A 72,089-nucleotide genomic window follows, 5' to 3' on the forward strand; every position below is an offset into this window, starting at 1 on the left:
GTGTAATAGATACAGAAAAATAATACAATTATGGATAGGATATATGACAAAATAATTATTAGATAGTAATATAAACGTAACGGATGCACCAGAATATATAGAAAGAACACTAATAGGAACAATGAAATTATGGTTTTCAAATCTAACTGAAAATAGTAAAAGGGTATTAAGAACTGACAAACCTGCAAAAGAAATATCATCAACAACTACAACTAAATTAACACCTATAGAATTATTAAAAGAATATGAAATAGCTATAAAAGACGAATTTAGCAGCATGACAATAACAGAAGAAGAACAAAATGAAGAGAAAGATACAAATAGGAATTTAATGTTAAAATTAGCAATATGTAATATGTGTTACATAGATGAATATACTTGCGCATTTAAAGAATATTATTATAAAGGAACATATAATACAGAAGAAAATAAAGAAATAATAAAATTATATTTTAATAAATTACCTGAACCATTTAGTTCAAAAATAATAAAAAGTTTGGATGAAGCAAAACTAGTAGATACTTTAGGAGCAAGAATAAAATTTATACAACAATGGTATAGAAACTCATGTGAAAAATATAGAAAAGAAATAAAAATGGAAAAAACATTAATAAGAAACTTAGTATGTTGCAAAGATAAAATATCGCCTCAATTTGGATGCGAAGAAAGATAATATAAGAAAAGAAAAAGACATAAGAAATATAAGAAATACAAAAAATCAAAATATAAATATAAGAAACCAAGAAAAAGATATTCTGTAAAAAATTATAAACATAAAAGACCATATAGGAAAAAGGAATCTATAAAAGAATGTACTTGTTATAATTGCGTAAAATTAGGACATGTAGCTAGAGATTGTAAATTACCTAAAAATCCAAAAAATAATCAAATATCATAAATAAAAATAGAAAATACAGAATATATGCAGATAGATTATATAGATTACGAATTAGAAAGTGAGGATAGTATATATGAAATTTCAGAGAATGAAACAGTATATATGAAATTTCAGAGAATGAAACAGATAATGAAATAGATAGTGAATTAGATGAATTAAATGACTGAAGAAGATATGAAAATAATAACAAATGAAGAATATTTAAGTGAATAAGGAACAGATCAAAAAATAATATTTGATAGTCACATATTTGATGAAATAAAAGGAAAAAAAATCGATTTAAGTGTAGAAAAAATATTTAAAATACCAACAATAAAAAATATATTTAGCAAAAGAAAAGAAGAATACTACGTAGTAAGCCAAAAAGAACATGTAATAGACTGTAGATATGCAAAAGGTAAATCTAGTATACCACTAGTAACAAAAAGGATAATTAATAAAGAAATAAACGATATAAAAATTAGAAACCCAATAAAATACGTACACCTATGAGGTACAAAGATATTAATAAAAACATGTTTCAAAGAAGGAATAGATACACCAATAGAATTATACCTAGCAGATGATAGAATTATAAAACCTATAGAAAAAAGTATAATAATTGCCATAAAAGGAAATTTAATATACCAAAAGTTTAAATTTATAATAAGTGCGAATTATTCAGTAGCAATAACAGATAAAAATATAGATAAATCATTAGTATTCTATTGGAAAATATCAGGAATAGAACTAACCCCCAAGAGTAAAATATTTACAGTAAGATGTAAAAATCTATATGTATTAACAACAAAACATAAAATAACGAGAAAAAATAAAATTAACAAAATACAAATAAAAAGTCCTTTCGAACAATTTATAAAAACAATTGATAATAATGATTATAGCTATAGCGACATAGATATAGAAGAAAATTTAGAAATAATAAATGATAGAATAAGCACAACAAAAAGAATAGCTTACAAAAAATCTGAATCATCAAGTTCATCAAAAAAAACAAGTTCAACAACTAATTTAAACCAATATTACATAACAGGAACAATAAATGAAAAAGAATATTTAATACTCTTAAATACAGGACAAGAAGAAAATTATATATCAAGATGTCTAATAAAAAATGAGGAAATAAAATCTGACAATAATATATGCCCAGATCTACCAAGAAGCTTAATAAATACTAACAATGTAGCAGAAAAAAAAATAACAATAGAGTTAGAAAATAAAAATAGAATTTGAAATAAAGGAAGAAATGCAAAAAGCAGACATAATATTAGGAATAAAATGGCTAGAACAAGTAAAACCATATAATATAGAGCATATACAATTATCTATAACATATAACAGAGAGAAATTATTCTTAAGAAGAGCTTTAACGTGTTATAAAAATATATGTATTAATGAAGATAGTAGTAGAAGGGTATTTCAGTAGATATTATACGTCTATGGTAGATACAGGAGAAAAAGCTAATTTATATAGATATAATTGTTTACCAAAAAGTAAATGGGATAAATTAAAGATACCAATAATAGTTAAAGGATTTAATAACGAAGGAAGTTTAATTACTTATAAAGTTAAGAATGTAAAAATAGAAGTATGGGATAAAATATTAACAGTAGAAAAAATCTATAATTATGAGCTAATATCAAAAGATATACTTATATGAATGTCGTGTTTAGATAAATTATACCCACATATAATAACTAGAACAGATTGGTGGTTTACAACACCATGTAAATAGAAAGTAAGAGCAAAAAGAGTTATTAATAAAATAAGAAAGAAAACTGATTGGATAGAAGGAAGTGAAAAAATTACACAAAAATTATAAAATATAAAAAAAACTGAAGATACAATAGAATTGGTTATATTTCCAATAAATAAAATGGAAATGACTATATCTTCAATAAGTAAGATAGAAATAATTAAGAAAAAATTAGAACAATTATATAGTGAAGATCCATTAAGAGGATGGGAAAAACATAAAACCACTATAAAAATTGAATTAATAAATAAAAATAGCATAATAACTCAAAAACCATTAACATATAATTTTGATTATTTAAAAGAATTTAAAATGCACATAGAAAATTATTGGAAAAACAATATATACAAAAAAGTAATAGTAAACATAATAGCCCAGCATTCATAATAAATAAACATAGTGAACAAAAAAGAGAAAAAAGTAGAATGGTTATTGATTATAGAATTTAAATGCAAAAACTATGACATATAATTACCCAATACCAAATAAGATATTAAAAATAAGACAAATACAAGGATATAATTACTTTAGTAAATTTGATTGTAAATCAGGATTTTACCATTTAAAGTTAGAAGAAGAATCTAAGGAATTAACCGCATTTACGGTACCACAAGGATTTTATGAATGGAATGTACTACCACTTGGATATAAAAATGCAACAGGTAGATATCAACATTTTATGGATAGTTATTTTAAACAATTGCCTAATTGTATAGTATATATAGATGATATACTATTATATACAAAAATCAAAGAAGAACATTTAAAATTATTAAAATAATTTACGGATATAATAGAAAAATCGGGAATAAGTTTAAGTGAAAAGAAAATTAAAATTATGAAAAATAAAATAGAATTTTTACAAATACAAATAGATAAAAGTGAAGTAAAAATGCAACAACATATAGTACGAAAAATAATAAATTCAAAAGAAGGATTAGATACAAAAAAGAAATTACAATCATTTTTAGGATTAGTAAACCAAGTAAGAGAATATATACCAAAATTAGTAGAAAACCTAAAGCCTTTCAAAAAAAAATTAAAAAAAGATGTAGAATATAATTACAATGAAGAAGATAAAAAACAAGTTCAAAAAATAAAAATACTTTGTAAAGAATTACCAAAATTACAATTTTCAGATGAAAATAGAAAATTTATATATATAGTAGAAGCAGATGCTAGTGAATGTAGTTATGGAGGAGTACTTAAATATAGATATGAAGAAGAAAAACTAGAACACCATTGTAGATACTACTCAGGTACGTTTAATGAAACAAAAATAAAATGAAAAATAAATAGAAAAGAATTATGTTCATTATATAAATGTTTATTAGCATTTGAGCCATATATTGTATATAACAAGTTTATTGTACGAACAGACAATACACATGTACGTTGGTGGCTAATAAAGAAAATACAAAATTCAGTTACAACAAAAGAGATTCGAAGACTAGTCTTGAATGTATTAAATTTCACATTTACAATTGAAGTAATTAGTACTAACAAAAATGTTATTGCATATTACATATCAAGACAAAGCTACACAGACTGATATAATAGAAGAGGATATTCTAGAAAATATATTCAACACCCTAACTACGCTTTCAATAAAAGTGGACAGTATGGGTAATGAAATAGAAAAGCTAAAGACGAATGAAGTAAAACTGAAGTCTGAAGCTACAAATCAGCTAACTCAGCAGTGTGCAGAGCTATGTCGATCGGAAGACATTAAAATTCCAAAGCTAGAAGGAGACGTTGGGATACTCCATAAAGCCCATAATGTTTATCAATCTACTTCTACAGGTACAAGGAAAGGAGTTAGGAAAAACACAAATATGAACCTAAATAGACTATTTGATAAACCATTTATTCCAAATACACCAAAAGATCCTATGTTCATACCCCCACAAATTATCACATACCGAGATAGTTTAAACCAAGACAAAAAGACCTACAACTGTACAGCCCGAACATACATAGAAAATATTATAAAATACAAACCTTCTTAAATACCAACCCGAGAGATATAAACATCCAAGAACCACATACGAATTACATAACCCAGAAGCTAACCGGATACAATAAGCTAATTGCTTTACCCAAAACCAAACTAAGTCTAGTTAAAACCTGTTACGACTATGGACTACTTAGTACCATATATACCCAAGACGGAAATGAAATATCCACTATACCAGAAATATATGAGTCATTTAATATTTTTAAAAGGATGACCAAAGGTAACCTATTTTTTATAAAATTTTACGCAGCACTAGTAGAGATATTGTATGATGAAGTTAAATCACCTATACAAGTTGTAAAAATAGGAATGACCCGAGATATGATTATACCAGAAGATATTACTCAACAACCAAAAATACCTAGAATTGAGATACCAAATTTTTATGCAAATAAGAGAATTATTGGACTATTTACGATTCTTCAAAAGTTAGCAAACACTTATCACAACAGAAATTCTATATGGAGTTATTATTCAAGAGGTAATGTAATAGTATACTCAAATTCAAAGGAACTACGTGAAGCAGATATGGAAGACGTTAGGCAATGGATCTTAACGTTACTCAATCCAGAGAAAAAACCTATCGCCAGAGCCATTAGAGAAAAATTTATTTCGAAAGAATTATTAACCATATATTGCAAGTTAATTGGACATAAATATCCAGACCATCAATGTACAAAATGTAATGGAGAAGATAATATTGTTCCAGAAGTTCAACTCGAATAGAAGAAGATAAAAGCCACAGCTGGAAGATACAAGATATGAAGCAATAATGGAGATACAGAGTAATAAAAAGAAGATAGATACAACAACAAAGGAAAATCAACCACGGATAAAGAAAAGAAGACAAAGTTATCAAAAAGTCATTAAAGATATGAAAAGGACATATGACTTATAGTTTTCAACATGTGAATTATTATAGCTTTTGATTTCTTTTACGTAAAAGACATTGTATAGTTAGTCTTTACTAGGTTAGGTACCATTATTAGCCTACTATAGACTTTTTGACCTTTTTTTTTTTTAAGTTTTTAAGACTTTAGCTAAAAGATTAGGAATAGTATGTAGATACGTGTAAAGTTAGAACAGTGTAAAATATTCGATTTCAATATTATAAATGGAAGAGCATTCGCTCAGATAAAGGCAAGCCTTCATGCATTGAAGCAAAAAATCTCTCTTGTCCACAACAAATATTTTGCTTATTTATTAAAAAACAGGTATATTTTAATAGAAAAATCTATGGAGGAACAAAGCTTAGAATTACCAAACCTACCAAAACAGGTATATTCATTTACTATTATGAATAGCTAAATTCATAAATTCCTAACAATCATGATATGATAAAATAAGTTCATGTTAGTTGTTTTATAGTAGAATTATTCGAAAAACAGTATGTTAAGAAGTTTATTAGCAAAGTGGAAAAGGAGAAAAATCCCTAATAACTATGTCATCCTAAAGGTGAAACCGGTGAGGCAAGAAAGACGTGATAGGAGAGTAACCAGAGTAGAGGCGCTGTTTAAGGGAGAAGTATTCAGATTACCATGCTAATAGTGACTGAAAAATATGTTATTTAAGAATAATCTAGTATCTAACAATCTAAAGTGATCATATTTTGTTATGTGCATGATTGAAGGGAATATTTTGAAAATAGCAATTTTATGAAAAATGGATAATTATTTATCTGACGAAATGGTAGATAAATTTAAAATACTCGTTTTAAATGTACTTAAAGATATAGAAATAATAGATATAAGAAAAATCATATTGGAAAAAATATGTGATAGATATTTTACGACTAGAATTAATTATATACCACACCTACCGAATTACTCTTATAAATATTTACATACCAAACCCCCATACTAACTATGATAAATTATGTATATTTAGAATTTTGGAAAATAGATATAAAATATATACAATTTCTTAGTGAAAAATATAGAAGAATTAATGAGATTAAAACAAACAACTAAAAAATATTATAATAAAGTATTTAACCAATTGTAAATGATAGATAATCTTAAAATCTTAATCTTATATATACTTAGAGATATAGAAATTATAGATATTAAGAGAATAATATTAGAAAAAGCATTAGACTATGAAACTGAAACTATAAATTGGATAGAACAGTTATACCTAATAATTACCCAGATGGATATTTTTCAGATTAAGAAATGTTAGAATATATTACAAAAACTAGAGAAAATCAAGATAATATAAATGAAGAAATTAATTATAGAAACCGAATTAGAAAAATAATGGAGAATCTAAAGGAAAAATTAATATGGATAGAACCCTAGAAAATTTAGAAAAAAGTACATGTGATAGTACATATAATTTTAAAAACTCGCTACGAGAAGAACAACATAAGATAATAAATAGCATTGAAAATCTGAATTAGATATACATTACAGTACAATTAGGATAAATTATTATATAAAAATTTGTAACTCTGCAATTACTACAGGATAAAATGATAGACTATGAATATTTAAAATATTGGAAACAAAATATGGAAGAAATAATATTATTAGAAAAACTTATGAAAGATAATCTAATTGGATATTTTGAAACAAAAGATATAGAATATTTAGAATACCTTCAAAATAATATAGAAGAATTACAAAGACTAAGGAAAAAATATAAAGAATACTATGGTAAAGTATTTAACCAATTACCATATAATCACCCCCCAAAATATGAATATCAATAAAACTAACATAAATAAACTCAAAACAAAAATATTTAGAGAAGTTAAGAAATATCCACGCACAAATAAAAATAGATCCATTCTACTTGTAATAGACCTATTTTACCACATAAGTTATCTGCACCCCCCTTAAAATTGGTATCAGAGTCTATGCTGTCTAAAGCTACGGAAGTTTTTTATGGTTAAGAACCTAATAATCCCCAGTGAAGTCGTCAAACTGTTATACCCCATTTTAACACGAGGTCAAATAATGTACAACATATTAGAAAACTTCTAATTAAAAAAAAAAAAGTCGTCACCTAATTAGTTCTACGGTGAAGTAGAACACCTATTATAAACTAAGTGATTAAAAGAAAATAAATACTTCATTTTAGATCTACGCAACTTAAAATTTTAAGTAAGGGTTCTAATTATCCTAAAGGAAAAGGATTAGACATCCTTTAGGATCCGCTAACTACAGTTAATCGGGAAAGCTTAGATTAATTAGCAGAATAAGAAAATAGCACTTTGTAAGTTTTTGTAAAATAATAATTTCTTAAGACAACATTTGAGAGTTTTAAAACAAGAAGTTCGTTTGTCAAATTAGTTTTGCCTAAAGCGATAGTTTAAATTAAAAAAACAACAAACACTACTTTAAGAATCCAAAATAGTTGCTTTAATTTTTAGAAAAAATGCCAAAGATAGTTTCAAAGATTTTAACATCATTTTTTAGATTCGGATGTTTTGCCACATTAAACCAAATCCTTCTAAATTTCAATATTTAAAAAAAAATGATTTTGTTTTGCAAATAATATATTAGCAACCTTATAAAGAAAATATTCAGTTATTTATTTTTTTTTAAAAAAATAAAAATAAAAATACACATCTGAATTTTGGACATTTTTGGAGTTATAAAAAGAATAAAAAATAAAAATAAAATTCTAAATTGGACAACGCCTAAAATAAACTAAACAAAAAATTATGAGGAAAAGATTTTTTTCCTTTAATAATAGTTCGAGTGATAAAAGGAAACAATTTCCTCCCCTCTACGTATTTCAGAATTCTAATGTTAGTTAAACAAATCAAACAAATAGTCACATATAAGGACATAAAAAATGAATATTTGAGCAATAAGATCAGAGAAAAAATTGTAGTAGCATCTCTTCTCTTCTCCCCCTTACTTTTGCTTCGTTCAAACATTTTAGGGAGGGGGGATAAGAACGAAGTTAATGGAAACTCCAGAATTTCTCTTTGCTTTCTGTATCAAGTAAGAGAGAAGATGCATGTTCCGATTAATTTATGTTTGAATTTAGATTGGATTGAATTAGTTATGAGAAGTCCATTTAAAAATAGAGAAGCTTTTAGAAAAATTAAAGAATCCTTAATTAGTAATTATTTAGAATATATAAGTCTAAATAAAACAAAAGAAAACCCACAAAGATTAGCCTACCTAATTACCTTAATATTATTGAAGCAAAATTAATAATCCATTTAAAATCTAGAAGAATGAGACACATACCACCTAATTATGATAAAATTAGATTTAGATATCCACCAAGATATTATAAATATGGTTTAAATGAAAAAAGTACAAAAATACAAAGAATTAAAACAAATTATTTCTGAAAAACGTAAAGAATTAAATAAGAATAGAAAGACTACATTATAGGGGGGTGCGGATCTATGCGGATAACTAACTTATGAAATAGATCTATTATAATTTGTCATTTGTAGGGGGTGCGGATCTATGCGGATAACTAACTTATGAAATAGATCTATTATATGTATAATAAATCTATTTTTCTTTGTGCGTGGATATTTCTTAAATTTTGTTTCAATATCTTTTAATGATTTATTCTTTTCGTAAGATATATTCATTAATTTGTGTAGTTTATTATCATATCCTGTAGTAATTGCAGAGTTACAGATTTTTTTATAATAATTTGTCCTAATTGTACTGTAATGTATATCTAATTCTAGATTTTCAATGTATATCTAATTCTAGATTTTCAATGTTATTTATTATCTTGTGTTGTTCTTCTCGTAGCGAGTTTTTTAAATTATATAAACTATCACATGTACTTTTTTCTAAATTTTCTAAGGTTTCTTCTATTCATATTAATTTTTCTTTTAGATTCTCCATTATTTTTCTAATTTGGTTTCTATAATTAATTTCTTTATTTAGATTATCTTGATTTTCTCTAGTTTTTCTAATATATTCTAACATCTCTTAATCTGAATAATATCCTTCCGGATAATTATCCAGATATAACTGTGCTATCCAATTTATAGTTTCAATTTCATAGTCTAATACTTTTTCTAATATTATTTTCTTAATATCTATAATTTCTATATCTCTAAGTATATATAAGATTAAGACTTTAAGATTATCTATCATTTAAAATTGACTAAATATTTTATTATAATATTTTGTAGTTGTTTGTTTTAGTCTTAGTAGTTCTTGTATATTTTCATTAAGAAATTCTATATATTTTATATCTTTAGTTTCCATGTATTTGTCTATATTTACTTTCATCTGTTTTTTTATTAATTGTATGTTTCTTATATCTTTTTCCAAAATTTCTAGATATATGTAATTTATCATGATAAGCATTTGTAAGAGTAGTTAGGTAGGTATGGTATGTAATTTATTCTAGTCATATAATATTTACCAAATGTTTTTTCTAATATGATTTTTCTTATATCTACTACTTTTATATCCTTAAGTGCATACAAAATAAGTATTTTAAATTTATCTACCATCACATCAGATAAATAATTATTCATTTTCATAAAATTGCTATTTTCAAAATATTCCCTCCAATCATATACATAACAAAATATGGTCATCTTAGATTACTATATACTAGATTATTCTTAAATAACATGTTCTTCGGTCACTATTAGCATGGTAATTTGGATACTTTTCCCTTAAACAGCACCTCTACTCTGGTTACTCCCTACCACAGCTTCTTGCCTCATTGGTTTTACCTTTAGGATGACATAGTTCTTAGGGATTTTTCTCCGTTTCCATTTTGCTAATAAACTTCTTAACATATTATTATTCGAATAATTCTACTATAAAGTAACTAATATGAATTTATTTTATCATACCATGATTGTTGGGAATTATGAATTTAGCTATTTATAATCATAAATAAATATACCTGTTCTGGTCGGTTTGATATTTCTGAGGTTTGTTCCTCTATAGCTTTTTCCATTGAAATATATCTATTTTTTAATTAACTAAACAAAATATTTATTACGGACAGGAGAGAGTATTTGTGCTTCAACACATGAAGGCTTGCTTTGCAATGCCTTCGGTTCCTCTTATTTATAGAATGAATCTTTACAAAAGTATTCACATTTCTTGCACGTTTTCTAAAATTAGTCTAAAAAAGTCTCCTAATGGGACAAGAATTATTAATGCTATATCCTAAAAAGTCTAAAAGGCTAAAAAAGGCTAAAAAGGCTAAAAGTTTAAAAATCTAGCCTATACAACAACTTTACGTAAAATGAATTTAATAGCTTGTCTTCTATTATTACTCCGTTGATATCTTCTCGTTGTCGTATCTGCTGCTTTTCCATACCTCCATTATTGCTTCTTATCTTGTATCTTCCAGCTGGTATGCTTATCTTCTTGATTCTTTTATTCTAGGTGGACTTCTGGAATAATATTATCTTCTCCATTACATCTCAAACATTGATGGTCTGGATATTTGTGTCCAATTATCTTGCAATATCTTATCAATAATCCGTCTGAAATAAATCCTCTCTTAATTGCTCTTGCAGTAGATTGTTTTTCTGGGTTAAGTAATGTCATTATCCCTTGCCTAACATCTTCCATATCTGCTTGTCGTAGTTCTTTTGAATTTGAATAAATCATCTGATGGTCTCTTGAATAATAGCTCCATATTGGATTTCCATTGGTATAATTATTGTAGATAGTCCAATGAGTCGTTTATTTGCGTAGAAATCAGGTATCTCAATTCTGGGTATCTCTGGCTGTTGCATAATATCTTTCGGTATAATCATATCTCTGGTTAATCCTATTTTTACAACTTGTATAACTGGTTTTATTTCGTCGTATAATATCTCTGCTGGTGCAGTATAACACTTTATATAAAATAGATTTCCTTTGATTATTCTTTTATAGGTGGTGAATATTTTATGTAATTCTTCCATAACTGTTAGTTCTTCTCCGTCTTGGGTGTATATGGTATTTAATAATCCATAGTCAAAACAAGTTTTTATTAAGTTTGGGTTGGTTTTGGGTAGTGCAATTAGCTTGTTGTAATTTTGTAATTTTTGGGTTATATAATTTGTGTTTAGTTCTTTGATATTTGTAGCTCTGGGGTTAAGGTTTAGGAAAGTTTGTACTCTGTAGATATTTTCTATGTATTTTTGGTCTGTATAGTTGTAAACTTTTTTATCTTGGTTCAGACTATCTCGGTATGTGGTGATTTGTGGGGGTATGAACAAGGGGTCTTTTTGTGTTTTTGGTATAAATGGTTTCTCAAATATCTTATTCATATTCATGTTCTGATATCTTTGTCTACTAACTCCTCTGCTTGTACCTGCAGAAGTAGATTGATAAGCGTTATGGGTTTTATGGAGTGTCCCATCGTCTCCTTCTAGCTCTGGAACTTTAATGTCTTCCAATCGACATAGCTCTGCACACTGCTGAGTTAGCTGATTTGTAGCTATAGACTTCAGTTTATCTTCATTAGTCTTTAGCTTTTCTATCTCATTACCCATATTGTCCACTTTCATTGAAAGAGTAGTTAGGGTGTTGAGTATTTTTTTCTAGAGTATCTTCTTTTATTATATCAGTCTGTGTAGCTTTGTCTTGATATGTAATCTGCAATAACATTTTTGTTAGTACTAATTACTTCAATTATAAATGTGAAATTTAATATATTCAAGACTAGTCTCCGAATCTCTTTTGTTGTAACTGAATTTTGTATTTTCTTTGTTAACCACCAACGTACCTGTGTATTATCTGTTCGTACAATAAATTTGTTATATACAATATATGGCTCAAATGCTAACAAACATTTATATAATCAACATAATTCTTTCCTATTTATTTTCCATTTTATTTCTGTTTCATTGAACTTACCTGAGTAGTATCTACAATGGTGTTCTAATTTTTTTGCTTCATATCGGTATTTAAGTACTCCTCCATAACTACATTCACTAGCATTTGCTTCTACTATATATATAAATTTTCTATTTTCATCTGGAAATTGTAGTTTTGGTAATTCTTTACAAAGTATTTTTATTTTCTGAACTTGTTTTTTATCTTCTTCATTATAGTTATATTCTACATCCTTTTTTATTTTTTTTCTGTAGTGGTTTTAAAGTTTCTGCTAATTTTGGAATGTATTCTCTTACTTGGTTTACTAATCCTAAAAATGATTGTAATTTTTTTTTTGTATCTAATTCTTCTTTCGAATTTATTATTTTTTGTACTATATGTTGTTGCATTTTTACTCCACTCTTATCTATTTGTATTCCTAAAAATTCTATATGATTTTTCATAATTTCAGTTTTCTTTTCGCTTAGACTTATTCCCGATTTTTCTATTATATCTGTAAATTGTCCTAATAATTTTAAATGTTCTTCTTCAGTTTTTGTATATAATAATATATCATCTATGTATACTATACAATTAGATAATTGTTTAAAATAACTATCCATCAAATGTTGATATCTACCTGGTGTATTTTTATATCCAAATGGTAATACGTTCCATTCATAAAATCCTTGTGGTACCGTAAATGTTGTTAATTCTTTAGATTCTTCTTCTAACTTTAAATGGTAAAATCCTAATTTACAATCGAATTTACTAAAATAATTATATCTCTGTATTTGTCTTATTTTTAATATCTTATTTGGTATTGGATAATTATATGTCATAGTTTTTTTCATTTAAATTTTTATAGTCAATAACCATTCTACTTTTTCCTCTTTTTTGTTCACTATGTTTATTTACTATAAATGCTGGACTATTATGTTTACTATTACTTTTTTGTATATATTGTTTTTCTAATAATTCATCTATATGCATTTTAAATTCTTTTAAATAGTCAAAATTATATGTTAATGGTTTCTGGGTTATTATGCTATTTTTATCTATTAATTCAATTTTTATAGTAGTTTTATGTTTTTCCCATCCTTTTAATGGATCTTCACTATATAATTGTTCTAATTTTTTCTTAATTATTTCTATCTTATTTATTACAAATATAGTTATTTCTGTTTTATTTATCGAAAATACAACTAGTTCTATTGTATCTTCAGTATTTTTTAAATTTTCTAAATTTTGTGTAATTTTTCACTTCCTTTTATCCAATCAGTTTTCTTTCTTATTTTATTATTAACTCTTTTTGCTCTAACTTTCTGTTTACATGGTGTTGTAAACCACCAGTCTGTTCTAGTTATTATATGTGGATATAATTTATCTAAAAACGACATTCCTAAAAGTATATCTTTTGATGTTAGTTCATAATTATAAATTTCTTCTATTGTTAATAACTTATCTCATACTTTTATTTTTACATTCCTAGCTTTATAAGTAATTAAGCTTCCTTCATTATTAAATCCTTTAACTATTATTGGTGTTTTTAATTTATCCCATTTACTTTCTAGTAAGCAATTATATCTACATAAATTAGCTTCTGCTCCTGTATCTATCATAGGAGTATAATATCTACTGTAATATCCTTCTACTACTATCTTCATTAATACATATATTTTCATTTTATGTTAAGGCTCTTCTTAAGAATAATTTCTCTCTGTTATATGTTAAGGTTAATTGTGTATATTCTATATTATATGGTTTTACTTGTTCTAGCCATTTTATTCCTAATATTATATCTGCTTTTTGCATTTCTTCCTTTACTTCAAATTCTATTTTTATTTTTCTAATTCCTATTATTATTTCTTTTTCTGCCATATTTTTACTATTTATTAAACTTCTTGGTAGATCCGGGCACATATCATTATCGGTTCTTATTTCTTCATTTTTTACTAGATATTTTGCTAAATAATTTTCTTCTTGTCCTGTATTTAAAAGTATTAAATATTTTTTTTCATTTATTTTTCCTGTTATGTAATATTGGTTTAAATTACTTGTTGAATTTATTTCATAACTTGTTCTTTTTGATGAGCTTGATGATTCTGATTTTTCATCAGCTATTCTTTTCGTTGTACTTATTCTATCATTTACTATTTCTAAATTTTTTTCTATATCTATGTCTCTATAGCTATAATCATTATAATCTATTGTTTTTACAATTTGTTCGAATGGACTTTCTATTCGTATTTTGTTAATCTTATTTTTTCCTGTTATTTTATGTTTTGTTGTTAATACATATAAATTTTTGCATCTTGCTGTAAATATTTTACTTCCTGGGGTTAATTCTATTCCTGATATTTTTCAATATAATACTAATGATTTATCTATATTTTTATCTGTTACCGCTACTGAATAATTTTCACTTATTATAAATTAAAATTTTTGGTATATTAGATTTCCTTTTATGGCAGTTATTATGCTTTTTTCTATAGGTTTTATAATTCTATCATCTGCTAAATATAATTCTATTGGTGTATCTATTCCTTCTCTAAAACATGCTTTTATTAATATCTCCGTACCTCCAAGGTGTACATATTTTATTGGGTCTCCTCTACTCTTTATATCGTTTATCTCTTTATTAATTATTCTTTTTGTTACTAGTGGTATACTAGCTTTACCTTTTGCATATCTACAGTCTATTACATGTTCCTTTTGGCATACTACATAATATTCGTCTTTTTTCCTAGTAAAAATATTTTTTATTGTTGGTATTTTAAATATTTTTTCTACACTTAAGTCTAATTCTTTTCCTTTTATTTCATCAAATATGTTACTGTCAAATATTATTTTTTGTTCTGTTCCTTCATCATTTAAATATTCTTCCTTTGTTATTATTTTTATATCTTCTTTAGTCATTTGATTCATCTATTTCACTATCTATTTCATTATTTGTTTCATTTTCTGAAATTTCATATATACTATCCTCACTTTCTAATTCATAATCTATATAATCTATCTACATATATTTTGTATTATCTATTTTTATTTCTGATATTTGTTTATTTTTTGGATTTTTAGGTAATTTACAATCTTTAGCTAAATGTCCTAATTTTCCACAATTATAAGAAGTACATTCTTTCATAGATTTCTTTTTTCTATATGGTCTTTTGTATTTATAATTTTTTACATAATATCTTTTTCTTGGTTTCTTGTATTTATATTTTGATTTTTTATATTTCTTATAGTTCGTATGTCTTTTTCTTTTCTTATAATATCGTTCTTCACATCCAAATTGGGGTGCTATTTTATCTTTGCAACATGCTAAATTTCTTATCAATGTTTTTTCCATTTTTAATCCTTCTCTATATTTTTCACATAAGTTTCTATACCATTGTTGTAAAAATTTTATTCTTGCTCCTAGAGTATCTACTATTTTTGTTTCTTCCCAACTCTTTATTATCTTTGAACTAAATGGTTCGGGTAATTTGTTAAAATATAATTTTCTTATTTCTTTACTTTCTTCTATATTATATGCTCCTTTATAATAATATTCTTTAAATGCGCAAGTATATTCATCTATATAACACATATTACATATTGCTAATTTTAACATTTAATTCCTATTTGTATCTTTTTCTTCATCTTGTTCTTCTTCTATTGTTGTCATACTACCAAATTCATCTTTTATAGTTGTTTCATATTTATTTTAATAATTATATAGGTGTTAGTTTAGTTGTTGTTGATGATGTTAGTTTAGTTGTTGTTGATGATGTTCCTTCTGTAGGTTTATTAGTTCTTAATACCTTCTTGCTATTTTCAGTTAAATTTGAAAACCATAATTTCACTGTTCCTATTAGTGTTCTTTCTATATATTCTGGTGCATCTGTTATGTTTATATTATTATCTAATAATTGTTTTGTCATATATCCTATCCATAATTGTATTGTTTTTTTTGTATCTATTACACAGTCTAAGTCTAAAAGTTATAATTTTTATTAACTATTTGTTTTGGTGTCCATTTGTCATATTCATTCTTTAGATTATATCTTTTAAACTTATTATTATAATATGTAGGTTTTCTTATTTCTGATATTCTAGGTATTATATTTTCATCTTCTTTTTTATCAAGAGTATTTATTTCTGTGTTGATATTTTCTATGTTTTCTTCATTAATTACTTCTTGTTTTTCGTTGATTTCTAAAGTTTTTGTATTTGTTAATATTTCTGTGTATGTTTCACTATCTTCTGAATCATAATTATCTGTCTCTTCAACATCTATATTGTTTATTTCTAATTTTTCTTTAAATTGATTTATCTCGTTTAGTAATTTTTGTTCTTTATCTTTTTCTTCCTTTTCTTTTTGTCTTTGTTCATACAAATCTTTTAACATTTGTAGTTCTTTTTCTAATTCAGCAATCCTACTATTTTTAGTTTCTTCTATTTTTCGTATTTCTTCTGTAGTTTGTTGTTTTATTTTTTCTATTTTCTTTTTCCTATCTATTTCTTCATTTTCTCTTTCTATTCTTACCATAGCTGTCAATTTATCTTCTAATTTTAATTCTTCTTTTTCTAACATTAGATATAAATGTTCACCTATTTTCTTATATCTTCTTCCTAGATTAGAAAATACTATTTTTATTTTTAATCCTTCGTGATTTTTATATATTTTTTCATCTACTATAAATTCTTTTTTTGTTCATTTTATTGTGAATAGTTCATGTTGATATATATATATATATATTCTAAACTATCTATTTGTGATTCTAATTTTGATATTTCATCTTTTTGTGTATTTATTGAGTTTTCACTAACTCCGGCAAATATATTATAATGTAGTCTTTCTATTCTTATTTTTAATTCTTTACGTTTTTCAGAAATAATATTTTTTAATTCTTTGTATTTTTGTTCTTTATTCATTTAAACCACATTTATAATATCTTGGTGGATATCTAAATCTAATTTTATCATAGTTAGGTGGTATGTGTCTCATTCTTCTAGATTTTAAATGGATTATTAATTTTGCTTCAATACTAGATATTAAGGTAATTAGGTAGGCTAATCTTTGTGGGTTTTCTTTTGTTTTATTTAGACTTATATATTCTGAATAATTACTAATTAAGGATTCTCTAATTTTTCTAAAAGCTTCTCTGCTTTTAAATGGTCTTCTCATAACTAATTCAATCCAATCTAAATTCAAACATAAATTCAAACATATATTCAAACATATATTCAAACATATATACTACTGGTGTATTTTTTAAATAACTGTGCTCTGATACCATTTGTCATATTCATGGTAGTATATATGTTTGAAGATATGTCATATATTCTTGAGGTGCAAACCTTTCTCTTTGTAATCATCTAGAGTTAGCTGATTTTCAAGCTAGAGTTAGCTTGATGTGTCCAGTTAGAGTTAGCTGGAGTGAGTGAAGTACAGTTGTACTGTTTCCTTGTAATAGAGTTATTATTACGAGAGTAAGGATTAGGAGTTTAATCCTGAAATCTGGAGTTTGTAATCAAGAAGTTGCTTGGATATAGTAGATCTTAGAAATCCTGGAGGTAGGTCATGATTTTTCTCCCTTGCGCAAGGAGTTTCTATGTAAAAATCCTTGTGTCTGCTATTTACTTGATTCTTGCACTTCATAGCTTATATCTCTCCTAGTTCTTGTTGTGTAAGTTCATATGGGAATAGTTTCTAGAGGTGAGGCGCAACCCACTACAACTCTTCACAAATTATATTCTAAAATTCTTATTCTTATCCGACGTATCAAACAACTTCATATGACCATTTGACAAGGTGTTAATTCAGTGGACATAATTAAAGTAGTCCATCTGTCCTGCACTATGTGGAACATTCATTCTATACGAGTCAACTATGTATTATTAAAGTTGATTTATGACTTTGCCATTTTTCTTTTTCATAATCTTTTTGAGTAGGAAAAATAATTTTATCCCTCAACTTTGTTTCAATCATGAGAGGGAGTTTAGATTTATCGAAACCCTAAATAAAATACTGACCAACAATTGGATTGTGGTGGGGTAAATATGATGCCTTCATCCTTAAATGTAGATATAAGGTTTTAATAATGAAAATGGAAGACAAAAACATACATATAAGGTTTTATTGAAAGAGAACGAATTTGAATTAGTCGATCCTGAAAGCAAGTGAAAATTAAAAGAAAAGGAAACAAGGAGGTACAATTGAGTCAATTTAACAATTAAAAAGGCGAACCAAATGAATCAGTCCACCTTAGTGAGATCATTTTATCACCTCCACAATTTTATTATATTAGTGTGCAAATGACTAGTGTTGAAGATCCTATTTAGCATTTTACTTCAACTTCTCTCTGAATTCCATCTTTTACTATTTCACACGCCTTAATCTTGGCTTGTTTTGCTGAAGTTTAAAGGTATGGTTATATATTTCTCGATCTCTCTTATTTGAAAATCAATTCTTACACCAAATATTATTTAATTTTAAATTTCAATCATAAGGCTTTAAATAGATGCATAAACAAAGTAGTACAATCAAATCTCTTTATAACCGTGTTGTTTTTCGGAATGATTTTGGCTTGCTACGATGAAATTGTGCTACAGAGAACATATAATATAGTATATGTCTGGCTATATCTTAAGTTTCATGCGTTCTTTTTTTTTCTACTTCTCTTCTGATAAAGATTTATGTACTTTTTATACATGATCAGATCTTGACAACTTGAAAGGAAAAACAAGTTTGGTTGACTAGTGTAAACAAACTACATACATGGAAAGAGGAGAAGAAAACAACTCATTGGTATTGTCATAAAACATTTATTTATATTTATTTTCCATTTGACATGACTAATTTAGTGCTATAAGTATGTTCTTTTCATTAAGGAGCTTAATCCAATTAAACACGTTAACTATCTTGAATAACAAAAAAAGTTTCATGTAGTTTTATATAAGAAAAATGATTTTTTTTCATGAGGTACAGTTGTTTTAAGGGAAAGGATTCAGATTGGGTAACATGTCTTTTTATGTTTGGGTGTGATGTGCTAATTAGTGCTTATAATGCGTCTTTTTATGTTGGGGTGTGATGTGCTAAATAGTGCTTATAACAATTTGGCATTGGGACCTAACTCAACCCCAAAATAGTGCTCAAGGGGTTAAGTTGGTTTAAGGGCAGACACTGCAATCAGGGTGGGACTCCAATCCACTCTAACAGTATTGAAGTCAAGTGAAATGTCCGGTATTTATTCATTTTTCTAAGGATTTTGTATTAAAGCAGATGTTTTTGGTAGGATTTGCCCTAAATTTCCTACTTCATCTAATTTTCTGTCATAATTAGAATTACTTTTCTTAATGGAAAAATGTTTCCTTGTTGGAAAAGATCTCTTTTTCCTATTAGGTTTCTTATTTCTTAGAGGAAGGGTTTTGTACCTCTATAAAAAAAAGATCTCTCCTCTCAAGCAATAACACCATATCATCAATGTAGTCCTTTAAGAATTTTGTTTTGGGGAGATTTTATTTATCATTAGTTTTTATGCTTTTCGATTTAGATTTTATATGTACGCCAATTTACCAAATCATAAATAATATTATACTTTTTATTTTAGTTTTGTGTTATCTAAACTATCGCCGTTGTGTTTGTAAACTATAAGATTCCACATGATGCGCTACCAATTTTGAACCCAACAGTTTTCCACATCGGTCTAATTGAGAGTTCTTTTGAGGCATTGTATGTCCTTCTTGAGGCTTCTCAATTTTTGAACAAAAAACAAAATCTGTGCTTCCATTGATTACATGCTTCAACCACCTTTCTTTTCATTAGTAGCATACCTTAGACATCCAAAAACTCTCATGTGATTTAGTTTAGGACAGAACAAACTAAAAAAGATTGTTAGAATTTGTGACCCGAATTTTGTTGATTCGACCCTGAAAAGTCCGCAGTGCGACCCATGTTTGTGATTTTTTGTGGGGTCTATGGTGTTAGCATAGGGATCGGGTTGATAGGCTCAATCCCAGAGCCCACCACTGATCCCGTTGGGGGTGCGATCGGGCCGATAGGCCCGGTCCCCAAGCCTACCATTGATCCCATTAGGGATGGACCTGTATGTTTTCGGGCCTAGGATTTATTTGTACGCATGTATTATATAAGTGTGATTAGTGGCTCATATTTTAAACATTTTAAATACGTCATTAAGACTTCCGTCTCCTTATTGTACTCCTCTCTATTATAGTAAATTTCTCCGCCTCTGACCATAGTTTTTCCCATCAAGAGTTTCCACGTAAATCTATGTATCTTCTTCTTATTTTCTTTTTCTTTGTGGTATTGCTTATTCTGTCCGATCATAACAAACTAGTATCAGAGAATTGTTTTCTCGGGGATGGCAACCATGGAGTATGATATTCCGTTATTGGATCGCAATACCAAATTTTTGTTATAGCAGGTCAAGATGCGGGCTCTGCTCGCGCAGATGGATTTGGACGATGATTTATTAGGGTTTTATAAAGTTCCCTCATCATGGACATAGGTGTATAAATAGCATAAGGATCGAAAGGCTCTATCTTAAATTCACCTCCATTTATCCAATCAGATTCTACAAGATGTTTTGAAAGAGATTACTTTCGTTGTGTTGTGGTTGAAACTGGAATCGTTATGTATGACAAACAGAATAACTTGTATGTTGCATCTTTAACAACGACTTTATTCCCGTCGCATGTCTGAGGGTGCGTCTTTGAAGTATCACCTAACTTTATTTAACAAAATCATCTCTGATTTAGAGGTTATATAGGTTAAGTACGATGAGGAAAATCAATGGTTGATTTTTCTGTGTTCGCTGCCTACATCATATTCGACCTTTAGGGATACGATTTTATACAGTCATGATACTAGATAAAGTCTATGATGCATTGTTCTCTAAGGAGAAGATGAAGCATCTTGTGAATGGGTTGGTGAATCAAGGAGATGGTCTAATTATTCGAGGAAGGACTCATGAGAGGAACTTTGGAGGTGATGATAGAAATAGGTCAAAATCTAGAAACAGAAACAAATTATGTAATTACTTCAAGAAGAAGTGACATATCAAATCTGAGTGTTATAAGTTAAAATAAAAGGGAAACTAAGAACCAGAAAGAAAACAACTAGAGAAGTCCGGTGAAGCCAGTTTTGTTTAAGATGATGGTAGTGATGGAGAACTCTTGGTAGTTTCTGATGGTAACTCCCAACGTAGTGAGGATTGGATTCTTGATTCCGCTTGCACGTTTTATATGTATCGCAATTGAGTTGGTTTACAACATATGATACAGTCTCTAAAGGTGCTGTGCTAATGGAAAATAACATACCCTATAAAATAGTTGGTATTGGAACAATTAGGATCAAGATGTTTGATAGGGTTATGAGGACACTTGGTGATGTGCGGTATGTACTAGACCTGAAGAGAAATCTTATTTTCTTGAGTACCTTTGATTCAAATGGATATAAGTACACTGGTAAAGGTGGAGTCTTGAAGGTTAGTAAAGGTGCTCTTGCTGTGATGTAGGGACAGAGAAAGACAACTAAATTGTACTTATTACAAGGATCTACGATTACAGGTGACACAATTGTTCCTACTTCCCCTCTATCAGATAGTGATGTTGCTAAACTTTGGCATATGCGTTAGGGACATATGAGTGAAAATGGGATGCCTGAACTAAGTAGGAGAGGACTTCTTGATGAGTTCTGTGAGCACGGTATTTTTGGGAATAAGAAGAAAGTCAGATTCACTAAATGCATCCACTCAACTAAAGGCGCACTTGATTACATTCATTCTGATCTCTGGGGTCCATCTAGAGTATCTTCTAGAGGAGGCTCTAATTACATGTTAGCTATTATTGATGACTATTCCAGAAAAGTTTAGGTGTTCTTCCTGAAGTAAAAGAATGATGTGTTGCCTACTTTCAAGCAGTGGAAGACTATGATTGAAAAGTAAACAAGAAAGTAGGTAAAGGCCTTCAGAAAGATAATGGTTTAGAGTTCTTTTCTAATGAATTTAATAGTCTATGCAAGTCAGAAGGAATTGTGAGGCACTTAACAGTTCGTCATACTCCGCAGCAAAATGGTGTGGTCGAATGAATGAATAATACTATAATGGAGAGGTGCGTTGTATGCTCTCTAATGCTGGTTTACACAAGTCTTTTGGCTGAAGCTGCTTCAACAACTTGTCTTCTTCTTAACCGCTCTCCTTCAGTCGCGATTGATAAAAAGACTCCACAAGAGGTATCGTCCGGTACTCCTTGTAGTTACTCTAATTTGAAGATATTTAGATGTCCTGCTTATGCCCATGTTGATAATGGTAAGTTGGAACCTAGATCTGTCAAGTACTTATTTATGGGTTATAAGTCTGTTGTTAAAGGATATAAGCTTTGGAGTCCAGAAAATAGAAAAGTTATAATTAGCAGGGATATTATGTTCGATGAAACTGTCATGGTTCGTGCTTCTTCCTATAAAGAATCTAGTTCTTTACCCTCAAATAAGCCTAGTGACATGAATCAACAAAAGTCAAGCACCCGTGTTGAATTGCAGATCGGAGCAGAGTCCACACTAATGCCTACTTATCGATCTAGCCCAAAAATGTAGAGTGATACTATTTCTTCTTCACTACAAGTGGTTCCACAATATTCTATTACTAAAAACAGGCCTAGGAGAGATATTATACCTCCTTAGAAATATGGTAAAGCTAAATTGGTTGCTTACGCATTGAATGTAGAAGAAGAATTGATTTCGGTGAAGAACCTTTTTCTTACTCAGATGTAGTTAGTTGTGATGATTCTAGCAAATGGATGATTATAGTGAATTGGGTCAAGATAGGCTAAACAATGGGTTGTAGCTCAACCTGCCCAGCTTGAGTCAACTTTTCTTACTTCTTTTTGAACATATCAATAGTCTTGTGACTTTACTATATTAATAGATATCACTCGACGACCATATATAAATCTTGATCCCTTTCATGCTTTCTGACGAAAAAAACAAAGATGTGTTGTGTTGGCTGGATATTCAAAAGAGTTGACATTTTGTGCACCAATAGCGTAAAAAGTTCAAAAATAGTCTAGTTTTATTGAGACTAAAATGTTATATTCCATTTCAGATGTTATGTATGTGAGGCAAAAGGAACAAGAGGTTCATCCTAAAACAATAGTTTAACAACAACATACCATTGATATTTCGCAAGTGGGATCTGGGATTGATAAATGAAAGAAAGAGTTTATAAGCCTTAGCACTATTAGACTACATTCATGTATAGTAGATTGTTCAACACCTGCGGCATAAAATCATTTGAACCTATTGGTTCTAGTATCATAGGCGACCAAATAGCTGCCCCGACCTTACCCATACCTCATGGTGGTGGAGAGGTGGTTTTTGAAATACCACTGTCTCAAGTAACAGATATTAACAAATATACAGAAGAAAGAAAGACAAAACAAATACTAGAGGAAACATTATAAATCGTTCAGGAAATTAAAACTATAACAACAGCAAAATAAAGTGATAACCAAAGCACGATAAAGTGAAAACCAAAGCACAAAAAAAAATCCATCGATGATCAAAATTCCAATTCGATCATGGATCAATTACTATTTAAAAATAAACATCTGCTAAATAGAAAATCATATGGGATAAACAGTGCTTAATCACAAGGGAAATGAACTGAAACAACTTGAAGAAGGCATAAATGAGTGAGGATAGAACCACCATTTTGAATCCTCAATAGGTAGATGTGCTGGATAAGAGTAAATCATCCACCAACCTTCATATGAGGTCACTGCAAACAAGATTATACATGTTGAAGTAATTCTCAAAAGATTATATGGAAAAGGAACTTAATATAGGAAAGAATTACAAGAACATATCAAGTATAATCCTACAAATGGGTTTTGAAGAGGGTGGCGTATATGCAGCCTTACCCCTACTTTGTGAAGGTAGGGAGACTGTTTTCGATATCCTTTCAGCTTAAGTAACGCATATACAAAATAAGTATGGAAAGGAAATACAGTAGTAAAGATGTCATGCTAAAATAAGGGAGAAGGGAATAGTAGAAACAAACAGATAATGCAGTAATCGAATCAAAGGATACAACATGTAATAATAAAATTGAAGAACAAGATAGTAAGGGAGAAGTTAATGTAGCATACTAACAGTGATTTGCTTGGAGATAAGGACTTGAGATGACTCCATTTTGCCGCAGATTAAACTCCTTTGTAGTAGAGTACCTCAAACTTGTCTTCTCCCATAGTTTCTTTAATATATTCCTTAATCTTGAGGCCAACTCTTCAAGTTGAGGGCTACCCAACACTGAGATAAACTTTAATGAAGCGATATATCCAAAACTATCTGTCATCTCTATAAGCTCAGTTTAATATACTAATTTTAAAACCTAGAGCATGGGAAATGATTCATGTGCAAAACCTGCCATTCAGAAAAAACACACCATACAATTTTAGAAATTTTTGAGATTCTGGAAGGTGAGTTTTTCCATGTTCCATTCTTTCCCTCCCCGGATGATAGTGTATTCTAGACATAGTTTTTGAAGGTTGGGTAGTCTTGCCATTCTTGAGAGTGAATCGGATGTTAAAGTGAGCCCTTTCAACTCCATTTTCATTAAGCTCAAAGGGAAACCATGTGTATATTCACTTAATGAATCCCAAGAAACATGTAGACAAAGTTCTTTGAGTTCATTAAGGACATCCAATCTTGGAAAAAAAATTTCTCTGCTGAACAATTCGATAGTTGTTTGATCCTGAATTTAAGGATTTGAAGATTAGAAACCTGTGAAAAATATACTCTGTGTCTTTTAAACTACGAAGGTGGAGATGATATAATATTTCTAAATTCTCTAGCTTTGAGTCCTTATCTAACACCGTTGGTTTGTTAATGTATGTATTAAAAAGAGAGTAACAGTTCGTGCACACATCTTGTAGCTTAGAAAGACTCCAAATAATAGGTGACAGTACCATGCATGATCCCTCCAGGCTATCCACCACGAGAGTTTCTAGATTGCAGAGGTTTGAAAATGATGGAGGAAGAGCTTTTTGCCTCTGTCAGAATATTTAAGCACATCAAATGAACAAGCATGCCTATTTCATTCAGTAAAGAATCTGGCAAAGTTATATCCGGCAGCTCCAAGATTTTAAGAAGCCTTAAGTATCTTAGGTGACACTTGTAGGAAAGATAAAGTCCATCATGATCATCCATGTATACCGTCAAAGAAGGGAGGCGTTAGACATAAGATTTTTCTTTTTCGCATTGAGTAAGAAAAAGTTTGCATCCGCATAAGGGAAATGTTGATCATAATGAACAGTCATTCCACGTGGCATCAGATCTGAAGAAGAAGATGACAGAGCAATTGGACTTATCAAGTCAAACAGCTTCTCCTTTCTAGCTTTCTCAAACAAAAATCATGCACAAAATCATAAATTTGGCAACGTGGGTATGCACCTCTCTTATTGGAAACTACTACCAAACTACTACTAATTAACTCATCCACATAAACCTTCAACTCAGGCTGTTCCATCAGACCTTTGGCACTCTACAAATATTCCAAATCAGATATTGCAATGTATTCGTCCTTTGGATAGCTTGCAAGCTAAATCAGGCCCGACTTTAGGTGATCTGATAAATGGTCATTACTTAATTGTATAATCTTAATCACCTCCTCTTCATCCATAAAAATAAAGGAACTCATATTATTGAGAACTTCAAGCTGCAAAGCCTCTTTCTTTTCCATTTTTGAAATGACTCCACTGACCAGATCAAGAACCAAAGGAAGCCCATCACAGTTTACGGCTATTTTTCTCCAACATATTTTAATTTATCAGTGCAACATTCTTCTTTGAATACCCTTTTTTGTAATAACTCCCAATTTTCTTTTAGTCTTAGCAATCGAAGATTAAGGATCACTTTCTTTTTTCGACTTGGTAAAATAAATCTGCTTCCTTTATGAAGTTTAGATGGAAAAGTCCTTGTTAGCTCATCCCATGTTGCAGTATCCCACAAGTCATCCAATACAATCAGATACCTCTTTCCAAATAGCTGTTTTCGTAGATTATTAGCAATGTTGTCATCTATGCCATCCTCGCTGAATATTTCTTTTGAACCAATAACTTGATTAAAAATTTTCTGTAACAACTTTTTCTCATTATGTTCCTGGTCAACTGTGCACCAAGCACGAACACCGAAATGACCAATCCCTGGCATACCAACTATGGAATTGATACCTACCTCAGCTGGTGAGCTTCTTAACTATCCACTCTTTCTCCTTCTCAAAACCTATAATTATTTACCAGATTTTGATGGCTTGTTTTCAACTGGTTTGTTAGGAGAGTTTTCAAAAATGATACTCGTGTTCTTTGAGATCTTTTGTTGTACCTCTTTTTTGATAAGCTTGATCTTTTCTATGGTATCAGGAAGTAGGAAGATTAGATGCAAGAGACCGTTATCTCTGATAATAACAGAGTTTAATGGCATGTTCTGCCGCATATGCCATATCTGGAATACGAGCCCAGAGATCACTATTAAATTCTTGCTCAACTTTCCCGAAGAATGATCGCACGAGCTCTATGCCCACCCGATTTCTTCTTTTATCAGAGCAACTGCAGAAGCATTGGAATTGAGAAATTCCTTTAAGTTTCTGAGTAGAAATGTCATGAAGAGTGGTCCATCACTCGTGGGGAGGCACAGTTGTGATGAGTCTACAAGAGCTTTGAAGAAAACATTCTTGAGATCTTCCTTCAGGAGTTCAATATTTTCCAGCAAATATGGACTTGCACCACTTATTTTCTTCATATTCTCTTCATCTAGTATATGAACGAATACCTCCTTGGTAAGTGCTTCAACATGTGCCATGATAACAAATAATTTGTCATGACGAATAACGTCCTTGGGCACCTTAAAAAGAATAATCAATAGGTACACTATCATGACATGAATGTTGCACTCCTTAAGTTCTAGAGCAATAGCATTAACCATATGTTGTTGTAGATGAATCAGAGATTCTCCAAGAATGTCTGGAGAGGCTTCTAAGAGCTGCTTAATGAAGCGTCCCTTTCATGCCCCGGGCGGAGGCCCTCGACATGACATGCACCTGATACTATTGCTAGCACAAGCGAACGTTCTATCATATGAGAATACAACCAACGTGAAAGAATATAACTGAAACAATATGAGATTGAAATAAGATTTCTTAAAGGATAAATATTTTCATCAAGGTATATTAACACCACTTAATATTAAACAATACTAATAGTCATGATAAAGACCAGAAATTACATAGTAGGAAAAAGGTTCACCAATGGCAGAAGATAGAGATCCTAATGAGGCGCCTAACTGTGGATTTGAGAGCCAGAACCTACATAATGAAATAATGTAGCGCCAAAGACGGTCAATACATGGAATGTATTGATATGCAAACCCATTTGAGGAGGGTAGTACATCAAGAGATTATAGATGGCAATAAAATTCGAATGTAAGTGAAGGCAACTGGAAATGAACAAGAATATAAACCAAACTATAATTGACCACATAAGGTAGACTTAATTTCTTTGATTATTTGTGGGAGAAAGTAGTGAACCGTCGTAAACCACCATGTGAGCTCCTGAAATCTGATCTCGACCCGAACAGCTAAGAACATCCTATACCTTGCCGGGCATAGGACATGACATGACATAGTTTGCAAGCAAGTATCCATGGTTAGCTACTTTTCGGGACACATGAAAAAAAAGATTCATCTTACTTGTAGAATACACAACTAAAAAAAACTATTTTTGCGACCACGAAAAAGCGACCACAACCTGTGGTCGCTTTTTTAATTAATTTTTTTAAAAAATAAAAATATAAAAACGACCACATGAGGTTGCTTTTATATGTTAAAAATTCCCAAATAATAATTTCAAAAAAAACTATATTAATTATTATATTTTTTGAAAACTAAAAGCGACCATAAGTGGTCCTTTTTAGATTTAAATTTATTTTTAAAAAAATTATTTTCAAAAATTGGTCACTTTTAGTTAAAAAAATTAAAATATTATACGAGTGGTCATTTTTTGATTAAAATATAAAATAAAAATTGTACAAAAAAATGACCACAAGTGATCGATTATGAACTTTTTCTAAAAAACAAAATATTTTGTAAAAGCGACTACTTGTGGTCACTTTTATTTAAGATAATAAATTAAAAATATTTTTAAAAAATGCGACCACTTGTGGTCGCTTTTGGATTTTAAAAAAATTAAAATAAAATTATTTAAGAAAACCGACCACTTGTGGTCGCTTTTATTTAAAAGGTCGATTTTATTTAAAAATTAAACTAAAAGAAAATTTTAACAAAAATTATTTAAGAAACCGACCACTTGTGGTCGCCTTATGATTAAAAAATTAAAAAAATTAAGACCACTTGTGGTCGCTTTTCTTTAAAAATTAAACTAAAATATTAATATAAAAGCGACCACAAGTGGTCACTTTTCTAATAAAAAAATAGAAAAAGGAAAATATTTTAAAAAAGAGACCACTTGTGGTCGCTTTTTATTAAATTATAATAAAATCAGTTAAACTTTAATTTTGTAAAATAATTATACTAATAAATACATTAAATAAAATAAATAAATTACGTTAAACATAATCTATATCTTATACTTATGTTTCAATATATAAAATAAATATATTTTTCATTGCATATGCGTTAAATTACGTTAAACATAATCTTTGTATAATGAATATGTCTGTATCATACAATAGAAGTAATAAGATCATGTTATTGGAGTTATAATAATGTGACGTACATATATAACCGATAATTTATGAAAATATAATGAATGTGTTGTATTATGAGTTAATATTCTTGTGGATATTATGTATATAGTACGTATTCAAGAGTTTATATATATATGTGTGTGTGTGTGTATGTTTGTGTGTGTAAATAATGCAGTGATCGATGAATGATGTAGTAAAAAACTAGCAAAATCAATCTAAACATATTGAATACCTTGATTTGAAATGATCGAAGTAATAATATACTATACTCTGAAGTTATATTAATGTAAGCTAATCAAATTAATCGACAACTTCATCAAAGTATGTATATGAAATTATAGTTGTCAAAATGGAATGGCCCAATCCAACCTAGCCCAAGCCTCACGGGCCAAAGAATTTGATGGGCTAGGATGGGCTGGCCCTTCACTTTAAAAGGCCTTAAAATATATGGCCCAACCTAGCCCTAATAGAGTCGCGGGTTGGGGTGGGCTAAACCTTTATTTTTATTGATTTTTTGTTAGATTTTTTTTCCCATTTGAATTAATAGATATGGCAATTCATTCGCACTTCTAACATATTATAATATAGAGTACATAATTCTAAGATGATTTATAATATTTCAACACCAATACATTGTAAAACATATTTGAATTCATTTATTACATTATCTTAATAAACATCAACATTCATCTAAATTCATATGTAAATTTAATAAGTTGAACAATATCAAAAAGTTATATATCAAAAATTAATAATATTTAAAATTCACTTAGAAATATTATCGCTTTGAATTTGGGTAATGTTATGCAATTGATTTCAAGTAGCTGCAACATGTGTTTGAACATTTCATGACGGATGAAATTTTTATATTTATGATTAGAAATTTTAATATTTGTCATTTAATACTAAATGAGTAAAATATTGTGTAAGATACTAGGTAAAATTTATTGAGTAATCACTATTTTTATTTTTAATTCTTTTTACTTATAGTTTTCTTTAATTTTAAGTTTAAATTGAATAACAATAACAAATGAAAAATCAATACTTGATGATTAAGGTTTAACTCATAATAAGTTAAATATTATGTAGGATATTAAACTTGTTCAATAACTACTATTCTTAATTATTACTTTTTCTTTTACAATATTCATAAATTTTTAATTTAAATTAAATAGTATTTTGATCCACGAGTTGGCCCAGCCTCACCTCAGTCAAGCCTCAAAGGCTAGTGGGCTAACTTGGGCTGGGCTTATAAGCCCCAATTTTAAATTAGCTCAAAAATCACAACCCAACCCAACCCTTATAGCAGACTGGGTTGGGTTGGCCTCAATGGTCAAGCCCATTTTGATGACTCTATCTGAAATACATCGCATTATATTATGGAATAATATACTGGTATATGTTTGTGATGTATATAATACGTATTTAGAACCTGATAGTCGATAGTTTGTATTTGTGTGTGCATGTATAGGTATGTGTATGTGTGTATATATATATATATATATATATATCTATATATTATGTAGTGAAGGTATAATAACATAAGATAAACTAACCGACAATTCATCAGATTATATGTAAAATACGTTGTATTATTATTGGGTAATAAAATCGTGTATGTGATGTATATAGTACGTATTTAGAAGCTGATAGCCAATCGAATATACGTATATATACGTATATCTCATATAGTGATGTATGTAGTAATCAAAAGCTAGATAGCTGAATCTATATATCAAAATATATTGAATAATATGTTGATATCATACTATTGAGAAAACATACTACTTGTGTCAATGTAGACAAGGGTATATTGTTGAAGTTGTAACAACATAAGCTAATTAATCGATAATTTATCTAACTAACACGTTATATTACGAGGTATATAATTTATTAAAATTTAAATTATTTTGACATTCTTATAAATATTATATAATTTATTGAAATTTTAATTTTTTTAATAAAAGCTGAGCACAAGTGATCGTTTTCCAATAGTAACTTCTTTAAAAAATAAATCGACCACTTGCAATTACTTTTATCAATAATTTTGTAATACTCGATAATTAACCCGACCCAACCCATCAAAATAACTCCTTTTCAATTGTAATCACCCTAACATCACCGCACAATCAAAATACCCACATCACACATCTAAGCAGCGACGACCCAACCCTCACAGACCCGACATTTCTCTGGCGATGACCACATCTGAGCGGCGACAACAGCAGCTCTTAGGCGACTGCAGCAGTTAACAACAAAAGAAACCTAGTCCCTTTCCCATTTCTTTGAAGAAAAAAATATTATACATCTAGCTCTTTGTTCTCTACTCAAAAACAACCTTAAAGATCTCTACAGTAGTGGCCGCACCTTGTTTTTTTTTCACTTACAGGTTCTCTCTTCCACTCCCCTACCTACTCACCCCCACGCCCCACTACAATAACTATCCCCCTATTAGCTCTAACTCCAAATTCTTGAATTAACAACTTAGTAAGAAAAAGATTGTAAAGTTGATGCCTTTATTGTTGTTTCTCGTATCGATTTTTGGCTAATTGCGTGTTTGAGCTAAAATTTAGTCTTGGTCATGATTGGTTAATTTGTTCTTGCATTTTGCGTATATGGTTGTGTATTTGAATATTGGTATTTTTTGACAAAAAAAAAATTGGGATTGGACTAAGAATGACCACATCTCAGTTGCGATGACAGTCAAATTCATGACTGCTTCAATTGTTTGTTTTGAAACATATTCCAATTACTTTAAAATTTTATAACAGAATTTTCAATCAGTCACTTTATCGACATATAATTATTCTATTGTCTGAAAATAGATATTTGTACATATAAAATAATTTTTCCCCATAAATATATGTTTTGAGTTAGTTAAATATGGTCACTTGAGAAGTGAATTAGTGACTCAAAATGTTTAAGTGTAGTTACTTGAAAGGTGAACTTGTGTTTTGATTTTATTTAAATGTGGTCACTTGATAAGTGAATTAGTGACCTGAAAATGTTTAAGTGTAGTTAATTGAAAGGTGAACTTGTGTTTTGAATTTTAGTTAAGTGTGGTCACTTTATAAGTAAATTAGTAACTTGAAAATATTTAAGTGTAGGTACTTGGAAGGTGAACTTGTGTTTTTAATTTAGTAAAGTGTGGTCACTTAGATAAGTGAATTAGTGACTTAAAAATGTTTAAGTGTAGGTACTTGAAATGTGAACTGGTGTTTTGAGTTTAGTTAAGTGTGGTCACTTGAGAAGATAATTAGTCACTCAAAGTTGTTTAAGTGTAGTTACTTGAAAGGTGAACTTGTATTTTGATTTTAGTTAAGTGTGGTCACTTGATATGTTAATTAGTGACTTGAAAATGTTTAAGTGTAGTTACTTGAAGGGTGAACTTGTATTTTGAATTTTAGTTAAGCGTGGTCACTTGGTAAGTGAATTAGTGAATTAAAAATGTTTTAAATATAGCTACTTGAAAGGTGACCTTGTGTTTTGAAATTAGCAAAGTGTGGTCACTTGATAAGAGAATTAGTGACTTGAAAATATTTAAGTGTAGTTACTTGAAAGGTGAACTTGTGTTTTGAGCTTTAGTTAAGTGTGGTCACTTGATAAGTGAATTATTGACTTTAAAATATTTAAATATAGGTAGTCGAAAGGTGAACTTGTATTTTGAATTTAGTAAAGTGTGGTCACTTGATATGTGAATTAGTTACTTGAAAATGTTTAAATGTAGGTACTTGAAATCTGAACTTGTGTTTTGAGTTTAGTTAAGTGTGGTCACTTGAAAAGTGTATAAGTGAATCAAAAATGTTGAAGCGTAGTTACTTGAAATGTGAACTTGTGTTTTGATTTTAGTTAAGTGTGGTCACTTGATAAGTGAATTAGTGACATGGAAATGTTTTAAGTGTAGGTACTTGAAAGGTGAACTTGTATTATGAATTTAGTAAAGTGTGGTCACTTGAGAAGTGAATTAGTGGCTTGAAAATGTTGAAGTGTAGGTACTTGAAATGTGAACTTGTGTTTTGAATTTACTAAAGTGTGATCACTTGATAAGTGAATTAGTGACTTGAAAATGTTTAAGTGTAGGTACATGAAAGGTGAACTTGTGTTTTGAATTTTAGTTAAGTGTGGTCACTTGATAAGTGAATTAGTGACTTGAAAATGTTTAAGTGTAGCTACTTGAAAGGTAAATTTGCGTTTTGAGTTTAGTTAAGTTTGGTCATTTGAGAAGTGAATTAGTTATTCGAAAATGTTTAAGTGTAGGTACTTGAAAGGTGAACTTGTATTTTGAATTTTAGTTAAGTTTGGTCACATGATAAGTGAATTAGTGACTTGAAAATGTTTAAGTGTAGGTACTTAAAAGGTGAACTTGTGTTTTTAATTTTAGTTAAGTGTGGACACTTGATAAGTGAATTAGTGACTTGAAAATATTTAAGTGTAGGTACTTGAAAGGTGAACTTGTGGTTTGAATTTAGTAAAGTGTGGTCACTTCAAAAGTGGATTAGTGACTTGAAAATGTTTTAAGTGTAGGAACTTGAAATATTAACTTGTGTTTTGAATTTAGTTAAGTGTGATCACTTGAGAAGAGAATTAGTGACTCGAAAATATTTAAGTGTAGTTACTTGAAACGTGAACTTGTGTTTTGATTTTTAGTTAAGTGTGGTCACTTCACAAGTGAATTAGTGACTGAAAAATGTTTAAGTGTAGTTACTTGAAATGTGAACTTGTATTTTGAATTTACTAAAGTTTGGTCACTTAATAAGTGAATTAGTTACTTGAAAATGTTTTAAGTGTAGACACTTTAAAAGTGAACTAGTGTTTTGAAATTTAGTTAAGTTTGGTCACTTGAGAAGTTAATTAGTCACTTGAAAATGTTTAAGTGTAGGTACTTGAAAGGTGAAGTTGTGTTTTGACTTTAGTAAAGTGTGGTCACTTGAGAAGTGAATTCGTGACTTGAAAATGTTTTAGTATATGTACTTAAAATGTGAACTTGTGCTTTGAGTTTAGTCAAGTGTGGTCATTTGAGAAGTGCATTAGTGACTCAAAAATATTTAAGTGTAGCTACTTGAAAGGTGAACTTGTGATTTGATTTTAGTTAACTATGGTCAATTGATAAGTGAATTAGTAACTTCAAAATATGTAAGTATAGGTACTTGAAATGTTAACTTATATTTTGAATTTTCTAAAGTGTGGTCACTTGAGAAGTGAATTTGTTATTTGAAAATGTTGAAGTGTACTTACTTGAAATGTGAATTTGTGTTTTGATTTTAGTTAAGTATGGTTACTTGATAAGTGAATTAGTGACTTGAAAATTTTTTTAGGTACTTGAATTGTGAACTTGTGTTTTGAATTTACTAAAGTGTGGTCACTTGATAAGTGAATTAGTTACTTGAAAATTTTTGAGCTTCGTTAATTGAAAGGTGAACTTGTGTTTTGAATTTACTAAAGTGTGGTCACTTGAGGGGCTCTCCTTCCTCATGTCAACTACTTATGTCATTTTTAGCTTCTTCTCCTGGTTTATACCTTTGTAAATATGATTTAAAAGATAGAAAAAGCGTTTTGTTTCTTTGTTTAGCTATTCTTATTGCGGTTGTGACTTTTGATTTCGTGTGTGTATTATTTTGTTGGTTTGTTTTAGTAGAGTTGTAATTCTATTAGTGATCAGATGTTGTAACGCCCCGAATCTGATACCTGGAATGCTACACAGTGCTGATGACCCTAAAGGACCATAAGCTAACCCATAACTGATATCTGTACCTATATACTGTATAATATATTGTATAATGCAGAAACATGAACTGAAAGGCCATAAGGTTCAAAACTGTAACATAGGATCTAATAAATCATAACATATGAATGGGGGTATGAAATACCCAAAACAACTGAAATAACTAACTGAACATGATAGTCTGGAAAGCCTCTAACTGACTAAACGGTCTGAATAAGGAGTTGATGGGACATGTCCCCAACTAACTCCAACTAATAAATAAATTAATGAGATAATAAAGTAATGATCATGCCCTCGAAATATGGGGACTCACTTTTAGCTCTAACTGCTAAGACTGGAATCTATTGATGCTCTGGAGCTCGTGTCTTTGAACCTATGGTATAAGACACCATAGCGCAAATGCGTCAGACTTTGAATGTACTGGTATGCATGTGAGGTAGGCGGAATGCATGGGGTTTATATACATGAACAATATTGGCTAACTGACTAATATAAACATGAGAATACATGCCTGCATGCATAGTAACTATATCTGAAATTGTGATAACATGAGGTTACTGATAACTAACATGACTAATGATTAAGTTCTGATAACTGATAGCATAAGTAACTATATCTGACAGTCCTGAATCTGGTGGAACTAGCTGAGTTCCATACTGTATCTGAGTTGACTGTATTTGACAGTCCTGAATTTTGTAGAACTATCTGAGTTCTCATACTAAGACTGATTGACTGTATCTAACAGTCCAGATTCTGTAATGTGAAACTGTGGAAAATAGTCATCTAACCAACATGCCTCAAATGATGTATTATAGCTGAATTGGGGTCCAATCTATGCCCTAATTGGAAGGGTGTCAATATCGCGCCACTGGTAAGGACAACATGTGAGTGACCCTCGAATAACAGGTTACTCTAATAACAACGGTGAAAACCCTCAACTAGCAGTTTAAGCTACCTCATCTATCCTCAACTAGAAGGTATTATGTCTCAACCTACGCTGGCTACGTAGTTCTGGAATGCAAGGATTGCTTCTAAGAATTACACCCTCTACTGGCAGGTGAGTTCCCATCCTTGTGTTCACTCGGTGCTAATTTCTACTCCCATCTGAATAGACACTGAACATGATTAACTGATCTAAACATGGACTGAGTTTACTGAATTCCATTAACTGATGGAATACTACTGATATCTGACAATTGACTGAGTTTGTGAGATTACTGAGGTTACTAAATTACTGAGCTTTCCTGAGTCATATGACTGACTAAGTTCTATGGATAATGGCTTAACTGAGGATATCATGAAAACATGACACTGGCTCAAGGCATATAGCTAAATTGTCGGGTACAAGTACCCCCAGGACTCGATGGAAAGAAACTGACAAAACATGACTTTCTTGAATACATGACCAATATCGCAATCCATAATTCATTTATTGAGGAAATTCATCAAACATGTGATATGCATAAGCTTGTACATAAATGGGGATTTCATAAGATCATACTAGTTGGGCATTTTTTCCCTTCACATAGGCATTTAATCAAACACATGGAAGGCATAGTATATGTAGACAACATTATATAACAAATAGACATCATGATTTAACTATAATTTCATCATCCAAGGGTTTAATCATAGGTCCACATGAATCTACCTTTATACTAATCAATTCCATATGAAATTTATCACCCAATATGGATTAGAATTCAATTAGTCATTATCAACATGAACCAAAGCAACCTAACATCAAATTCATAAAGAAATCCACACAATTGAACTTTGAAAAGAGATTCTTGGGCTTCATGGATGAAAGGAGTCCATGAATGAACACTATGCATACCTAGGTTGAGTTTCTTGAAGTTCTTGAACTTGAAGAATTTGAATCTCTTAGTTCTTAAAAAAGATTTGGGTTTTGTTATTGAGGATTAATCTTAGAGAGAAAAACTTAATTTTGTTGTTGTAGATGGATAATGAATTTCTGAGCTTTGATCGGATATAACTAGGTATATAAATGGGTGGTAAAATACCAAAAAGCCCCTTTAGAAATGGTTTTAAAATAACTGAACAGAACATGCGATGGTGGGTGCGACGGTCTGTCCTGGGTCAATGGTTTGCCTGACTGACCGTTGCACTGGGACCAAAATTGGAACTTACTGCCTTGGTGCGAAGGTGGGGTACGATGCTCCATCGCTGGGTCGACGGTCCGTTGGTCCTGACCGTCGCTTCTAGGTAGAATAGGGCCTCACTGTTTCCCTTGCAACAGCCTAAGCGACGGTCCATCTCTAGTCTGACGGTCCATCAGTCTGGGCCGTTGATTCAGGGAAGAAGGTAGTAACACTGTCTCACTGTAACGGTCGTGGACGAAGGTCCATCGCTAGTCCGACGGTCCGTCAGCCTCACCGTCGCACCTAGGTGGTTTTACTACCTTCTGTATTTCGGCCTTAACTTTCTCTTTTGATGTCGGATTTTAATAAAATTGGTATCAATGGAAAGCTTATTTAATTTCCAACATGATAAAAAGTGAAAATATTAAAAATACCATGTGTAAAAAAGTGGATTCATCTTTCAAAGAAAGCTTCTTTCTTGGGATAATTTAAAGCTAGGAAAAAATACGGGGTATTACAGATGTGTTGTGTAATGTGATAAGATTGATGATGTATCATTTGTGTCTTTCTTCATCTCTATATTTCGTTTTCCTCTTTCTCTTTATTTTATTACAACAAAATATGACCAAATAGTCATGCAGAATTAATCAGAGGCAAGAACTGTTTCACTAACTGACCAAGCACTGTGATAGTGTTAGCTTTGTTGCTACTTAATGTCACTCCTCCTAGTCTTGGTATTAAAACTATTGGTAGAGTGATGATAGTGTTGACTCTGAGAAACCAGGTATGCTCATTCAGGTGTATGAAGGAGAGAGGGCTATGACAAAAGAAAACCACCTTCTTGGGAAATTTGAGTTTAAGGGTATTCCACCAGAACCAAGAGGAGTGCCTCAGATCAATGCATGTTCTCACATTAATGCTAACGGTATCCTCAACGTGTGGTGCAGGTGGTGATGTGCCTATGGGAGGAAATACTGATACTGGAGCTGGTTATGACAAAGAAGGATCTGCAGATAGTGATCTAGGGACTAAGATAGAGGAAGTAGATTAAAGATGACAATTTGACTCTTCTAGACATTTTTGTTTGAATGATCTACTTAATACAGTAAATATGGATTATAATTGTTGATGTTCCTAGTATTAGTATGACATAACTATGTAGACCTCTACCAATGTTTAAGTGTGGTTTTAGTGTTTCGTATGTTTTGTAGTTTATTTTTGGAACGTTGATAAATTGTGTTAATAATTTGATTACTAATGTTTGTATTTTTATGATGGTTGATTACATATTAAATTCTGATTGGTGGACTATATTGTATAGCAAGTTTGATGGCTTTGATGGAATGTAGCATATATATATGCTGTATTTTTTTACAAAATTACTAGAAAAAGCGACCATTTTCTAGAAAATTTCTTAAGAAAGCAATCACATGTGGTCACTTTTCTGCAAAAAAATTTCTACAAAGCGACCATATGTGGTCGTTTTTCTATAATTAATTAATTATTTTTTACAAATGATTTTATTAAAAAAATTATTAATTAAAATAAAATAAATCACATGTGGTCTCTTTTTATATAAAATTAATAAATTAAACATATAAAAAAAGCAACCACTTGTTGTTGCTTTTCTTTAAAAAATTTACTTTGTTAAATTTATAATAGCGACCACTGGTGGTCGCTTTTTTGAATTAAAGAAATTGGTAATTTTATTTTTGAAAAGTAATATTGAATTATAAATATTTTATTATTTTAAAAAAGTGACCACATGAAGTCGCTTTTAAAATTGCTATCACTGTTTTTGAGACCACGCCTTGTGGTCGCTTTTGTGGTCGCAAAAACAGAAATTTGTGGCCGCTTTTCCTATTTTTTCTAGTAGTGATAATCTCTATCCTATGTCGGACAACATAGTTTTGGACATATATCTTTTAAACCTATGCCTTCACGGCCAGCTAACTAACTCCCTCAATCTCATAATGTTATCTTATATATATTACGTTCAAAGTGTTAGCCATATTAGGCTCATGCTCATAGTTTAGCCTTTTTAGGCTCATGTACATAATTTATCCTTTTTGGGCTCATGCTCATAATTTGACCTCTCTAGGCTTATGCTCATATTTTTAGACTTTTGTAGGATCATGTTGGACTTGTAGACACTGTGGGTTCATACATAATGGTTTATTATGCCAACAAGAAAGAGGTTGCATATTAGGATGTCATACTAAGTTAGTAGACTAGGAGCATATACTGTGAATGTCTTTATTAGCTTTTAAATGACTGTATTAGATGCGTGACTGAAATATAAATTAATACAGCATTCTTCAGTGAGCTAATTGAGCCTATGCATTCGATTAAAGGTTCTAAAAGTAATTAATTCTTCTTTTACGAAGTTGGAGCATCAGGGACATATATGTATCAAGAGGTTCACTCACTTCAACAATAGGGAATTATGCTTCTGTTTAAATAGGTATCCTTGAAGCTTTATGTTAGCAAGACAACTAAAAATTGACATCCTTTGGTTACAAGAAAAATCTAGAGAGAGTCATTAGAAAGACTACAAAACAAGCAACCCACCAACAACCAAGTTCCCAAGTTAAACGAAGTTTCATTAGAGCCAAATCCAAATCATAAATCAATAACCACAGGGTTCATGGATTCCAATAGTTTCATGATATATCCAGGATTCACAAGTCTCGTGATAATTCATAGGATGTAATGAGTTTTGCGAAAGTTGAAGAGTAGTCATGATCGAGAGTGATTTCTCATACTTTTTAGAAAACTTATGTAAAGAACTAATTTAATTGACAATGATTAAATTTTTTTCCCTCAGATTTCCTCAAAAACTTATTTAAATCATGTTAAGAGTAATTTGAATTGAGAGTAATAACAAACTTGCAGAATAAATGAAGGGACAGTTCAACATACCTCTAACATTGAAAAACTTGAGATCGAAAGAGGAGATATGAACTTGTTTTGTTGAACCAATTCCCTTCACATTGTTGTAGCAGTGTTTTAGAAGAGGCAAAAGGATATTCAGTGATGGAATATTGAGTAAAACTTATGGAGAATGAGACATGTGAAATTCATGGAGAAGGAGATGTGTAAAGCTGATGGGATGTGTGAAACTGATGGAGCAGAGGGGTTTTTGACGTGTTAAACTGATGCAAAAAGAATTAAAATATGAAACTGATGAAGGAAAAGATTTTAAACTATGATATATGATAAAAAAATGTATGAAACTAATAGGAAAAGGGAAAATTTTATCGTTTGGGGCTAAGATAAAAAAGAAAGGACAAAACTGCCCTTGAAGTGGCTTTCGGGACATTAGCTCGCTGCTTGCTGCCCTTTTTCCTTCCCTTGCACTGCTGCGATGATGCAGTAGTAAAATCTTCATCTCCCGGCTACTATTTAAACCCCAGTACATCCCAAAACATATTCGAATCATCCGAAGTGTATTTTCAAGTAAATTTGAAGCACAACAAGCTTAATTATGCCGCCATAACACCTCCACTTACAACTATGCCATAAACATAAAATGCGAGGTGCAAAAGTCCTACTTTTGTTGAATTTTAAGCTTTCAAATTTGTACAACATATGTGCATAATCTCCAGTTCAACAGGAATAACTGCCACAAGCAGATTAGCTAGCTTGGAATTATCTCAAGAGACATCTGATTCATCAAGTTGATAATCCAAAAGAGTAAAACTAAAGTTTACTACTTTATAAGCCATAAGTTGAAGATGAGGTATGACATATTCAATTGTCTCATACTTAATGCAATCATTTACTTTCAACTCATGAAAATCTCTTAAATTACGAAATACATTCTGAAGAAGTTCATCTATAGTCATTGAAGGGATAATCAAATCAGAGCAACACTTTGGTAGATATTGGAGATACATAAGGATGGCATCAAAAAGTTCAACCAAATGATTCTCGGTCATGATCACACTTGATTCATCATAGCTATGTGAGCTAGTATTACTTTTGATATTTTCTACGAGGTGAGGAACACCACAATATAATATTTTCTTGGAGGTGAGGTACGTCATATCTTCTCCTTTCTGATGAAAAAGAGATTGGACCAGATCATGAATCTCGTTTCATATGCAATACATGAAATCAACATTACAACCTTTTGAAAAGAAATAATAAAAATGACAAAATGAGAATACAAATGTCAGCTCCAACCCCAGCTCTTCAATTTGATCCATGTCAAGAGCAATTTGAAAACTTCCATTGTTTAACCTCTCTATGAAATCTAGAAGATTGGCAATGTCCTTGAGAAGTTCAACAGATGACAGCTGCCGGAAGACCAAAGGTTGTTTAGAATTTTCAATGCTCATATGTACCAACAATAACAATATATCTAGTACAATCCTAATAGTGGTGTGTGGGAGGTAGAAAGGCTTTTTCTGAAAGTCTCTTGGCTCAAATAACGCAATGCCACACATCTACCATGATAAATTTTACTCTAAATTACAACAGGCAGCTAACACAAGTGTAATCTCCAGCATAGATAAGCTAAATGTTTTACAGATTAAACCATAAAGCAAGTATGCCAATAAAGAATTACTACTGATTTGTCCATCTGTTAGGATATACTAGTAACCATGTAGTATGTGTTATAGTAATATATTTTCATCCCACATAAAGATAATTTATTATATTAATAAAAGTTTTATTTGTATAGATCATTGTATTAACATGTGTGTCCTTAACTTATATAGTAGACAATTCTGTGTTGGGAGTATTTTAACTCATGCACAGAAGATTAAAATTATTGGTTCTTATAAGTTATAAATTAATGTTCACAATCAAAGATGAGTTAGGACAAACATCTTGATGATTGTAGCACAAGATGAAATATAATTTGATTTTAATCATGGGAGTGGTAATATTCCAACTTTTTGTGCTAATACATTTTGTATGTATTGAAAGAAAAGTATGGGCTGTTACATCTGGTTTCCGTTTCTTCTTCCGTTAGTCTTTCTGGGAGGTATGTTCTGTGAACGGAAGAAAGATTAGATTAGATATAGATTTTAACTTAAGCTCATTCTCATTCGCATGATATGAAACCGGAAGAAGGGAAACTTTTCTTAAAACATTTTGTAGCCTCTTGTCCATAAGTGTGGCGTGCTTCACACACATGCACAAGAATCTACTCTACGTATGACTGGTACCTGCTATGAGCACTGAGTATAACTAATATCAAAAGATCATATATGGAATTTAACTAAAAAAATGCCATAAGGTTTTAAAACATAACTCTGATAATGTTTGTAAAACAATACTGATAAAACGATTGAAAACTGACTAACTATCTGTACTAGTTTGAAAAGCCTCTGCTGACTAACTGTGGAGCTGATGGGAAAAACCCCCAACTAACTCCGACTAAATAGAAAATACCTAATAGATAAGGTAAACTAAGATAAATAAACTATGCCCTCGAAGTATGAGAACTCACCACTGCTACTGTTGCTGATACCCTGGATAGTCTAAATATGATCGAGAATCGAGGGTCTAAACGTATGATTTTAAACATCATAGCGCAAGAAAAAAGTATGCGATTAGTACTTTGAATGTACTGGTATGCAGGATGAGGTAAGGCTGAGATGCATGAGTTCATATTCATGAATAATAGATGACTGAATGAATAGCATGGGATAACTGAGCATAAGGCAATAACTAGTTGAATAATATGAGATAACTTAGTAAACATGCATAAAGGAAAGACTGGCTGGTTAACATGAGATTACTAAATATAAATACGTAAAAGCTGTAAAATCTGAGAATACATGACCTATCATATAACATGTTTTTGATATAGTCTGTAAAATGAAATACATAACTTAATAACTGATATGAATACGTGAATGCTATGGTCAAACAAAATTGAACTGACTTCTGAACTGAATACTGAAATTGAAAATGTGGGAGGTATCATCTAACTGACATGCCCCAGTCTGAGCTGATCGGGGTCCAACCTATGAACCCAGTTGGAAGGGTGCTAGTACCGTGCGACGGGTACTAACAATGGTTGTGGATTCAGTCCTAATCTGGAGGGTGACCCCTAAGATCATTCCTAAACTGGTGGGTGATCCTTGAGAGTGTCAGTCCTAAATTGGTGGGTGACATCTTTTAACTTAAACTGGCTATGTAGTTCCAGAACTTAGGAATTGCTTCTAAGGACCCAGTCCTAAATGATGGGTGAGCCCCCATCCCTAGGCTTACTTGGTGCTAAATCCAACTCCTAACTGAAATAACACTGATTATGGGACTAAGCTGAGGTTAACTGGATAAGTAACTGATCTTGATGACTAACTGGTTGAACATGCTCTTGGTTTATTTAAACTATGCTGTAACTACTAAAATTCTAGAAACAGCTAAGTTTTTGGTTATTCATAACCTCCAGGACTTGATAGCAATAACAACTAGATCATACTAAACTTTGATGACATGACATATTGTCAATATTCAAAACTCATTCTTTTAGGCATTTTATCAAACACTTGCAATGCATGGCTTAAGCATGGGAATAATTTTAAACAGGTAGTAGTAGAATGATTTCGATACTAAATGACCAATCAAGGCTTAAATCAACGAACAATACCATTCAAACATGTAGGGTTTAATAACAACAACAATTTTATGTAAACATGATATGAAATTCAAAATTCATGTAAGTTCATGGACATAATTCATAAAAATATGTAAAGGTCATACTTTTAAACTTGAAATTTTATTTCTTGGGCTCCATGGGTGAAAATGGACCATGGATGAACATCTAACATACCTTAGAGCTTTAAATCTTGAAAGAGAATTGACTTTTCTTGAAAATTCTTGGATTGGGAATCTTAAATTCTTGATTTTCTTAAAGATTGCTTGAACTTAGTAGCTTAGAACCTTGTTTTCTTGAGAAAGAAACTTGAATTTGATTTTGGGAAAGGGGAGGGTTTTTACGTGAGTTAATTTGAATAAGACGGGCAAATAATGCCCTCTTTTGAGTTATAAATCATGTTTGGACGGCTGGGGATGAGGGAAAAGGAGTAAACTGCCCCTTGGCATTTTTTTTCTCGTGTAAATAACCCTCGTCACCTGACCCCAAAAAATGAGGAATGGACCTCGCTTCGCACCTCCCAGAAATGAGGAATGGACCTCATGTCGCGAGCCTATTACGAGACCTTACTGTTTCTCACAAAAATAGTCATAACTTATTGCTCTGGCATCGGATTAAGGAGAAATTGTTATCGTTGGAAAGCTAATTCAATTATATACAACTTGGTGGCTATTGAGTTGAAAAATTCCATGTATATAAAAAGTTATGCACATTCAAAGTCAATCCTTGTATAATCAAATGCCAAACTTTGATCGAATCAAAGGCTCTTAGCTCAACTTTGTTCTAAGTGATTCTTATGAATATTTTTGACCTCGAAATCACTTAATACACTAGGATAAAGCTCATGACATGTGTATTCAAAAAAAATTCATGGGATTAGAGTCAACACACATAAGAACGACGCTTCAAAGTCTAATCCAAAAATATAGGGCATTACACGGTAATTCTAACATGGGGAATTAAATAAGATGTAATGCTAGATTTTGAAATTAAATTGAGGAGTGTCATTAAATATTTTTAGTGGAATAACTTATAATTTGTTATTATATAATAATTCATTCATTAATGAATTAAAATCATAATTGAAAGTCTTAGTTAATGAATTTGTGGTCTCTATTGTGCCTGATTAACTAATTAAAATTTGGAAAAGAAAAGGAGTTATAGAAGAGGTACTATTATTTCATTTACTGGTCTTCTATAAATGGAATAAAAGGAGTAAATGTAAAACCAATTTTGTCATTATGATAACTTTAAAGGGCCAAAAAACGTTTTTGGCATCAAGTGTAACAACCTGATTTGCTGAACCGAAATGCTACACGGTGCTTATGACCCCGAGGGACCACAAGCTATCCCATGACTGATATCTGTACCTGTATACTGAAAATCATAATATAATAATGTGGAATACATGGAACTGTAAGTCCATAAGGTTCAACTAAATAAAATCATGTGGGCGAAAATACCCAAAATAGGTAAATCTGAATGTAAATCTTAAAGCCTCTAAACTGTCTGAATAAGGAGTTGAAGGAACATGTCTCCAACTAACTCCATAAGACTGAAATGAAGAAATAAATAAATGAAACAAATCATACTGTCCTAGAATCAATGAGGACTCACTGTGTCCCTACGACTAGAATGCTACCGCTACTGTTGGGCTGGAGCTCGTGTCTCAGAACCTATGGTGTAACATGAAAAGAAAGCACCATAGGGGAAATGCATCAGTAAAATTGGAGTACTGAGTATAAGAGGAAGGTAGGCTGAACATAAAGGGTTTCATGCATGAACAACAATGACTGACTGATATGAACGTGGGAGTGCAAACACACATATATAGAAACTGGGACCGTGAATACGTGATAACATGGCTTGTAAGCTAATACATGGTTTAATGATAACTGTCCTGACTGATACTAAAACTGATAACATGGATGACTATATCTGACAGTCCTGTATGTATTGAATTCTGGAGAACTATCTGAGTTCTTTTACTGAGACTGATACTGAAACTATGGGAAGTAGTGTTTAAACGACATGCCCCATGTATGCCGTTATGGCTAAGCTGGGGTCTAATCTCTGCCCCGACTGGAGGGGTGTCAATATCGTGCCACTGCTAAGGACGACTGTGAGTGACCCTTATCTATAGGGTACTCAATGAGAACGGTGGGAACCCTAAACTGACGGGTTAAGCTACCTCATCAACCCTAATCTGACGGGTTAAGATATTTCAACCTATGCTGGCTACGTAGTTCTGGAACACAAGGATTGCTACTAAGAATCACACCCTGAACTGGTGGGTGAGTTCCCATCCTTGGGTTCACTCGGTGCTAACCTGTACCCCCATCTGGAGGGACTGGACATGAATGACTGACTGTGCATGAATTAATCTTACTGAATTCTATTGACTGGCGGAATGTTACTGATATCTGACAACTGACTAAGATCATGAGGTTTTCCTGAGTCACATGACTGACTGAAGTCTATGGAATCATAGCTTGAGTTCGGATATCGTGAAACATGACATGGATCTAGGCACACAACTATAGTTTTTTGGTACAAGTACCCCTAGGACTCGATGGAAGGAAATTGACACACATGACAGACTTTATCATAAGAGTAGAGTCCATAATATATAATATCATAAGTATGGATCTCATACTATGCATGGTTATCAACAATGTATTGCATGGAAAGGATTTCATATCACATGGAAGTACTTGAACAATCTTAATATCATGTTCATTGCATAATCATATTGGCAACACATACTAATAGAGTGGAAGTTTATGTGGATTGCATGGTTATCATGCATCTTGTTCATAAGTAGGATTTGCAAGTAAACATAGCATAATCTCATAAGAATAGTCCATGGGTATTTCAACAACATTTACAAGGCACATTAATAACATCGAAGTCATTGGAACGTAAGGGCATATCATGAATCCTTCACTTAGTCACAATTTAGCTATATTGCATGATTTCTAGTTCCTTAAGCATTTTATCTAACACCTCACATGAACATCTTAAGCATAGGTGAATTCATCAAATTATACATCATGAACAACCAAATTTACATGTTTCCAACTCATATGATATCACGAATTCACAAAAACATATAAAGATTCCACCTTGGGAATCACCCAATACCAACAACATGATCATCAACACCCAACATTATAGAAATCATACTTTATAATGAAAAAGAGAAAAACAAACAAACATCAACATAGATATGATCATATCACCACAATCAACCAAGCTTTTGTATTTTAAAGATTGATTCTTGAACTTTACGGACGAAAGGAATCCATGGACGAACACTACGCATACCTTAGAAGGAAGATTCTTGATGATTGACGGAGGAATTTCCTTAAAATCGGATCTTCAAGATTAATTATGCAACCCTAGTTGTTTTTATACTTTAGTGCTCTTGTATGATGAGCTTTGACATGAAAATAGGGTTGCAGTATGTTTAGAAGATATATATTTCGTAGGGTTAAGTTTAGGGCGTGTAAGGAGTATTTAAAGACTTAATTACCTTTAAAATAACTCAAGACGGAGTGTTTTTGACACCTGGAATTTACTTAGACGGCGCCCAAGTGATCGCCTATGGTTGGGTTGGGCGGCGCCTAACCAATCGCCTATGCTTGGGTTAGGCGGCGCCTAACCAATCGCCTATACTTACTATCTGTCACGAAAATAGGCATAACTTTTCGCTCGGGTATTGGATTAAGGCGAAATTGGTATTGTTGGAAAGCTAATTTGATTCTTTACAATTTAGTGGGTCTAAATCAGACAAAATACCACATTAACATAGAGTTATACTCGTTCAAAGATGATCCTTGCAAAATTTAACACTAAAGCTTGATGGATTCAAAAACTCTTAGGTTGCATTACCTTAAGTGACTCATATGAACATGCTTAATGCATCATAAGCTATCCTATCACTAGGATATTCATTTTAAGTCATGTACTCAAGTATGAATCACAGGATTAGAAACATGCGGGGTATTACAATATCTCCTCCTTGGGAACATTCATCCTTGAATGAAAATTTACTGAGAAGGGATACAAGACAATAGAACCCGAACTGAACATGAAGAACTGAAACTTGATCTCATGACTGACATTCTAAATATGCTAAACTCGTGCATATCTGATGCACGGACAACTGACACATGAATACATGACTGAGTATGAAACGGTTAATAGGTACCAAGTTTATACTAGAAACATGAACATGAAATTTATTAAGCTTAAGGAGAACTGTTACCTTGAGCTTGATCTGAATTGGCGGGGAAGAGGTGAGGATACTTGGTACGCATATCTTCTTCTGCTTCCCAAGTAGCTCCCTCATGAGACTGATTTTGCCAAAGAATCTTGACTAGAGGGACTTCTTTGTTCCTCAATCTATGAGTCTGATAATCTATGATTTCAACTAGAATATCTTCATAAGAGAGGCTGTTCTGAATGTCGATGCTCTGAATAGGGATAACAAATGCTGGGTCACCTATGCACTTCTTTAGCAAAGAGACATGGAAGACTGGATGGACTAATGCTAGATCTGAAGGAAACTCAAGCTCATAAGCTACCTTGCTGAGGCGACAAAGAATTCTGAAGGGACCGATATACCGGGGACTGAGTTTTCCTTTCTTGCCAAACCTCTTCACTCTCTTCATGGGAGAGATCTTAAGATAGACATAGTCATTGACCTCAAACTCGAGATCCTTTCTACGAACATCTGCATAGGACTTCTGTTGGCTCTGAGCAGCCTGGAGTCTCTCACTAATCAACTGAACTTTCTCTAAGGCGTCGAATACTAAGTCAGGACCTATGACTGAGGCCTCACTAACTTCAAACCAACCAATCGAAGATCTACATCTCCTACCATAGAGAGCTTCGAATGGAGCCATTTGAATACTAGAATGATAGCTATTATTGTATGCAAACTCAGTCAAAGGAAAGTGGTCGTCCCAACTTCCCTTGATGTCAATTGCACACGCCCTTAGCATATCTTCAAGAGTCTGAATGGTCCTCTCTACTTGACCATCTATCTGAGGATGAAATGCTGTGCTGAGATGGACTTGGGTATCGAGACCCTTTTGGAATGCTTTCCAAAAGTGAGAAGTGAACTGGGTACCTCTGTCTGAGATGATAGATAGTGGAACACCGTGTAATCTGACTAACTCCCTGATATAGCATTTGGCATAATCCTCAGCAGAATATGAAGTACGAATAGGAAGGAAATGAGCTAACTTGGTCATTCTATCTATAATGACCCAGATTGAATCATGTTGATGACGAGTTCTAGGAAAACCCATCACGAAGTCCATGTTAACTTCTTCCCACTTCCAAGTAGGAATGGTGAACTCTTGCATGGAACCACTAGGTTTCTGATGCTCTATCTTAATCTGCTAATATGTAGAGCACTAAGCCACAAAATCTGCAACATCTCTCTTCATCCCACTCCACCAATAGTCTCCCGTATGTCGCGGTACATCGTAGTGGCCCCTGGATGAATAGAGTATCACGCACCATGCGCTTCTGCAAGAATTTACTGCCTCAATTCATCTACACTTGGAACACATAAACGACCCTGACAACGAAGAACACCATCTCCCCCTTGGGAGAAAACCTCAACTTTCTTATTCTGAACTGACTCTTTGAGCTTGACAAGGCTATGATCCCTGTCTTGTTTATCTTTCACCTCGGAAACTAGAGATGACTCTGAACTACTATGAAAACATACACCATCCTCTGAAGAATCGACTAAGCGAACGCTTAGTTTGACAAGCTGATGGATCTCCTGAGCCATCTTTTTCTTACTATACTCAACGTGAGAAATACTACCCATGGAGAGTCGACTGAGAGTGTCGTCCACAACATTGGCCTTTCCCGAATGATAAAGAACACTTATGTCATATTTCTTCAAGAGCTCTAACCTCAAGAGCTCTAACCACCTTCTCTAGCGAAGATTGAGATCTTTCTGGGAAAAGACATACTGGAGGATTTTATGGTCCATGAAGACATCTACATGAACTCCATAGAGATAATGCCTCTAAATCTTTAAGGTAAAAACTACCGCTGCTCACTCAAGATCATGAGTAGGACAATTCTTCTCATGTGGCTTTAACTGTCTGGAGGCGTAGGCTATGACCTTACCATGATGCATGAGGACACAACCTAAACTCACTCTAGATGCATCACAATAGACTACAAAACCGTCTGAACCATATAGAATAGCTAGAATTGGAGCTGAGGTGAGTCGAGTCTTTAACTCTTAAAAGCTCTTCTCGCATGAATCTGACCACTGAAACTTAATCTTCTTCTGAGTCAATCTAGACATGGGAGATGCAATAGAAGAAAATTCCTCAAAAAACCATCTGTAATAGCCAGCCAAACCCAAGAAACTCCTAATATTTGATGGAGATACGGGTCTGGGCTAGTTTCTTACTGCCTCGGTTTTATGAGGATCTACTCTAATGCCAACACCGAAAATAATATGTCCAAGGAATGCTATTGATCTTAGCCAAAGTTCACACTTGCTGAACTTAGCGAATAATGGTGATCCCTGAGAGTCTGAGAACAATCCTGAGATGGTCTGCATGATCACGCTCTGTGTGAGAATAGACCAGAATATCATCTATGAAGAGTATGACAAACATGTCCAAGTACTGCTTGAACACACGGTTCATCAAATCCATAAAAGCTACAGGGGCATTGGTAAGACCAAATGACATGACTAAAAATTCAAAGTGACCATACCGAGTACAGAAAGCTGTCTTTGGAATGTCATATTCTCTAACTCTGAGCTGATGATAGCCTGATCTGAGGTCTATCTTAGGGAAGTAACTGGCACCCTGAAGTTGGTCGAATAGATCATCAATCCTGGGAAGAGGATATCTGTTCTTGACCATGACCTTGTTGAGTTAACGATAATCAATACACATCCTGAGAGAACTGTCTTTCTTGCACACGAATAATACTGGTGCACCCCATAGGGAAATGCTGGGTCTGATAAATCCCTTATCTAAGAGATCCTTCGACTGATCTTTCAGTTTCTTGAGTTCTGCTGGTGCCATTCTGTATGTCAGAATAAAAATAGGTTGAGTATCTAGAAGAAGGTCTATATCGAAGTCTATTTCCCTTTCGGGTGGAATGCCTGGAAGATCTTTGGGAAAGACATCTGAGTATTCATTAACAACAAGGACTATTTCGAGGCTGGGATGTTCAGAACTGGAATCTTTAACATGCACGAGATGATACACACACCCCTTTGAAATCATTTTCCTTGTCCGAAGGTAGGAAATACGTTGACCCCTGAATGCTGAAATGCTACCCTTCCACTCTAGGACGGGCTTATTTGGGAACTGAAACTGAACTATTCTTTTTCTGCAGTCGACTGTGGCATAGCAAGAATGAAGCCAATCTATACCGAGAATGACATCAAAATAAGTCATCTCTAACTCTACTAAATTTGCTGACGTGGATTTTTGAGATATCATAACCGGGCAGTTCCTGTATACCCATTGAGCTATGATGGTTTTACCCACTAGGGTAGAGACTGAGAAGGGCTCTGCTAGGACTTCAGGATTGATTTTGAAATTTCCTTCTATATGTGGAGTAACAAAGGACAAAGATGCACCTGGGTCTAGCAAAGCATAAATATGAATGTGGAAAATCTGTAACGTACCAGTAACGACACCAGGAGAATTTTCCTGATCCTGTCGGGACTGAAGAGCATAGAGTCTATTTGGGCGTTGCCCACTGTTAGTACTGGAAATGGCACCCAGCTAGTTTGGGCGACTGGAATGAGCTGTAGAATAATTTTTCTAACCCTGAAGACTTAACTGCAGACACTCTCTAATCCTGTGGCCTGGCTTGGCATAACTAAAATAGACATCACTATCGGCTCTACAAATGCCCTTGTGGTTCTTACCACAAGTCTGACAAAGGGGATTCATTTGGGCACTGCTAACACTGCCCTGAGATTTAGAGCCTGGCGCTTTGTTTCTATTGCCGTCTCTGCATTTCGGCACTGGAGCGCTGGCAGAGGAAGGAGCTGGAACGGCTGACTTGGAGCGAAACTATGAACAATTTCCTCCATCTGACTTGGGGTGAGCAAAGTTGAAATTAACTGACCTTGCACTCTTGTTCTGCCTCTCCCTAGTCTTAAACTTCTGCTCTTCTACTTGCTGAGCATGGGTCATGAGTCTTTCTAAGGTCATATCACCGATTAGCATCGCAGACCTACACTCATTTACCACGCTATCATTGACCCCTGACACGAACTTGCTCATCTTAGCCCTATTGTCTGCAACCACATGAGGAGCATACCTGGCTATCTGAGTAAATCTGAGAGAATACTCCCTAACCATCATATTCCCCTACCTGAGGTTGATGAACTCAAGAACTTTGTCTTTCCTCCGCTCTTGGGGAAAGAATCTGTTTAAGAAGGCTGTGATAAATTCCTCCCAGTCGATAGGGCCTGTATCATCTAACCTCTTAGACTTCCACTATTTGTACCAATCATGAGCAATATCCTGTAACTGGTAGGCGGCTAACTCAGCACTCTCAATAGAAGTAGCACCCATGATGTCAATGACCTTCTGGACTTGGTCAATGAACTCCTGAGGGTCCTTATCAGACTTAGACCCATGGAAAGATGGAGAGTTCATCTGGGTAAAGTCTCGAACCCTAGCTACTTTGGGAGTGGCCACTGGATTAGCCGAAATAACTGGTGGCCATTCATTCTGTGCAGCCATGGACTGAGCAAGTGTGGTAAATACGGCTCTAAACTCTGCATGGGAAACATGTTTGCCCAAAGGATCTTTGGGCTGAGGAGCTGGCTGGTTTCTTCTCTTTGAGGCCATAGTCTGGAATAAAAGAAGAATGGATTAGACTGAGAGTTTAACTTGTGATTATACTCACTAGCATGACATCAATAATGAAGGAATGGGACTGTTCCTAAAACATCTTATAGCCTCTCGCATATAAATGTGGCGCGCAACACACCCATGTACAAGACTCTACTAGATGCCTCTTTTAGGCTTCCTAGGACTCTATTGAACCTTAGGCTCTGATAACAAGTTTGTAACACCCTGATTTGATGAACCGAAATGCTATACAATGCTTATGATCCCGAGGGACCACAAGCTAACCCATGACTGATATCTGTACCTGTATACTGTAAATCATAATATAATAATGCGAAATACATGGAACTGTAAGGCCATAAGGTTTAACTGAATAAAATCATATGGGCAAAAATACCCAAAATAGTTAAATCTGAACGTAAATCTGAAAGTAAATTTGAAAGCCTCTAAACTATCTGAATAAGGAGTTGAAGGAATATGTCTCCAACTAACTCTGTAAAACTAAATCGAAGAAATAAATAAATGAATCAAATCATATTATCCTCGAATTAATGAGGACTCACTGTGTCTCTGCGACTGGAATGCTATCGCTACTGCTGGGCTGGAGCTCATGTCTCGAAACCTATGGTGTAACATGAAAAGAAAGCACCATAGCGCAAATGCGTCAGTACAACTGGAGTACTAAGTATACGAGGAAGGTAGGCTGAACATAAAGGGTTTTATGCATGAACAACACTGACTGGCTGATATGAATGTGGGAGTGCAAACACACATATATAGAAACTGAGACCATGAATATGTGATAACATGACTTGTAAGCTAATACATGGTTTACTAATAACTGTCCTGACTGATACTGAAACTGGTAACATGGATGACTATATCTGACAGTCCTATATATATTGAAATCTGAAGAACTATCTGAGTTATTTTACTGAGACTGATACTAAAACTGTGGGAAGTAGTGTTCAACTGACATACCCCATGTATGCCGTTATGGCTAAGTTGGGGTCCAATTTCTGCCCTCACTGGAGGGGTGTCAATACCACACCACTGGTAAGTACAGCTGTGAGTGACCCTTATCTGGCGGGTACTCAATGAGAATGGTGGGAACCCTAAACTGATGGGTTAAGCCACCTCATCAACCCTAATCTGACGGGTTAAGATGTCTCAACCTACGCTGGCTACGTAGTTCTAGAACACAAGGATTGCTACTAAGAATCACAACCTGAACTAGCGGGTGAGTTCCCATCCTTGGGTTTACTCGGTGCTAACCTCTACTCCCATCTGGAGGGACTGGACATGAATAAATGACTGTGCATGACTTAATCTTACTAAATTCCGTTGACTGGCGGAATGTTACTGATATCTGACAACTGACTAAGATCATGAGGTTTTCCTGAGTCACATGACTGACTGAAGTCTATGGAATCATAGCTTGAGTTAGGATATCGTGAAACATTACATGGATCTAGGCACACAACTATTGTTTTTAGGTACAAGTACCTCCAGGACTCGATAGAAAAAAACTGACACACATGACAGACTTGATCATAAGAGTAGAGTCCATAATATATAATATCATAAGTAGGGATCTCATACTATGCATGGTTATCAACAATGTATTGCATGGAAAGGATTTCATATCATATGGAAGTACTTGCACAATCTTAATATCATGTTCATTGCATAATCATATTGGCAACACATACTAATAGCATGGAAGTTCATGTGGATTGCATAGTTATCATGCATCTTGTTCATAAGTAGGATTTACAAGTAAACATAGCATAATCTCATAAGAATAGTTCATGGGTATTCCAACAACATTTACAAGGCACATTAATAACATAGAAGTCATTGGAACGTAAGGGCATATCATGAATCCTTCACTTAGTCACAATTTAGCTATATTGCATGATTTATAGTTCCTTAGGTATTTTATCTAACACCTCACATGCACATCTTAAGCATAGGTGAATTCATCAAATTATACATCATGAACAACCAAATTTACATGTTTCCAACACCCATGTTGATGCTTGTTTGTTTTCCTCTTTTTTATTATAAAGTATCAACCAAGATTTTGTATTTTAAAGATTGATTCTTGAACTCCACGGACGAAAGAAATCCGTGGAAGAACACTACGCATAACTTAGAAGGAAGATTCTTGATTATTAACGGAGGAATTTCCTTGAAATCAGATCTTCAAGCTTAATTATGCAACCCTAGTTGTTTTTCTCCTTTAGTGCTCTTGGATGATGAGCTTTGAGATGAAAATAGGGTTGCAGTATGTTTAGAAGATATATATTTCGTAGGGTTAAGTTTTGGGACGTGTAAGGAGTACTTAAAGACTTAATTACCTTTAAAATAACTCAAGACGGAGTGTTTTTGACACCTGGAATTTACTTAGGCGGCGCCCAAGTGATCGCCTATGTTTGGGTTGGGCGGCGCCTAACCAATCACCTATGCTTACTGTCTCTCACGAAAATGGGCATAACTTTTCGTTCGGGTATTGGATTAAGGTGAAATTGGTATAGTTGGAAAGCTAATTCAATTCTTTACAATTTGGTGGGTCTAAATCAGCCAAAATACTACATTAAGATTGAGTTATACTCGTTCAAAGATGATCCTTGCAAAATTGAACACTAAAACTTGATGGATTCAAAAACTCTTAGCTTGCATTACCTTAAGTGACTCATATGAACATACTTAATGCATCATAAGCTATCCTATCACTAGGATATTCATTGTAAGTCATGTACTCAAGTATGAATCACAGGATTAGAAACATGCGGGGTATTACATCAAGAGGGAATTAAGTCCAAAACATTTTTTGCATTAAGGCTATAATCAAGGGATAAAAATTGTTTACCTCTTCCCCTTCCCCTTTTAATTGAATTGAAAACAAATAGAGGTTGAGTTTTTAAGAAATGGGATCCTATTTCCAGAATACTAATCCTTCTTCCATCAAAAATCAACTTGCAGACACAAGTTTTATTACTACTATTAGTCAGGAAACAATAGAAGGCTTTAGATCTAGAGGCCAAGGTAGAAAACAAACTTTGTGAAAGCTTTGATAGGTCAGTTTTCTGATTCTTGTTTGCTAATTTATGTTATCTAGATTCTGTGTAAGTTATTGATTTTGGTTAATTGTTATTTCTGCTGTGCATGTTCTAACACAATCCACATAGCCAGACAAGTGGAGTCTAGGAAAGGTACAATGTACACAGAGTCGCGCAGATCTTACCCGATTTCTGTGAGGAAGTTCCCGGTAGACCCTTGGTCCATATATAGTTTTTTTTTGCTTTAACTATAACCTTGTGATTTAACTTCGTCTGCGTGAACTTAGTACTACTCGGTATATGATGATTCTATTAGGATATATGGTATTAACCATGTGTCTATATAGTATTTAATAAAAACAATTATTTTGTTCTATTTAAATGTTCTAAATAGATCATGTATTCGTCTATGTGTATAGAGTTTAGTTTATACACAAAAGATTATTGATCTTATTAGTTATAAAGATTATATACATACTCTAAGCTACATAAAGCAATAAACTTGCTTGCACAATTAATTATATGAACCCAAAAAAAAAAAACACTTATGACATATCAATAAGTTGTTTGGTTCCCCTTTCTCTATTTGTCCTTCATTTTTTTTCCTCTTTCCATTTCCTTCCTAAGTAGTTTTTTCTGTCCTTCTTTTCAACTTTTCAAGAGAAACAATTTACATCAAACTAAAATCAAAGAAGAATTTCTCATAAGTCTTTGACTTGCGAAAAAAAGAAAAAAAATGAAAATCCTTAGAAACTTTATCCAACCAGTAGAGCTGAAAAGCTGTAAAAGATAATCCCACTAATACTAATTTGACATTGAGAAATGCACAATATAAAAAGACAATTCACAAGACTACTTTAAACTAAGAGTCATCTTATACATTTTTATTTTAGTCTACTGGTGAAAGAAAAATTATAAGATTAGATGCTCTATAACTGTTCCAAAAAGTCATTTACACACTAATATTTTACGATGATTTTTACATAAAGTATTTAGTTGGCTTTTGATACGCCATTGACGTGCCGACACGTTTAAAAATACTGCTTACCCTAAGATTAGATTTGAATTTTGATGCTGGAAATAATAAAATTGTCCATAAAGTACAAATATATAAATTACTTAATTTCAGTTTCTGTCTAATAGTAGTATTTTCTTGATATCGTACGTATGCCTATTTTTCATTACCATGAGATCTGATGTATTATCATATTCTTGTAAAGTGTTGTAGCTGTGTTCTTTTGTTACAGCAAAACATGAAACAAGCTAGCAAGTTCCAATGCCTAACTTGGAAATGGCGCGCATAGATGGACACCTTAACTTGCCCGCAATTGACAATTAAACACCTTCCACAATTTATGTGTCACATCAGTGCCGGGTGTTGACAAGACACAATATGGATGAGTTCCGGTGACTAGATGTGCATTCTCAAAGCTGGAGTATTTAATTATGCTTATAACAATGGTAGTCAGTATTTGAAAATGACAACTTGGGAATAGAGGAAGAAGGAACATAACTGAACATGGATTTCAATTATCACCAAGTTTCAACTAAATATTGACTGAGGATAGCATGTTTTGTTTATATATGTTGAAGACGGTCATATATTACTAATTGCCTGTAACCTTTAAGATCAAAAGTTTGATGGGGCATTAGCTCAGAAATCTGCTCATGTGCCCCGGCAGCCTTAAAATCTTGGATCCGCATTTGCACTCTACTATCTCGCCACCCTATCCTCATAGCTCCCCTTCCTACCCCACCCTCATAGCCTTCATATTCCCTTAAAGTTTTCTTAACAACTTTAAGGGTTGTCTTTTATGTGGAATGGAATAAGGATATCTGATGACATTATTCTATATGGGATAGTATCATTTTAGTATAAAGAGTGGGATAAGATAATCTAGAAACTAGCTAATATCTCGAACCAAACACAACATAGGTTTAATCTCAAATTGTTAAGTCCTTAGTTTTGATGATTGAAAAATTATATGTTGGGACCTGTTTCCTGGAGATTATGTGATGATAATGCTGCTACCACATAGGAAACAGGTTGGGTTCACCTGTCACTATCACAATCAACTATCATAGCTGGCGCAAAGTACAAAATTTGGTGAAAAGCAGCTGCCAACTTTTTATCTCAGCCAATGGGATCTCTTCTAGGTTTTCTTATATCATACTTTATATTTCTCATCTTTCTCAAAAAGAAAATTAATGCTTCCATATTCTTACAACTAAATATCTCTCTGAAGCTGTGAATCAAAGACTCCACTTTGCAACAGAAAACTGATTGTTCATTGAGTTATATTTTTATTTTCTTGTTGTAGTTTAGTCTTTGTACTGTGCTCTTACATTTGCCTATGTTTTCTTATGATTGTTAGTAGGTTTTGAGGTGTAAACCTTTCTTTTAGTAACCATCGTGAGTTAGGTGATTTTCAAGCTAGAGTTAGCTTGGTGTGTCCAGTTAGAGTTTGCTAGAGTGTGAGCGCAGTAGAGTTGTTGTACTATTTCCTTGAAATAGATTTATTACTAGGAGAGTAAGGATTAAGAGTTTTATCTTAAAGCCTAGAGTTGGTATTCAAGAAGTTTCTTGGATTTAGTGGAGCTTAAAAATCCTAGAGGCAGGTTGTGATTTTTCTCCCTTGAGCAAGGAGTTTTCATGTAAAAATCCTTGTGTCTGTTTTATACTTTATTCCTGCGGTTCATATATAATATCTCTCCTAGTTCTTGTTGTGTAAGTTCATCTAGGAACAGGTTCCATAGGTAGGAGCAATCCATTGCAACACTTCATTCGATATCAGAGTCAGGTCTTCCATTAAAAGGCTAATACCTTGGAAGGATCTCAAAGATGGCTAACCCCCAAATCTAGAAGAAGGTCGGTCAACCACTAGACCACCAAGATTTAATGAGGAATATTATGGGTGGTGAAAAAAAAGAATGAATGACTTCATCATGGATGAAGATTCAGAGCTACCGGATGTCATTGAGGATGACCCTTTTGTTGCCACAAGCGCAGTAAAAGTTGATGATGTGACCTCATAAAGGATTTTGATGATGATGATAGGAAGAAGATAGAAAATAACTACAAATACAAAAAGATACTTCTATGTGGTATTTGTCTTGATGAATATAATAAGATCTTTGCCTTTCAAACTGCCAAGGAGATCTAGGATTGTCTTCAGATAGCCCATGAAGGAACCACTTAGCTTAAGTAGTCCAAGGTGGACATGCTTACAAATCAATATGAAACTTTCACTATGAAGGAGAGAGAGTCCAGTCAAGAGATCCACACAAGTTTCACTTCAGTAACTAATGAGCTGTACTATTTGGGTGAAGATATTCCAGTCCTAAAGTAGGTTAGAAAAGTTTTCAGAATTCTTCCTAAAAAGAGGGAAAGCAAAGTTGATGCAATTACTGATAGAATTGAAATGAAAGGATGATCCTAAAGTAGAAAATAATTTATCTCTGAAGGTCACAAAGATACTCATAGAATTGAAGATGATGATGCAACTTATATTGCTAAATGAGTACTTAAAGCCCTGAAAATGTTAGGGGCATTATCTAGAAGAGGTGAATCTATCAAGCACCTCAATGAAGGAAAGGACAAAGATACTTGTCACAAATATGGAAAACTAGGCCATTACAACAAGGATTGTCCAGTGGAAAAGGTCGAGTACAAGGAATATGTCACACAAGTTGTTGATAAGGAAAGAGGAAAGGAATAGGTTTTTGTGAAATACAATAGAAAAGCTGAAGCTGACATAGCTACAAATAAAGTACTTGCAGCCTGTTGGGGTGATTCATCAAGTGACTCAGATGAATCAGAGCAAGGAAAGGATATTTCCATAATTGTGAAGGAATATGAGGTAAAAGTCTTTGATTCACTATTTTCTTTGATGGCATACACTGATGATAACGAAATTAGCCCGTGACTCTCCTAGATATAAAAAAAAATCTAAAAGACTATTCCCTCAGTAAGCTAATACCTCTTGCCTCTATGCTCATTAATTCTCTGGATGTCCTTACTAAAGACATAGAAAATTTGATGGAATATTTGGAAAAGGGTAAGGAAGAAATAATTTAAATGAGTTTCCAAGTAGATGAACTCACAAATAAAAGGGTAAAGCTGAAGGAAGACTTGACAAGGTATGAGCGAAAAAATGGTGGAACTGAATGTGCAAGTGGCTGAATAAGAGGATAGATGAAATCTCTAAGCAAGAACTCAAATAAAAAGGTGAAGGAAGTAGGATATAATTTCAATTGGAAGGAGAATTGAATAAAACCAAGTCCGACATAACGGCTTCACTTGATAGAAACTGTGTTCTTTAGGAGGAAATGATTTAAGTGAGGATTGAACTTGAGAAGGCACTTAAGTGGACTATATCCTTACAATCTCTGACCACCTTCACTAGCGAAGGATCTAGTTGCAAAAAAGTCTTGAGACACAACAGTCAAGATGATGGACTAAATTATTCTATTAGACATGCAAAAAGCAAAGATTATTGTTTATGATTTCATTAAGGGAAAAATGGTCACACAATAAAAATATGTCCATCCAGTGCTGCAGCACAAAGAGGCATGTGGAATTTTATTATCTCAAGAAAGAAGGAGGAAATCTTGCCCAGCTATAAAAAAAGGAAGCTGATTTTTCCTCTGTCTTCTTACTGAGTACCTAGAATGAAATGGGTTCCAAAGACCAATAATTGATCTATGATGTAGGGTAAGGAAAGAGAAGGAAGCCAAAAAAAATAATGATAATTGTCGTTTAAAACCAAAAATTGAAGATTTGAATGTCACCTCTTGTTGAAGACCCTTAGTAGAGGCAATGTCTCCTTGGTTGTGGAATCAAAGATATAGAGCATGTTGATGTTGATGGTACTACAGATCACATAGAAAAATGACATTTTCAAGTTCTGAAGGGCATATCCCTAGTAGATCATTTCGAAAGTCAGTAGAGAACTAGTTGAAAGACACAAGAATGGGTAAAGTTGATGAAATCAATATGATATAGGAGACTTTCATAATCCTCCATTCATGGATATGAACTTGTAAAACCCCATGAAATCCTAAGCTAATCCAGTCTTTAAAGTTTATCAAGGGGTTCCAGACTTAGAAAACTTTGCTAAGTATTCAAACTTAGTGTTACTTTAGCCTTTGTAAGTTTGTGACTCTATTTCATGACTCTTATGACCTTAAAGTATCAATTTTTAGGTTGATTAATGATCAGGAATATCAGTAGGTATTCTCAGATAAGTTTTGGATTTTTTGGACATCGTTTGAATTACCTTTAGAATCCTAAACCCAGGAATCAAGTGATCTTGACACGCCGCATCGACTATCATATTGATAAATGTTTTCTCTAGTTCCAAGTGTCAAATTCCAATGATCCAACGTGGACTCAACACAGTGTGCCAGCCATAACATCGACCCCATCAATGTGGTGTATTGGTCTACGCATCGGTGGGCACGCTTTATAATAATTAAAAAGTTGCGTCCTTAGGGGTAGTTGGGTCATTTTCCCACCCCTATTCAGCCCTAAAATATGAGATTCAGTCCTCATTAAGAAAAAAATACATTCATTCTTTCCCAAATCAATCAAGAACAAAACCATAGGGGGATCAATTCAAATTCAAGAATTCAAGAATCCACCACCAATCTTTCAGAATTCAGGCATTAAGGTATGTGAAGTGTTCATCCAAGGGTTCATTCCACCCTTGGAGTTCAAGAAACTATTTTGAAACTTTAAGTTTATTGATTTTAATGAATTCCCTGTTGGGTTTTGATTATATTCATGATTATATTGATATTTGTGTAGCGCCTCGGAAAATGTGTCCCGAAGTGTCACACTGTGCTTGAGTCTACGAGTAGCTCCAAGCTAATCCTTTGAGCTATTTTCATTTAGTTCAGCACAAATCAACAGGGTTTTCATAAATAACCCTCAAATATCAACAGAGTAATCATCATCCAAGAATAAAAGAATTTCAGAAAGATAACAAAATACGACTTATTAGTCAAATCCCAATATCTATACTAGTATGACAAACCTCTAAGAAAATCAATAAAACCAGTGAGCCATTGAGACATGCACCAACTGACTCATACTCAGTTATCAAATGTAAACAATTTCGTGAAACCAATATCAGATATCACGTCCTCGAAACATGAGGACTCACCACAACAGAGGATGTAGAACAGCGTGCCCAAAGAATCACTATCGAACCTGGAACTAAGAACCTGAACCTACATTTCGAGAAAATGCAGCCCACATCCGAAGATGTGGGTCAGTACCATAGAAAGGAACCGAGTATATGGGGGTGTATGCAGTTGTATAAAGATCATCATTATAAATATTTATAAGAAATATGCAGGATGTATGAAAGACTCACATAGCTCGAAGAAAATCAACATAATCATGAGAGGATGAAATAAGTACAATAACACATGTGAGTCATCATATAATTTGTCAATCACGTTCAGTTCATCAAGAATATAAATTTTCATAATGTAAATATCATTTAAATCTTTTGAAAGAATAACTTTCACAATTCCTCTTTCAAATCACTTCACCATTCACCATAGACATAAGGAAACACACACTGGGAGATCCTATAACCGACATAAACCTTGTGAGCTACATGGAGTCCAACGTACAACCCATGTTGGGGAGAGCCATCCTATCCTTGCCATCGGAGTAGGACTATCGATATCAAATCCACACAAACTAGTGATCACTATATAAATCAACCACAGGCTCACTCCTACGGGGGCACATAGTTCTAGGAAAGTAAGGTCGCTTTATACCTTCCACTCGGTGCTAAAGATTTCTCCCGGACTTAGATCAGATCATTTCAAAGACAATCCACAACAAAACAATTTCAGTAATATATAAATATATAGCGGGAGCCATCATCCTTCCCATCTATCAAAATCAACCACGTTGTGTATTTCTTTCACACTCGAGTTCAAAACAACTCCATTAAGACCAAAAGGTCAAATCTTTCAAAATATCTCAAATATTCAACATCAACGTGCTTATAACACAGACTTTCTCAAAAAAATACAATTTCCAATGGGGATTCACGACCCAAATATCAAAATCATGATAAACATCGTTCAAGATTCATGCTTTATATCTCCACACATGTAAATTCATCTTTCAAAATCATAAACATCAAGATTTCATAATAATCATCATAACATATGGGTTCATGCTTCAAATTCATAAAAATCAAATAAAAATCATGTCTTTGTAAAGAAAATTACTTTTGGGCATAAGAACGAAAGAGATTTCTTGTTGAAAAACCCCACATACCTTGAAAGATGAACTTTAGATAGATACTCATTTTTGAGATGTTAATCGTGCCTTTGAATGATGGTTCTTGGAGTTCTTGAACTAGGAACTTGGAATCTTGAATAAATTTGCAGAATTAATGGTGAACTTTGGAGGTTCTTGAAGCTGGATGTAGGAGCTTAGGGTTTTCTTTTTGAGGGAATTTGATGAAATATAACATATAATGCTTCTAATAGGCTTTAATATAGGGTTTGGATGGATTTTGGGCGAGGGGAAATGACCGAAACGACCCTAAAAATCAAATAAGTCTCGAATCTGTCCTTTGGTGGACTATTTTGATAGTCTGAAGTAGATCAGCCATAACTTTTTGCTTCGATAGACAAATTGGATGAAACCAATTTCATTGGAAAGAGGACTCACAGAGCTTTCTGTTGATATATAGTAGATCACCCATATCATTATGTAAAAGGAGTTATGATTTTTTAAAGTTGGAGCAAAAATATGCCAGGCCTCAGTACTTTTTCCTGCACGTTTTACTGTTCACTACTATTCACAGTTCGATCGGAATGTTCATAACTCGTCGCTTGGGTGTCCGTTTTGGATGATCCACATATAATTGGAAATCTTATTCGATAATCTACGCAATGGTGGGTCATAATCTAAGATATTCCACATGAAAAATTTATAATTCATTATAGAAGATAGAACCCAACACGTTTACGGACAAAATTTCAACGAAAAATTTCCCGGGGTATTACATCATCCCCCCTGGGAACATTCATCCTCGAATGAAGATAGACATGCCAAGATTAGATAGGGAATAGAGCATACAGCTGAAACCATTCGTTAGACTCATCACCCCCCTCATGGGTGAAATTTTCAGATACACAAGGTCACCAACTTCAAACTCAAGGTCTCTCCTTCTAACATCCGCATATGACTTCTAACAACTCTGCGCAGTTTTTAACCTTTTCCTATTCAACTTAACTTTTTCCATAGCCTCAAATATTGAATCAGGACCACTCACAGCCGCTTCACCCACCTCGAACTAACCTATGGGTGATCTACACTTCCTCCCATATAAGGCTTCAAATGGAGCCATGCCAATACTAGAGTGGAAACTGTTATTGTAAGCAAACTCTATCAACGGTAAGTGATCATCCCAACTTCCCTTAAAGTCAAGTGCACAAGCTCTCAACATATCCTCTAAGGTCTGGATGGTCCGCTCAGCCTGACCATCGGTCTGCGGATGAAAAGCAGAACTCAAAAGCACTGGGGTACCAAGACCCTTCTGAAAAGCTTTCCAAAATTGTGAAGTAAACTGAGTACCCCTATCCGAAATGATAGACAAGGGAACTCCATGCAGTCTGACTAGCTCTCGGATATGCAATCTAGCGTAACCCTCAGCAGTATATGATGTATAAATAGGCAAGAAATGAGCAGACTTAGTCAACCTATCAACCATAACCCAAATGGAATCATGATGGCATCGGGAAGGAGGTAAACCAATCATGAAGTCCATATTTATCTCTTACTACTTCCAGGTGGGAATACTAAACTCTTGTATCATACCACCAGGTCTTTGGTGTTCAACCTTAACCTGTTGGCATATTGTACACTTAGCTACAAATGCTGCTATATCTTTCTTCATACTACTCCACCAATAGATTTCCTGCAAGTCTCGGTACATCTTGGTGGCACCAGGATGAATAGAATATCGCGCCCCGTGCGTTTCAGCCATAATCCTCTATCTCAGATCATCAACATTAGGGACACATAATCTACTCTGCAATATCAACACACCATCTCCCTCTTGGGAGAAAACCTCTACTCTTTGGTCCTTGACTGACTCCTTCAGTCTGACCAAACTAGCATCTAAGTATTGCTTTTCCGTCATTTCCGAAACCAAGGAGGATTTGGAACTACTCTGAACCCCTATACGACCTTTAGCAGAGTCAAAAAACCTAACCCCCAATCTAGCCAAACGATGTACATCACGATCCAACTCTTTCTTACTTTCTACCACATGCGAAACACTACGCATAGACACTCTACTTACGGCATCTGCCACAATATTGGCCTTGCCTGGATGGTACAACACACTCATATCATAGTCCTTTAACAATTCTAACCATCGTCTCTGTCTAAGATTCAATTCTCTCTGGGTAAACACATACTGTAGACTCTTATGATCAGTGAAAACATCAACATGGACACCACACAAATAGTGTCTCTAGATTTTCAAAGCAAACACAACAGCAACCAACTCAAGGTCATGAGTGGGGTAATTTTTCTCATGGGGTTTCAACTGTCTAGAAGCATAAGCTATTACCTTACCCTTCTGTATCAATACGCAACCCAAACCAACTCTCGAAGCATCACAGTACACCAAAAAACCATCAACACCATCAGGCAAAGTCAAAACAGGGGCTGAAGTGAGTCGAGTCTTCAACTCCTGAAAACTCTTCTCACAAGATTCGGACCACAAGAACTTCACTTTATTTTGGGTAAACTGACTCATAGGAGATGTTATAAAGGAGAAACCCTCAACAAAATAGCGGTAATAGCCAGCTAAACCCAAGAAACTTCGGATATCAGTCGGAGAAATAGGTCTAGGCCAATTTCTAACAGCTTCAGTGTTTTGGGGATCAACTCTAATACCCTCAGAAGAAATGATATGACCTAGAAAAGCAAATGACCTTAGCTAAAACTCACACTTACTGAACTTGGCAAAAAACTTGTGATCTCTAAGGGTTTGCAAGACAGTTCGGAGATGATCAGAATGTTCATCCTCACTACGAGAGTACACCAGTATATCATCGATGAACACTATGACAAACATATCCAGATATGGTCTGAACACTCAATTCATGAGGTCCATGAAAGCTGTTGGGGCATTAGTTAACCCAAAAGACATAACAAGAAACTCAAAATGGCCCTAACGAGTTTGAAAAGTAGTTTTTGGGATGTCACACTCCCTAACTTTGAGTTGATGATAGCTGGAACGAAGGTTTATCTTTGAGAAATAACTTGCACCTTGCAATTGGTCAAACAAATCATCTATTCTCGAAGGGGGGTACTTATTTTTTACGGTGACTTTATTCAGTTGGCGGTAATCAATAGGCATACCCTAAGAGACATCTTTCTTTCTCACAAACAACACAGGAGCACCCCAAGGAGAAACACTGGGCCTTATGAAACCTTTATCTAGTAGATCTTTGAGTTGCTCTTTCAACTCCTTAAGTTCTGTAGGGGCCATATGGTAAGGAGGAATAGAAATAGGCTGAGTATCGGGAAGAAGATCAATCCCGAACTCTATCTCTCTATCAGGAGGTATCCCTGGGAGATCATCCGAAAAGACATTAGAAAACTCATTAAAGACGTTAACAGACTGGAGAGTTAGAGTCTCAGACTTAGTGTCTTTGACTTTAACCAAATGGTAAATACACCCCTTGAAAATAAGCTTTCTAGCTTTGAGGTAAGAGATAAAATGACTTTTGGGTGACACAGAATTCCCAGACCACTCAAACACGAATGCACCCAGAAACTGAAACTTGACTACTCGGGTCCGACAATCAATAGAGGCATAAGAAGAATACAACCAGTCCATACCCAGAATCACATCAAAATCTACTATGTCTAACTCAATCAGATCATCCAATAAGACTCTATGAAGAATGGTAATAGGACACTTTTTATACACTTTTTGGGCAACAATTGAATCACCCACTAGGGTAGAAACTAGGATAGGCTTGGAATAATCTCAGGACTTATTTTAAAATTCACAGAAATCAAAGCTGTAACATATGGGAAACTGGATCCAGGATCCAACAAAGCATACACATCAAACTAAAATATACGAAGCATACCAGTAACAATATCGGGAGAGTTCTCCTATTCCTGGTGGGACGGTAAAGCATAGAATCAATTCTGGCGCTGCCCGCCAGCATTACTAGAAGAGGCGCCTTGAGCTGGGCTGGGCGAGTCACTGGAACTGGAGCACTAACAGTTTGAGTCTAGGTCTGAGGGAGATAGTCACAACGCCCTTGTCCATTCTGTGGACAATTTCTAACTCTGTGACCCATGTCACCACATCAGAAACAACCCCTTTTCTCACTCCAACACTCACCCGAATGAGCCCTATCACACTTACGACACAGGGGACGATTTGGCTTACTGCCAGCACTGTACTGGGACCTGGATAAATATGACCTGCTACCTTGCTCCTGCCTACCTATAGGCACGGGAGCACTAGAAGATGATGGTCAGATGACGGTGCTGGTATAGATGAATAATCCTGATACTGAGGGTGACTCCCTCCCTGTAATCTAGTCTGACCCTGTCCGTGCTGCTCGAACCTAGTTCTCTTATTCCCTCTTATTCTATCTCTCTCCTTAATCTTGTCTGCTTCAATTTATTGGGCATAGTCATCAGCCTATAAAGATTTATCTCACTATTCAGCATAGAAGACCTACACTCCTTAACCACATAACTAGACACTCCAGTCACAAACTTACTCATACTAGCCCGATTATCAGCCACTAAGTCAGGAGCATACTTGACCAACTGATTAAACTTTAGACAGTACTCCCTAACAATCATAGAGCCCTATCATAGGTTCATAAACTCTTCCACCTTCGCTTCCCTCATCTCCAAAGGGAAAAACTTATCCAGGAATGCATCCTGGAACTCTTGCCAAGTTGTAGGGACAACTCCCTCACCTCTACCTTTCCTCTAAGAAACAACCCAGTCATAAGCAAGGTCTTTCAACTTATATGCAGTCAACTCACACTATGTTCCTCAGATACATACATCACCTGAATAATCTTCCGCACCTCCTCTAAAAACAACCGTGGATCCTTATCAGACTTGGACCCATAGAATTCCGATGGATTCATCCGCATGAAGTCACAGATCCTGGCAGCAACTGAATCACCTCCCTGCTGCTGTGGAGCTGGAGCTGAGTTGGCCTGAATATTTGCAGTAACAACTTAGGGTAGCACCTGAAAGGCTGCCTGAAATTCAGCATGAGACACGTTTTCATTCAATGGGTCAGCGGGTTAAGGTTGCTGACCATCATTATTTCTTATCGCTCGATGTGAAGGCATATTTCTGAAAGAGGAGAGCATAAATCAATAGTAGAGAGAGACACTTTAAGCACGATAGACTTCTGAAAGAAAGAATCACACTTTTTCCTAAAATGTCTTGTAGCCTCTTACTTATAGATGTGGCACGCTACACACCGATGATCAAGACTCTACTTAATGCAGCTTGTCAGACTCCCTAGGACACCTTAAAACCTTAGGCTCTAATACCAAGTTTGTAACACCTCAAAAAATAGGTCTCGAAGCATCACACGGTGCTTGAGGCTACGAGTAGCCTTAAGCTAACCCTTTGAGCCATTTTCATTCAGTTCAACACAAATCAATTGGGTTTCCATAAATAACCCTCAAATATCAACAGATTAATCATCATCCAAGAATAAAACAATTTCAGAAAGATAACAAAATACGACTTATTAGTCAACTCCCAATATCTATACTAGTCTGACAAGTCTCTAAGAAAATTAATAAAACCAGCGAGCCATTGAGACATGCCCCAACTGACTCATACTCAGTTATTAAATGTAAATAATTTCGTGAAACCAACATCAGACATCACGTCCTTGGAACATGAGGACTCACCACAATAGAGGATGTAGAACAGCGTGCTCAAAGAATCACTATCGAACCTAGAATTGAGCACCTAAACCTATATTCTAAGAAAATGCAACCCACATCCAAAGATATAGGTTAGTACCATGGAAAGAAACTGAGTATATGAGGGTGTATGCAGTTGTATGAAGATCATCATCATAAATATTTATAAGAAATATGCAGGATGTATGAAAGACTCACATAGCCTGAAGAAAATCATCATAATCATGAGAGGATGAAATAAGTACAATAAAGTCATCATATAATTTGTCAATCACTTTCAGTTCATCAAGGATATCAATTCTCATAATGTAAATATCATTTAAATCTGTCGAAAGAATAACTTTCACAATTCCTCTTTCAAATCACTTCACCATTCACCATAGACACAAGAAAACACACACACACTGGGAGATCCTATAACCGACATAAACTATGTGAGCTACATGGAGTCCAACGTATAACCCACGTTGGGGATAGCCGTCCTGTCCTTTCCATCGGAGTAGGACTAACGATATTAAATCCACACAAACTAGTGATCACTATATAAATCAGCCTTAGGCTCACTCCTACGGGGGCACGTAGTTCTAAGGAAGTAAGGTCGCTTTATACCTCCCACTCTGTGCTAAAGATTTCTCCCAAACTTAGCTCAGATCATTTCAAAGATAATCCACAACAAAATAATTTCAGTAATATATTAATATACATTGGGAGCCATCATGCTTCCCATCTATCAAAATCAACCACGTTGTGGATTTCTTTCACACTCGAGTTCAAAACAACACCATTAAGATAAAAAGGTCAAATGATTCAAAATATCTCAAATATTCAATATCAACGTGCTTATAACACACACTTTCTCAAAAAAACACAATTTCCAATAGGGATTCATGACCCAAATATCAAAATCATTATAAATATCGTTCAAGATTCATGCTTTATATCTCCACACATGTAAATTCATCTTTCAAAATCATAAACATCAAGATTTCATAATAATCATCATAAGATATGGGTTCATGCTTCAAATTCGTAAAAATCAAATAAAAATCATGCCTTTGTAAAGAAAATTACTTTTGGGCACAAGAACGAAAGAGATTTCTTGTTGAAAAACCCCACATACCTTGAATGATGAACTTTAGATCGATACTCATTTTTGAGATGTTAATCGTGCCTTTGAATGATGGTTCTTGGAGTTCTTGAACTAGGAACTTGGAATCTTGAATAAATTTGCAGAATTAATGGTGAACTTTGGAGGTTCTTGAAGTTGGATGTAGGAGTTTAGGGTTTTCTTTTTGAGGGAATTTGATGAAATATAACATATAATGCTTCTAATAGGCTTTAATATAGGGTTTGGATGGATTTTGGGTGAGGGAAAATGACCGAAACAACCCTAAAAATCAAATAAGTCTCGAATCTGTCCTTTGGTGGACTGTTTTGATAGTCTGAAGTAGATCAGTCATAACTTTTTGCTTCGATAGACAAATTGGATAAAACCAATTTCATTGGAAAGAGGACTCACAGAGCTTTCTATTGATATATAGTAGATCACCCATATCATTATGTAAAAGGAGTTGTGATTTTTTAAAGTTGGAGCAAAAATACGCCAGGCCTCAGCACTTTTTCCTGCACATTTTACTGTTCACTACTATTCACAGTTCGATCGGAATGTTCATAACTCGTCGCTTGGGTGTCCGTTTTGGATGATCCACATATAATTGGAAATATTATTCGATAATCTACACAATGGTGGGTCATAATCTAAGATATTCCATATGAAAAATTTATAATTCATTCTAGAAGATAGAACCCAACACGTTTATGCATAAAATTTCAATGAAAAATTTTCCAAGGTATTACATTGGGTTTCTAACTCATGATTAGTTCAAGATTCATGAAATTTATTTGACCTGTGTGTAGTATTATATGAATTCATATTTAAGCCGTAGAATCTATAAGTTGGGGATTTGAAATCAGAAGGCCTATATGCTGATTGTTATTATGTGTATAAATTATGCTCTCCAAGTGTTTGATAAATTGCTCATGTGGGTTAAAGGGGGAAATCATAACATGATTAGCATATGTAAAAGATCATATCTTCCAAGTGCTTCTCAAAATGCCCATGTGAATTAAATAGTGCCATTATGGCATGATAACATGTATTCCCCATTTATGAATCGAATAGATGCATTACAAGTGTTTGATTAAATGCCTCCATGAATGAACTATGGTCAAGTATAAATTGTTATGCTTTGGGAGATTATGTTTATTTTTCATGCTATCGAGTCCTGGGGGTATTTAATACCCCATAATTTAGCTGTTTACTTAGAGCCAGTGTCAGTTATAGAATAGTATCAGTCATGTCACGATCAATAGTACTTTTAGTCAGTTACAGAACCTAGTAGTATTTAGTAGTACTCCATTAATTAGCAGAATTCAGTGAACTCAGTTCAGTTCTCAGTAATATTTCAGTCCAGCCTAGTACAATTTAGATATCAGTTCAATGTCTATTCAATTGGCAGTAGAATTCATCATCGAGCGAACCTAGGGATGGGGGCGCACTTGTTAGATAGGACTAGGTCCCTAGAAGCAATTCCTAAGTTCTAGAACTACATAGCTAGTGTAGGTTATGAGATGTCACCCGTTAGATAGGACTGACATACTCAGGGATTACTCTCTAGTTTAGGACTGATCTCAGCAGTCACCCATTAGTTAGAACTGAATCTACAATAGTTATCTTTACCCATAGAATGGTATTGAAACCCTTCTAACTGGGGTTATATGTTGGGCCCCAAATCTATTAGAGAAGGGGCATGTCAGTTAGATGATTACCTCCCATAATTTCAGTCTCTATTTTAGGTTTAGTCTGAGTATAAAACTCAGTTCAGTTATATAGATTAAGGACTATCAGATACAATCATGCAACTCAGTATAGAATTCAGATCAGTTTTACAGAATTAGGGCTATTAAAAATAGTCAATCAATTATCAGTAATATAGTATCAGTAAACTTTGAGATTAGTTAATCAGTACCTAGAACTCAGTATCCAGTGTTATCATAATCTCAGTTATAGTATACGTATACATGTATGTACTCTCATCCAATTATACTCATGTTATTCAATCAGTATTGTTCATGCATATGAACCCATGCATTACAGCCTACCTTACTTAGCATACCAGTACATTTAAAGTACTGAAACATACTTTTCTCTTATGTTATGATGTCTTGTATCATTGGCTCAGACGCACATGCTCCTGAGCACCCTTAGCAGTTTAGATTTCAGAAGTCAGAGTTATGGTGAGTTCTCATAGTTTGAGGACATAATTGTTTTTCTTTTAGTATTTTAGTTATCGGTATAGTTTTTAGTAGTTGGAGTTAGATTGTCCCATCAACTCCATATTTCAGACAGTTTAGAGGCTTTTCAGACTAGAGTATTTATAGACAGATGTTCAGTTTTGGTATTGATATATCGTATTCAGTATTTATTTACAGTATTGAACCGTATGGCTAGTTTTCACCTA

Source organism: Capsicum annuum, chromosome 5, assembly GCF_002878395.1.
Source record: "Capsicum annuum cultivar UCD-10X-F1 chromosome 5, UCD10Xv1.1, whole genome shotgun sequence".
In the NCBI taxonomy this organism is placed as follows: Eukaryota; Viridiplantae; Streptophyta; class Magnoliopsida; order Solanales; family Solanaceae; genus Capsicum; species Capsicum annuum.